At 43.1% G+C, this 56919-nt stretch overlaps 3 protein-coding genes across 11 annotated transcripts; 2 read left to right on the forward strand and 1 right to left on the reverse strand.

Annotated features, from left to right (window-relative positions):
* The first annotated feature begins 5288 nt into the window (after positions 1 to 5288).
* Positions 5289 to 19313, forward strand: LOC107308193 (phosphatidylinositol 3,4,5-trisphosphate 3-phosphatase TPTE2-like). Of its 6 annotated transcripts, none has more exons than XM_015851887.2 (19): positions 5289 to 5377; positions 6008 to 6076; positions 7849 to 7926; positions 9374 to 9421; positions 10106 to 10267; positions 10352 to 10471; positions 12188 to 12287; positions 13057 to 13120; positions 13581 to 13645; positions 14190 to 14250; positions 14471 to 14552; positions 14631 to 14719; positions 15700 to 15761; positions 16050 to 16130; positions 16775 to 16880; positions 17426 to 17523; positions 17820 to 17915; positions 18060 to 18130; positions 19043 to 19313. In XM_015851887.2, exons 2-19 carry the CDS (start codon positions 6027 to 6029, stop codon positions 19143 to 19145), a joined length of 1536 nt encoding a protein of 511 aa, XP_015707373.1. In that variant the 5' UTR covers positions 5289 to 5377; positions 6008 to 6026; the 3' UTR covers positions 19146 to 19313. The 6 variants fall into 6 exon arrangements, with proteins under 6 accessions (XP_015707373.1, XP_015707374.1, XP_015707375.1 ...); XM_015851888.2 differs by having other exon boundaries at positions 5305 to 5377; positions 6011 to 6076; XM_015851889.2 differs by lacking the exon at positions 5289 to 5377 and adding an exon at positions 5438 to 5512 and having other exon boundaries at positions 6011 to 6076.
* A 1336-nt stretch (positions 19314 to 20649) lies between these two features.
* On the reverse strand, positions 20650 to 34212 carry SLC25A15 (solute carrier family 25 member 15). 3 transcript variants are annotated; one of them, XM_032442115.1, is made up of 9 exons: positions 33735 to 33871; positions 33257 to 33364; positions 31673 to 31751; positions 31264 to 31393; positions 28359 to 28617; positions 24604 to 24741; positions 24113 to 24282; positions 22975 to 23133; positions 20650 to 22253 (listed from the first exon to the last, which is right to left on the reverse strand). In XM_032442115.1, exons 4-9 carry the CDS (start codon positions 31316 to 31318, stop codon positions 22129 to 22131), a joined length of 906 nt encoding a protein of 301 aa, XP_032298006.1. In that variant the 5' UTR covers positions 31319 to 31393; positions 31673 to 31751; positions 33257 to 33364; positions 33735 to 33871; the 3' UTR covers positions 20650 to 22128. The 3 variants fall into 3 exon arrangements, with proteins under 3 accessions (XP_032298006.1, XP_015707381.1, XP_015707380.1); XM_015851895.2 differs by lacking the exons at positions 31673 to 31751; positions 33735 to 33871 and adding an exon at positions 33887 to 34212; XM_015851894.2 differs by lacking the exon at positions 31673 to 31751.
* Positions 34213 to 37099: 2887 nt separating this feature from the next.
* Positions 37100 to 56467, forward strand: MRPS31 (mitochondrial ribosomal protein S31). 2 transcript variants are annotated; one of them, XM_015851896.2, is made up of 7 exons: positions 37100 to 37230; positions 39023 to 39295; positions 40289 to 40447; positions 45069 to 45215; positions 47769 to 47842; positions 51583 to 51726; positions 55986 to 56467. In XM_015851896.2, the coding sequence occupies exons 1-7, from the start codon at positions 37154 to 37156 to the stop codon at positions 56195 to 56197; spliced, it is 1086 nt and encodes a 361-aa protein (XP_015707382.1). In that variant the 5' UTR covers positions 37100 to 37153; the 3' UTR covers positions 56198 to 56467. The 2 variants fall into 2 exon arrangements, with proteins under 2 accessions (XP_015707382.1, XP_015707383.1); XM_015851897.2 differs by having other exon boundaries at positions 37104 to 37230; positions 39094 to 39295.
* The last annotated feature ends 452 nt before the right edge of the window (positions 56468 to 56919 follow it).

A 56919-nucleotide genomic window follows, 5' to 3' on the forward strand; every position in this document is an offset into this window, starting at 1 on the left:
TATATGTCAAAAGCACAGTGCAGCCGTAATGCTGAAAGAGCTGAAAATCTGAACCAAGAAATGAACGCAGGGGTGTTGAGCAAGACTTGATGTTCAGCTGAAATCTCAAAGGGTTTGCAGTTGTGTAACTCCTTGGAGCTGGATGATCGTATTTGCTATTTAACACAAACAAGGACATTTGTAGAAAAAAGCAAACAGATGAGTGCGTCCAGTTGTGTTACGGCCAAGGAATTACAGATTCTTTTAAATACAATAGCAGGAATGCTCCATTTTACAGGGCTGTGGTCTGAGGAAGGGCTGTGGGGCAAAAGACAAGGTATATAAGTAAACCCCTCGAAGACTTTTCTATTACCCTTTGCTGAAGCGGGACTTTACAGCTCTTCCAAAGTACAGCAGTGATGTTTATTTCTTAAAAACAGGAACTACAGACCCATCTCACCATGAAAGGATTATGTAAGCAGTGCTTTTCTCACCACTTATTCACTACCCCTGTTTTGAGGCAGGTTTTTGAAGCTGTTCTGGATGCCCCTGAGCAAGTGGGGTCTGTGTACTGTTCCCTGGGGCCGAGTCATTCAGCTCTTCTTGTGCTTTTATCCATGTTGTCTCTTTCTCAGCTTGAGTTAGACAGTGCTTGAGATGACACACACCAAATTATGCTCTTGCCTATCTGGCCAATGCACATGTCCTCTTGATCCATGGACATATCTTCATTATGGGGGAGAGGAGCAGGATGCAGCAGCATTAGAGCATCGTGGTCAGCCATGGGTGTTTGCAGGGTCCTATGGGGGTCATCAGGCCTCCTGCTGGTCCCTGGTAGGATGGGGCAATGGGGCTGCAGACCCCCTGGGGGTACAACTCCTCCATGTATCTTACGTGACTGTCACTTTGTAGGAGCAGAACTCAAAGTCCAACCCTCTTTCAGGGACTGCAAATGCCTCTCAGAGCCCAGAGGCCTGGAATACCCATGTTCTATTCAGGGCTTCAGTGGTGATAGCCTCGACAATGTCTGCATATGAAATTCCTGGTCAGCTGGAACATGTTCCTTGCATACCTGTTTCATGATGAATTTATTTGCCCAGGCTAAAAGAAGAGTCAGGAATACCTGAAGTACTGGAGAGAGGCTGCCACAAGGCTGAATTCCCATGAGGGAGCTCTAGCAGGGAGACATGTTCCTGCACCGCTTCACTGGCCCTGAGGTAAAACAACCAAGTCATTGTTAAGAATGCGGACAGTATGAGCAATAACGCATCCTCACAGATGTTGAAGTCTGTAGGCAATGGGGCTGTACGTGTCTTTTCTTCTTTTTTTTGTGTGTCTGGAATACACGTGCTTCACACACATACTGCAGTCCAAATTCCTGTTTAGTTACTTGGAAGGAGACCAAGTTCCCTCTTCATAAGACACTCAGTGATCTTGTCAGCAAATAATAACCATTTCATTAACTAAAAACTTCCCCACCCTGCTTTCTTCTTCCTTGCTTCCAGCAAAACTACGTAGGTGCTGAATAACAGTCATAAAAAACCCTACTACTCATACATTAAATGCACAGCCAGCACAGCAAGAATGTAAAGCAGTGGATAGAAGTGAGTGAACAGTGGGGCTGTGGGACAACTCTGGATATTCCTGTGGCTGTGGTGTGCTGTTCAACATGAAGACATGAAGATGACACCCAAAGGACATTCACCTCCCCCTAGGTTTTAATGGAACATCACTGCAGCTGGAAGACAAGGGTGGCATCTCCAAACTCTCAGGACAAGATTTTCTCCCAAACAAGTTCCCAGCTGTTTGTTTGTTCTTAAAGCAGTAAGGATTCAATGAACCAGCTGCTCCAAGGCTTCAAAGGAGTTACAGCCTTGAGGTTTTCACAGCAAGAATCTGGCTACCTACCTGCACCTGAGGAAAATACAGAGTAGTCCGGAGCCAGCTCCAAGCAAAACAGCTCATTTGCACTGAATCCAGGTGCTGAATCCATTTGCCGTTATTTCTGCACCTCTCCATCACTTTCCGCCTTCCATGAACATCTTGCTCACTGGAAGAGAGGACAGACCAGCTTTCTTTGTAGGCACGGCAGGTGTGGAGGCAGCAGCGGCCTGCAGGCGCTCCATGAGCCAGCTGCTATGCATCTCCTGCAGGAATGTGGGCTGCCAGGGATGGGTTTTTTTTGAGCAAAGCTAATTTATGAGGTCTGAAACAGTTGGTTTTTTCATCTAACAATAAAGGTCTTCAACAAAAGTATGATAAATTTAAGATATGGGGATGACGTCAGCCACTGTAGTTTCAATCTATGAAATAACCGAAACTGGGACGTACATATTAAAAGTTGGTGGTTTGTTAGCGAGGAATAACCACAGAAACCCATGCACAAAGGTGGCAGACCTTGAAACATGCCAGATCGGAATGTTTTGATAACGTTCAAAGAGCAAAGGTATAATTCAGTCTAAGAAGTCTACATGCAGCCTATGAGTATCTAATGGGTTGATACAACAAACATAATTAATTCCTAAGCTCCTGAGGGCAAGCGCAGGTCTGAGCCCATCTCATTTACATCAGGAATAGCTGTACAAAAGCGAATTAGTCACAAGGCCAGAGGGAGCGTGTGGATAATATGCGTGATCTTATACCTACCTCAGGTCAGAGAACTCCCCTGACCTACTTCGTTCCCATTTGAATGGGAGCATCTCTTTGAGAAATAGATATTTTGTTGTAAAATATTCAGTGTCAAGCAACAAACCACAGACCTTTCAGTGCTTAATTACTCCCATTGTTAATTTATTATTATTATTTGCCCTGAGTCAGAATCTGCCGCAGCCCATCCTCCAGCCTTTTATTCTCATGATGCTGTACTCTGTGAGCCCTCTTCTGCCAGATTTGTTTTTCTCTGCTTAAAGCCAAGTAACTATGAACTCTATGCCTGCCTCCAATTGGGATGAGGAAGAGCAAGTTCTGTTCCTGAGATGACTCCATTCAGAACTTCTTAATGCAGAACATGGACATAAAGTTGCAACGAGCTTTGGCTGGTGTTTGGTGGACTCAGGACTCTTTCATTTAAAAGCTATGGCTATCAGGACTAGAGAACTGAGAGAACGCAGAAGCCAAGTAGCTCCAGCAATGCCCTCAGCCTCACGTCGTTGCTGTTTGTGGATGTAAGAATCTTGCTATGCATTTTGCCACACAGACATATGGAAGGACCACCAGCAGCTGATCACTCCTTACTGCTTCTCCAGGTTTTCTCAGTTACTTGTTTTCACAACATGATCACTGGTGCTCTAAGTCTGATCTGCCTTGGTCTAAGTCACTGCAGTCAGGATTCAGTATTCTATCAACTGAAGCCTCTACTCTTCTTTTCTGGGAGCAAGGCCAAGCCCACCATCAGCTCATCCGATCTCTCTGCTTTGGATATTGGCACAGAATTGATCCCCTTTCCCCTCTCCTTATCTCCACATTTCCGTTAGCTCAAAACAGAATAAAAAGCTCATTATTTTTCTTGGCTCTCTCTCTTTTACAAGTATCAGATATGAATGATCTGTACCTACTTATCTTGACGTCTGTCAAGCTAAGAGATTCTGTTTATCATATCCCTCTCTGTTGTTTTTGGAATTTTAAGTATGTCATCACCTCTCTGAGATATACACACTTCATCCCGCTCTTGCCCAGCGTAACTGGATGATTTACTGAACATTTCCATCTCTTTTTGTTGTCAGTTCTGCTGTTCTACACCTATGATAATCATCCATGGATCAGAACTGGATTCTGAGGGGATTTTGAACGTCAGCATCATGAGTTAAAGGACAGAATATAATGAAACTGATTTACGAGACGTAAATTTAAAAACCAGAATACTTTAAATGCTTCTTTTTTCATTTCTGTTTCACAAACCTTGGGTCACAGAATCACAGAATGACCCGGGTTGGAAGGGACCTCAAGGATCATGTAGTTCCAACCCCCCTGCCTGGCAGGGCCACCAAACATACACCTTTACTAGATCAGGTTGCCCAGGGCCCCGTCCAACCTGGCCTTGAACACCTCCAAGGACGGGGCATCCACAACCTCCCTGGGCAGCCTGTTCCAGGGCTGAACCACTCTCCTAGTGAAGAACTTCCCCCTAACATCCATGTTTATACATCTTTCTCCACCAAAAACGAGAGCCAGAAAATCAGTTTTATTAACAGCTATATGTGGCATTTTTACTTTAGTCCTCTGACTTCAGAAGCTGTAGCTTGAAGAAAATAGATTGACTATCAGGAAACTCATGAAGATACATCAGAGCTGGCAAAACTGCTACAGCTATAGGATTAAATGCATTGAAAGCAACAGTTATGACTGCCAGCCTCCAGCCCCTTCTTGCACTGATCGTTGTAGGTTGTTAGTGTAAAATCTATTTGGTCAGAAAAGATCACCAAGATCATCCAGTCCAACCACCAACCCATCCCTCCGTGCCCATTCACCACGTCCCTCAGTGCCACATCTACATGGTTCTTGAACACCTCTGAGGATGGTGACTCCATCACCTCCCTGGGCAGCCTGTGCTGCTACCTCACTGCTCTTTGTGAGGAGATTTTTCTCTCTTAGGGTTACGTGAGAATAACACAATTCCCCACCAGCCTGACCAGCCCTGCAGCTGTGGGAGCTGCAGGCTTCCCCCAAGCGCTCTCCTGGAGCTCCCTCTGCTGCTGAGCGTGCTGCAGAACGCTGGTAAAGGACAGAGCTGGCCCCAGTGTTAGCGAGAAGCAGGTTTCTGCAGTAAGATGCTCATGTTAAGGGGCTGCTTGTTGATTACTTGACTGTTGGGGAGGGAGCAGCCACGCACCACATGCCTAGTCTCTATCACTTGACTCCCACCCATGAGTTATTTATAATCACTGATATGATCATAGAATCATAGGATGGCCTGGGTTGAAAAGGACCTTAATGATCGTTTAATTTCAAGCCCCTTTGCCACAGGCAGGGCTGCCAACCACTAAACCAGGCTGCCCAGAGCCACATCCAGCCTGGATAAGATCCTCCCTCAGCCTTCCCTTCTCCAGGCTGAACATCCCTAAGGCTCACAGCCTTTCTCACTCAGGAGGTGCTCTCTCTCTAGGAGACCCCTTTCTTCCTCGAACCGGGGAGCCCAGCACTGGACACAGTATTATCATGTTCCCACACCGGACCATGGCACAGAGGGCCGGTGTGGGCAACGCTCTTTGTGATACACCCCAGGATCCCACATCTGCCGGCTCACGGCCGACCTGCTGCCCACAGGACCCCCGGCTGAGGCGGAGCGAAGCCGTGTCCACGGCAGCGGGCGGGCCAGGCCCGGCCCAGGTGCGATACCGCGGCCCTTTTAAGCTCGTCCCGGCCGGGGGCTGTAGCGCTTTCTCTCTTCGTGGCTCTGCGGGTGAGCGGGGCTTCGGGCGGGAGGTGGGCAGGCTGTCCTCAGGAAGTTTAACGCAATTTTCCGCTGAGTCTGCGGGGCAAAGGGGGCGGGTGTCCGGGCTCGACTTTGAGCTGGGAGGCGGGTGGCCGTGCTGAGGTGAGGGCGCTCGGGGAAGCTCCCGGGCCGGAGCTGTGGCTGGTGCCGGACCGGGGTTCGGCCCGCACGGCCTCTGCTGGGCGGAGAGTGCCGAGGTGCTGCCCGGGGCCGGCCCGCAGCCAGCCTGGAGCCGCCTCTGTCCTTAGCTCTCCGGGTGGGGCTTCGCACTCCGAGGTCGGAAGAGCCAGGTACAGCAGCCGGGGGTGAGATGAGGGCATCCCTTCTGTACTGCTCCCCGGCTCTGCTTGCTGGAGCAGAGACCGGCTGGAAGCGGGGAAAGGTGCTGAGATAAAGCTGTCGTCTCTTGGGTGTGCTAGGTGTGCTTGGTTGTGCTGCTGAGTGATGGCTACTCTGTGCTTCCTCAGCTGTGAGGGAAGGTGTTTGAGGAGGGAGTGCAGGCCTGTCCTCTCATAATGTAAGAAACTACTGTAGATGAAGATATGAATACTCCTTGCTTCTTGTATTGCTAACTAGACATGCTTCTTTTAACACCAGCAGAGCAAGAAACGCCAAAATGACAACTGTGAGGTATGAACAGGGGTCAGAGCTCACTGAAGCCTCAAGGTGAGTGAAACAAACCGGTGCACGAGTTCAGACCTGAAGTGTGCTGCATGCAGCCTTCTGCCTAGCATTCCTTAGTGTGTTGGACATAACAAAGAGGAGATATGCTATGTAAACTTCAAGCACTTCATGCATGGACTCTATTTTTCTTGTTTCTTTTCCTTCCCTGAGAGCAGTGCTACTTGAGGAGTGATATCTCTGATAGGAATGTGCTTTTGTGATGGGCTTCTTGCAAGTGGTTGAGAACTGTAACAAGGCGGTACAGCTATCCTGTCCTGGTGTGCTGAGTTTGGGGCAGTAAGTTTTGCTTTCTTCTAGCTTCTGGGAGCCACTGTCAAGATGTACTGTAGTTAGCATATTGCTCTGCTCTCCTTATAAGCTTCCAAGTCCAATGCTCTCTCTAATTGTGAGCAGTTAGAGAAGCTTGTGTACTCTTTAGAGAGTCTGTGGGTAGACAGTAGGTTGTAGTATGCCTTCATTTTCTTCTCTTCTACCTTATGTTTGAAGATTAGACATAGGACCTTCTAGCAGAAAGCTTTTTCTAGTTTGGGCAACGGTTAGATGTAAAGTAAAACTACCTCTTAGGGAAGCATTGTTCAGGCCTGAATTACTGTGTGAGAACACAGTTTAGACAGTGTCCTTGGACTTGGCTTCTATTCTCTTCTAATCTTAACAGCTGGCTTCCCAACCCAAAATATACTGTAGCTCACTCTTATTTTTCCCAGAGTAGAAGATTAGAAGTCTGGCTTTCAGTTCCCTTCACTTGTATACAAATACAAGCAAGTGATCTGCAGTAGGAGTGCTACAGCAGCAGTAACACATCCTAATAAGTGAAGTGTTTCAGCCCACACTAAGCGGTTAACTCTGAAGTGAATGTCCTGTGAGAACATCTGGGAAGCTAAACTGAATGGCCTTAACATCTCCAGAGCCTTCCTTCAGTTTTAGGAACAGAGCAAGCTTGCTGGAGATACTGGAGATGGAAAATACTGTGCATACAGTTGCTTCTGTGTGAGTAGCAATGATACCAGAGACAGAGTCACAGCAAACACTGTTGCTGTGCTGTTATGCAATATACTATTTCTGTGCAGCAGGTTAAAAATGCAAATCACTGGATTTGACTGTTACGTTTGACTTTCTATGAAGTCATCTTGTGGCTTTCAAAGCATTTCAGGTGGTTAAACAAAATCCCATTTGAAAGAGACTCTTCTGAGGAAGTTATAGTGAGCAGCCACTGCAAAAAAGTGTTCAACTGCTGCTGCCCTGATCTTCCAGTTTCCGGTCTGGTATCCTGCTCAGCACAAAAACATTGCTGTGCTATGGCTTCTCCTAGCAAGTGCTCTATGAACAAGTACTTTACTGTAGTAGTGTTAATGTTTTGGGTTCTTTTCCACCTGAATTTTGCATATGTGTGTTTCCAGCACTTCCAGAGTCTGGGCTTGTCTGAAGTTCTTGACAGACTTTTGGATGCTTTACTTCAAAGTCCTTTATCTCATTACTTAATAAAATGTCTTCCCTTCCTCCCCCCAAAAGAGAACTTTAGTAGGAGGGTAGCAAGTGGAATTAGGTCAGTGCAAACCAAAGGCTTCTGTTGTGCCAACATATGGAAAGCTTTTCTTCTCCTGGTACTATTACTGTGCTTCAGCCTAGGCTGTTCCTTGCTGCTCAGCTGATAGTAATTAATATTACTTTATTGCTACCCTTTATTTCAGATATATAAAGTTGACATCTGTACTGGTATGTAATTTATATATTTATTTGTGCTGTTCCTTTGCCAGCTCTCCAACAGCAGATGAGCCCACAATAAAGATTGATGATGGTCGTGATGAGGATAATGAACCGGACAGCTGTTCCAAGTAAGCTAATGATAAACTAAGTGCCTTGTTTACCCCCCAAAAAAAAGTGAAAATGCCTGAGCCAAAATGAGAAGGCAGGTGGTTTGCTGAGAAGCCTTAATTGCTTTGATACCAGTGCTTTGATCTTGATACCTTGAAGCTGTGCATCACTTCATACCAAGACTTGCTCTAATGTATAACAGCGTGCAAGTCCAGGAAGCTTCTTCATACCTATGGAGATGAAAACCCAGTTCACCAGTTAGCAATAAATCTGTGACAGAGTGGAAAATAGGTAGTTCAAACTGCACTGCATATATATATATATATATATATTCACTCAAAAGAATTAGAAGAAATTGAAGAGATGCTGGTGAGAAAATCAGGTGAATCAGTATCTGGAGCAAATGGCAAGCATTATGCCCTCAATAAGAATGAACTGTCTGAACCTGCTCGTGATCAGTAAGAACAGTAGGATTAAGCCTGTTATCTCAGTTCCTCTCCTATTGTCCTGAATTGTATGAATTCAGGTTAAGGAGTGCATTTAATAAAGGCTTAAATATGCAAGCAATTGTTGTGCCTTTAACTGCCAAGATTTTGGCAAGACAGATTAGATTCCCTTTTTAGTGCATCCAATAAAGGTGCTTGTCCTTAGGCTGTGGAAGCTGAAGTCGTCCTGTACATACTATACCTATATCATAGGGTTAGCTGGGCGAAGACAGAGTCATAATGTAATTATTGCATTGTTTTTCTTGCGTCCTGGGTGTTCATAAGTGCAAAGAGAAACTTCCATATGCTGTGTTCCCTTGAAAATAAGGCTTATTGCTTCATTTACAGTACCCACTTTTCACATCCAAGTTAAGGATACAGCACCTTTCCTGCTTGAAGGTGTAGCTGTTTAGTTGTTTATATTTTGAACTTTAAGCTTAATAATGAGGAATATGGGCTAAATCAGTGAGCCTATCAAGATGCTTCCTCTTCATCTTAAACATACTCAGCCTTGTCTTAAGCTGGATAGTGGAGTTAAGGTCTTTGACCAAGTAAAACGTAATGCTCAAACTACCCTGAAGGAAACAAGTAGTTTATACTGCACATCAATAATCTCATATAAATTACTGAATTGATGAATACTTCCTGTAACAGTAGCATCTCCAATGGTGTGGGTGGAGATGGGGGAGCATGGTAACCACACACAACAGGAAAAATAGGACAAATATGTGAACAATACTGACAGGAAGTAGTACTATTTTAAGGTTGTAGCTGATAAAATACCTCTTGTTCAAGTGATGGAAGATTATTTTTTTTCCATACACCACCTTAATGTATTTTCTTCATGACTGCAGCTGAATACTCTCTTAAATCACTGATACAGAGTTCTGAAAATAAAAGAATGAACTTCAGTAGCAGTGCTACTTTGGTTTAATCAGTAGCAAATCGTCACTTGTCTTGATGCGATTCTCTTTTCTTGCAGTACCATTAGGAGAAAAATTTCCCCCTTTGTGATGTCATTTGGATTCAGGTAAGAGATTATGCTTGTAATGATATGGGAAAGGTAGAAGTAGTTCTTTTAGGTGTAAGAACTTGAGACTTCTTTGAGCTTCTAACTGGGAAGCACTAAATCTACCTCTTCCAGCAGAAGGGAGGTTTCTTTGGGAAAGATGTCTTAGATGTCTGCATTCTCCAAGGAGGATGGGAAACTGTAATTGGAAATGCTACTGTCATTTATTGACATAAGAGTTGTTAATGTTGTACTAAAGCCTGTGGCAGCTGGTTGGTCTGCTGTATGCAATCTAGGTGCTAAAAGAAGGTGAGCCATTAAATATGGTTATTTCTTGGGGCCGTTCTTCATCACGAGTGGGAGGGAAAGTGAGTAAGTTGGCAAGCAGCACTGATGCTGCTGTGCCTTAAAGCACTCAGATCTGCATCATGCACGGATAGATACGGGATTATTGGTTAATAACTACTATTGTGTCTAAAAATGCACAGTTCCATGTGGATGGTGTATTCTGTGCAGGTCACTTAAAAAAATGCAATTTGAATCTTTTAGCTGTTACACAAGCAGGCCTTAATCTATAAAAGAATCCATGCTTGCTGGACCAGCTTAAAATAAAAACCTAGAGTTGCTATCTCCAGTTTGTATATACAAGTCACTACTGGTATGTATGTATATACCAGTTGACTTGTGTTTTTTTCCCCCTCGCAGAGTCTTTGGGGTTGTGCTTATTATTGTGGACATCATAGTGGTGATTGTGGATCTGTCCATCAGTGAGAAGAAAAGAGGCATCAGAGAGATTCTCGAAGGCGTTTCCCTGGCTATAGCACTCTTCTTCCTTGTTGATGTTCTCATGAGAGTGTTTGTTGAAGGGTAAGACATGAGCAAAGGAATTCAGCGTGGCAAGACCATCTGTAGGTGCATCTATCTAAAACTCTTCATTTTTTGTTTTTCCAGCTTCAAGAACTATTTCCGATCCAAACTGAATACTTTAGATGCACTCATAGTAGTGGGCACTCTGCTCATTAACATGACCTACTCCTTCTCTGAGCTTGCTGCCACAGATCAGATTCCAAGGTGAGAATGGTCTGACAGCAGTTAAATGTGATCTTTCTGTGATGGGCCGCTAAGAATGTTCTTGGGCATATCTGGGCTAGGTGAGTGTATGCTACGTCACAAATAAAGCTGTGACGGTATTTCATAGTACAGAATTCAAAGCAAAGTCTTTCTGTTCTTTAGGCTTACAGTTCTGTTGTAGCTTGACTGCCTCTCAAAGGCAGATATGATCTAAACATCTCCTGGTGTAACTAAAAGTGAATGGTGGGGCAAGTACTCCAGAGGGCAAAGGGGTGTTCCTGTGTTGTTCTATGTTGTTGTGGGTTGGTGTGCAAGTCCCTTGTATTCTGACTTGATGGAGGTTTTAAGACAGGCTCAGTTTTTGCACTGCTTAGTGCAACACACACAAAAACAAGTCCAGCTGGGATACTCAGCTAGGACCTACCATCTCACCCACGCAACTATTGAGTCCCTCCATAAGGCTTCTGTTGTTAAAAGCTCTTCAATCCTGCTCGGATATATTGCTGCCTTGCTCTAGATGATCCCATAGATCTGGCCAAATCTCACGTTTAGAGACAATGGCCTTCCAACCTAATCCTCCAGTTGTGACCGCACAATCAAACTAATTCCCATTGTCTTGCTCTTGGTTGTTCCTTCTGGTATGAACAGCAGCCTTAAAGTCTGCTCAGACTGTTTGGAGATTTGTCGAGTGCTTTCTGTGGGTGACAACTTGTCATACAAGTCAGATTTCAGTGGCAACCCAGAGAGGCAATGTCACATCCCTCTATCCTTTCTAACTTAGTCTAGCAGTGTGGATTGGAGTGAGTGTCTGTTGACCAATAGAAGGATGTCTGCAAACTAATGTTTAACTAGTTGCCTTTGCAAGGGGCAGAAGGCAAACTCTTCTTGTAAGGTATGGTTCAAGCTGAGGAGAGGGGCTCTAGTGTCTTCAATCCACTGTTAGTTCACGTCCTTGTCTGGCTTCTAGTTCAAGGGAATTCCCCAAACCAATAGAGGTACTATCTTGGACTAGAAGGAAGCTGGGGAGAAACTGAAATTTACCAGGCTTCTAGGACAACTGTGTATTATTGACTTCCACAAGCTCTACACTGGTGGAGAACTGTGGGTATTTACTGAGGTTCTTACCTAGGTGTAACAGGACCTGAAACATGTATGTGCTTCTTAAAAATGTATGCTCATATACCTCCTTAAGAAATTAATGTTAGTTTGTCCTTGTCCCTAAGGGTATGCTGAAGCAACTGCCCCTGTTTCTATAGAGCCACTCACATAAGCATCTTGCCTGATCCAAAGTTCAACAGGAGTTCAAAGTTTCTCAACTAAATTTGTCAAATTGTTGACTGATTAAAGAAAATGTTTCTTATTCGAGCATGTCCAGCTTATTTACCTTCTCTTTTCAGCTTGTCTATGAGGTGGCTGGTTCCACTTCAAGTGTTCACTTAAGTATCAAGGGATAACTGACAGTGTTAAGGGAATTTGTTGCTTGCTGGCTGGAGATAGCTGAGGAAGTTCCTAGAATAGACTATGGAATCTTCCAGCTCTGTTACTGCTGCAGAATGTGCATCCCCAGTGCCATCAACAATAAAACTGTGGTACTCCAGATCTTGTTTTTTTTGCATGAAACAAAGTGTTTTTTAATATTCTCTGAAACAGCTTTTAAATAATTTCACGCTTTATGCTTAAGCTCAATGCTTTTTACTACAAATCTCTTTTGTGTAGAATGGTTACTCTCCTTCGAGTTCTGAGAATCGTCATCTTAATAAGAATATTTCGCCTGGCATCACAGAAGAAACAGCTTGAAGTGGTAACTAGAAGAATGGTAAGCTGGCCAAGTAGTATGTCTAGGCAGATGTTACTATTCCTTTGTCCAGGAAGCTGTCAAAATATAGCAAGCAGTAAATCTGTCTACAGCATATTGATCTGAAACTGATAATGCAGCAGAAGCAACATGCTTGCTCTATGCCCTTGGTGGGCTATTGCAGTTCTGCTTCTGACTGCAGAAGAGCTGGCAGTTCTTGCCTCTGGTTGAGCAAGAAGCTGCTTGACCTACAAAGTCGGCATAGCAGTGATTGCCACACTGTGGTGTGTCTTGATAATTGCTGGTTTGTGTGGTGCATGGACTGGTTCTTCTTTGGCTGAGGAGAGGTTGGTGGAAAACAAAACAGCTCATCTGTTACATGCATTAAAGCCCTATCCACTTTAAATGCCTCTTACATTCATCAGGGTACTAAAGTAAGATCTGCAGCTTTGAGTTCAACCCCTTACACAGGAGCAAATACTTGAATATTTTGCTCTAATCATTCTCTTCCTTTTACTCATCCCACGAAGACATTCATGCATAGTTTATAGAGAATCTGCAGTGTTGTTCACTGGAGTAAGCTTTTATACTTCAAGGCAAAATTACTTTAGGTAATAGGAGATTATTCAAATAACACAGTCACAGCATTATCTGAGAGCAAATAACTCTGCAAAAGTAAAATGAGGTTCTGGAATGTGACTTAGTGACAAAGTCATTTTTTTCCTAATAATAGACAACACTTGTTGATCTGTGTCATGCTCTTGAGAGATTGTCTGCTTCATTTCCACAGGTCTCTGAAAACAAAAGGCGTTACATGAAAGATGGTTTTGATCTGGATCTCACTTATGTTACCGGTTGGTAGAAATCCTATAACAACAGATGAAACTTCACAGTGTGAAAACACCCTACTAACACTAACCACTGCTTTCAAGGTTTAGCCTTCAGGGTGAGAGGTTGTAGTGCTATATCTACATATAGTGATACATAGTGATAGCAGTTCCGGGCCTATGGAAACTAAGGAACTATTGATTAACTTACTGGAGGGCTTTTGTCTCCAGTTCCATGGAGTCTGGCACTTAAGATAACTAATCCTTTAGGAAGGTCTATTAAGCTTGCTCTAGCTGTGCTGATTATGGGGATGGGGGGAAGAGCTCCTGGAAATGGTTAGATGCTTTTCCTAAGCAGTGTGCTCATAGATTAGGAATCAATTAATCCATATAATGTTCTCTGTCATATAGTTCTTGGGTGGGTGGGTGAGGGGGGGTGAGAAGTCTGCCTCCATGTTGTTACTTCTGGTTGCTGTTTTCTCCACAGATCGTGTTATTGCAATGTCTTTTCCATCTTCTGGGAAGCAGTCTTTCTATAGGAATCCCATAGAGGTAAGAACCTCTCATTACCAGGTTTAGTATTTCTAAATGCTGTATCACTTCTAGGTGAACTAGAATTTGCAGGTAAACTAACTTGTATGTAGGTTACACTATCAAATCCTAGTCCTGGCTTGGCTGGTCAGAATGATTTAATAGTGATCTCCCCTGTGCTGCATTGCTGTGTTGTAGTCTCAGACTAAGATGCGTCTTGCAGTGTGGACAGACTGTTCTGATATCTCTTCTCTTGGAGAATCTTTTAGTGAACCAAATAAATTCTCACACAGGTTAGTGATATTGTCATGATTAGTTATTAATCACACTGTTTAAATGCTTGTAGTTGTAGCCCATTTAGAACTGTGCTGTCTGACTCCTACAGAAATATATGGAGTAAGGAATTGAATCACAGTCATGCTTTCTTAGAATTGAGATGGGAATTTGAACTATTGGGTTGATGAAGAGGCTTCTTGTTTAAGGACTGTTCATGAATGCACTTGTTCAGCTTGTGGTGATGGAAATAAAGAGCAGAGCACTAATTACTTTGAACTTGTTTCTTCAGGAAGTTGCGAGGTTTTTGGACACCAAGCATGCAGGTCACTATAAAGTCTACAATCTCTGCAGTAAGTATGTTTAGCTGCTGACTATTGAAAGGAGGCTAAAAAGAAAGGTATCACTTCAAGGTGTGGTATTGATACATCAGGTCTTCGGGAACTTAAAATCTATCAAAAGGACTTAAACACTATTTTATGCTCAGACCATCAGTCTTGTATCATAAGCTACTTTCTTTGTTTTAAGCTTTCGTTGCTCTTCCTGGTGTAACACCAGCTCTTACTTTTGTAGGTGAGAAAGGCTATGACCCCAAGTACTTCCACTACAGGGTAGAAAGGATCTTTATTGATGACCACAATGTCCCAGCATTACAGTGAGTCTTGTTAATAAATATTTGCAGCATAACTTCTCATGCTTTTGCTTTGGCTGTGCTAATTTTCTTCTTATTTAGGGACATGCTGAAATTCACTACCAGTGTCCGTGAGTGGATGAATCAAGATGAGAAGAATATCATAGCAATTCACTGTAAAGGAGGCAAGGGTAAGGCTTCTTGTGTACAACCTGTGTATGCTGCAAGTTACACACTCCTTGTCAAACTACTTTGACTTAAGTATGGTTCAGTGCTTTGAATGCATCTATGCTATGAGTTAACTTCACAGATTCTATAGGTGTTGTGACTAGCAAATTGGCAGTGCAGTATACTTTGAGCTGCTGAATTTCTGGGGGGGTGTAGTGGGAAGTTATCCAAAGTACTGCTGGATCCTTAAGGCACATAAGGCATTGGGAAAGAGTACATGGTAGCTTTGTAGGGACAGGCTTTGTGTGAGCTCCTGTATAAGATGACCTGCGGGTGCTATGTGTACTCTGTAGTAGTGCAGGAGTTGTTGAAGTACATTAGTAGCTGTGTGAACAAGCCCTGAAAACGTGTCACATCTTTACGCATAAACATCTTTAGACAAAACATCAGGTGGCTACAGATTCTGGTTCACTTGAATCAGATGTCTACAAAAGCTTTTTCTCTACAGCTGGGAACTGAGCTTAGAAGGCTTAATGAAACTGAATGCTGAACCTACCTGACGAGGGTAGAGAAGGGTGATGTGGCTTCAGGCTTGAATTCAAGACCAAGGTAGTGTTGGAGACCTGTGTGCTAGTAGTCCTGGTGCTGCCCTAATAGGGCTGAGGAGGAAAAGGTGGAGTGGAGAAGTAATTTGTGAGACTCCAGCTGACACTGGCTGATGCTATAGTGTTATTTGGTAAGGTATGCTTGACTCTCTCCACTGCTAAATAGAGGATGCAGTTACTTTAGTGACTAATTAGATATTTCAAGTAATACCTTTAAGAGCTGCAGGGGCTGCTTTCAACAAACAAGGTAACAAAGTGCAATGTTTTTTTCTTCCCAGAAATACAGGTACTTGTGTGCTACTTATCTCCCGTTACCTCTGTTTCAAGTTATGAATTCATTTCCACAAAACCCATTCTCAAACCTTTGAGCTTATGTAACTCCTTCTCTTGTAATACAGGTAGAACTGGAACAATGGTCTGTACCTGGCTTATACACAGTGACCAGTTTGAGAGTGCAAAGGTAAGAACTAGGTTTTATTTCTGCTTCTTTCAGTAGTCAAAATACCCTCATTAGAATCTGCTTACTTGGCGAAATGCACTGATATTATTAATTGTATTGTGGAACTCTGTATTGAAAAAAATAAATACCTTGCAGCATGTGAACTTTCTGTTCCTGACTATTCCTGATCAGGGAACGTGGCCTTTGAAGTGTTTCTTTAGAACCTAGAGTTTCTCTGCTGTGTGCTGCCCTCAGGAAGGGGAATGGTGGTGAGGTATTTTTCACTCTTGAAACAATCTCCCTATATAGGAAAGTCTGGATTACTTTGGGGAGAGAAGGACTGACAGAACTACAAGTACCAAATTTCAAGGAGTTGAAACTCCATCCCAGGTAAGTTTGAGCACGTTTTGTAATGAGCCAAACTAACCCTAACCTTGTGAGTACTTAAACAAGGTGGCAGAGATGGAGCAGCTTCAGAGAGGTTCCTACTACTTAATTCCTGTACTCTTTGCTTTAGGGGTTGGGCTATCAATCAGTAGGGTTGCATTGTATCTTTCTTATATGCCCTTGTTACAGCACATTTCTTATGCTGCTTCTGAGTGCAGTATTTAATGTGATTATGGTATCTGGGCTTCCAGCCTTCTGAGACTAGGAGAGCATCTAGTCCAGCCCTACTGTTTAAGGTGAGCAGAGCAGGCTGCCCAGAACCATTCCTGTTTAGTTTTAGAACATCTCCACAGACAAGGACCCAGTTTTCTGAGCAGTCTGTTCCAGTGTTGAAGGCATAACTCTTTAAAATTTCTTCTTAAAACACCAAGTGTAAATGCTGTTTAGAGACAGGTGTAGGGCTTGTGTGGAACTTTAACAACCAGATGCTTGAACTGCGGAAGGAAAAAGCAAATGGCTTGATTTCTTCTAAGCCTTGGACTTGAGAGAAGAACTCAGTGCAGATCAACTCAATCCTTCTTCTACCTGGAACTGGTCTGTGTGGGATACAGAAACTGCATAATGTGTCTGGGTTTTTTGCATTACAGAGTAGGTATGTTGGGTATTATGAGATCCTGAAAAACAAGTATAACTTCCAACTCCCACCAGAGAGACAACTCAAAATAAAAAACCTCAAAATCCACTCTATACATGGTAAGAACTTTTGAATTTGGGCCTTTCTCTATCTGGTGGTGGCTTCTTAGCATGGGCAGCTCATCTTTGTACTGTCTCTTCTTAAGCCTGAGGTAGGAATGTAGACTTGCTGTGATTTGAAAAGGAAATCTGAAGTGCAGTTGCTTTGTTTTGTCACTTCTTGGGTGCTGTTTTGGAAGAGGAATCAGTTATCAAGTAGATTAGTGGATCCAATGCAACATCTGGAGCTGCAGTTTCTCAGCTTGATATACATAAGTTTTTGTTTGTATGAACTGATCACTAGTACTATAAGTTCAGTGGGGTTTTTTTTAGGGGGCCTGAACTGCTATTTTTGTTCAGTCTGTTCCTGCTCCATGAGTGGGATTCACTGTTAATTCAAAATCAAGCCCTCAGACACTGGAGCTCAAGCTGCCTTCAGGGTTTGAGTTCTCTGAAGTCTGTATCAAGGCAGTTTTAAATAAGATTGATGTACTTGGTTTTGATTTCTACTTAGTTTTCAGCAGATTTGTGTGTGCTCCAGTGTAACGTGACTTCTTTCTTCTCAGGAGTTGGGAAAGGCAACGGAACTGATATGAAGGTGCAGATAATAATGAAAAAGCAGGTTGTGTTGGAATGTGTGTGTGCCACACAAGGAAACTGCAAGGTGAGAGTATGAAACTGTGTCAGCTGAGTCACAGAAGCTGAATATTGGACATGAAACTATCTAAATAGGCAATATGAATCTTAAAAAGATGCAGCTTTGCTAAGCCTTAAGAGAAATAGTGTAAGGTAGTAAAGAGCTTTCTTAGAAGTCACTTAAATGTACTTAATGGTTCATTCTGACCAGGGAAGCTTAAATTGTTGTCTAGTATTCTAGCATTGTTACTGTATTTATACATGATGAATTAGTAGCTTATGTTGTCATCAGCTGACCATGAAATATATTTCTCTGTTACCCAGCTCTTCTTTGATTCTGAAAGTGACTCTGTAGTCATTGGCTTGGAAGACAGCCCTGTTATAAGCGGTGATGTGAAAGTCAGATTTGAATCCAATTCTGTAAGTACAACAGCATGAAGATCCCCACTTTGCTCTGAGGAGGGGCAGCAGTACAAATGCCAGCTGGGTCTTAGCTGGCTTAGCTCTGTGGGGGCAAAGTCTGCTTTTATTTGTGTTTTTTTTAAATGAAGAATTTCCTTTCAGGATCTTCCCAAAGGCTATGACGACTGCCCATTCTTCTTCTGGTTCAACACTTCCTTTATTGAAAATAACAGGTAAGTGGTCACAGTGGCTGCCTTCAGAACCTGACTTTTGGCGTCTGAACAGAGCTGGCAGTTACTGAACATGGTGCTGAGAGTGTGCTAACCAAACCAGCCTTAGCTTCTGTATGGCTTTCTGACATTCAGTTCTAACCTGTGATCAGGCAGTTGGCACACTCTTGTGCTGTGCATAGTGGTTTAAACATAGAATCATAGTATGGCTTGGGTTGGAGGGGATTTGGGTTGCCACCCAGCAGCTCAGGCTGCCCGGGACCCCATCAAACTCAGTCTTGAGCACATCCAGGGATGGTGCACCCACAGCTTCTCTGGGCAGCCTCTGTTAGTGCTTTACCACCCTCTGAGTAAAGAATTTCCTTTCAATATCTAATCTAAATCTCCCCTCTCCTTAGTTTAAAACCATTCCCCTTGTCCTGTCAATTACCTTAATCCATTGCTTTGTTTCCCAGCACTCTATTGTTAATAATACCTTTTTGTTCAAGGTAATTAACCATTCAGATGTCAACAGCACAACTGACTGAGGCTGGAGCTTAACATTAGCCTTGCTCAGCTGCTAAATTCAGAAGCTAAATATCAGTGTTTTAGATCCCAGAGAGAGGCTCCTGACCTACTGGTTCTCATGCTGTTATTAAAGGTTAAAAACTCTTGTGGGCTTGTTCTTGTTGAGACCAGAGTTTCTAGGGGAGATCCTGCCAGCAAAATGCACATGGCACCTGAACTGAGGTAGTCAGGCAAAGCCAGTAGCAGGAGAAATATGTGCCTGTGGTCATGTAGCTCTGCAACTGTATTATATCAGAAGGTGATGTGTGGGTGCTGTCAGGTGAGTGCTAGAAATGAAGTCTTCTCCACAGTCTGAATGGAAAAACATTCCCCAGGCCCTAAGAAACACGACTTGATTTTATCTTTCAGACTGTACCTTCCCAGGAACGAGCTGGATAACCCTCACAAGTCGAAAACATGGAAAGTCTACAGTGAGACGTTTGCTGTAGAGATGAACTTCACTGAGCTATAAGGGGAAGGTGGAAGAGAAGGAAAACACTTTAAACTCACTCATCTCCTGTCCTGATGGTGCCTTGCTGCTTCAGTATAGTGAAGCGGTCTCACTTTGTACTTAATGTATTTCTATGTAGATACGGTATCTCAAATAAACCAACCTGAAGTTCTGTTGTGCAGAGCAACACATCTCTGAAGTTATTTAATGTCATGTAACTGTGATGCTATGTTAATGTGCTGATGGATCTGCTGGTGCCTAGATGTGTTTATATGCAGGTAAACCCTACTGTAGGCTGTGAGTGCTGTCTGTCTCTAAACAACAGCAGCCTGCAGGTACTGTTGGAATAGACTGAAATCCTTCCTCCAGCATCAGGTCACCAGAACTAAGGTAATGTGGAGGGGGACCTTCCGGATGCTCAGCTGAGGGTTGTGGCGTGCTCTGAGGTATGGAGGCAGGCTGAAGTTTGGCTGTTGCTGAATGATTGCCGGGTATTTAGTAAGTGGGGTGTTGAAGCTCCCACCTAGTTGGAAGCAGCTTCTCTGAGCACTGTGCTTCAAGTACAGAGGTCTGGAACTTACTTTGCAGGTACACTCTACAGGCACTTAGCACTTCCATAAGCAGGATGCTGTGGGCCTGGGTCACTTACATGGAAGTGTGTAGTAAGATATTATTGGAGCCGCTTCTGAAAGCGAAGTGATGCTGGTGAGGTTAATGCTCTGCTACTGGCCTGAAGGCAAAGGAATTTCACCCTTATAAAGAGGTGAGAAGACCGAAGTTCCTTCGCTAGAGGGCGACTGAGTAAGGCAGCAGGCCAACGCAGACGGGACATACTAGGAGCTGGAATCCAACACTGTTTTATTGCAGCTGGAAGTGTCTGATGACAGAGTTCCTTTTAGCTCAGCTTTGGCGGTGAGACAGCGTTCACCTTAGCTGCCCTTTCTAATCAGCTGTAGGGCACATAAGGTTTTCCGTCCTGCCTGCGAAGGCTCTAACAGCAAGTCAGGGCTTCTTGTCCCTAAAGCAGGCATTTCAATATTACAGGCAGGAACAAGTAACAAAATAACTACAGGAGCTGCACTGCATCTCATTTTGAAGATCCAAAAGCTGCCAGCTGTAGTTCCTGAACTTCCTATAGCAGTAACCTCTGGCTTCAGCATAGTGGAAACTCACCCTTTGCTTCTGGGAGCCTTGTGTGACCCAAGTTTCCCTATATTGGACTACAGGCAGGAAAACCACTTGTAACGTGTCTCATGTTAATTGGGAACTTGATGTGATCCTTAATCCTAGATGTGACTTTGGTACTGACAGCAGGCTGAGGGTTAAGCTGTGGTTATTTCACACAGTGGTTTATGTAGAATATACAACTGTTTTCCCAGCACCTTCTCTTTGCTCACACTCAAATCTGAGGGCTTTATAAACTTGGTTGTGGATTCTGAAATACTTTTTCTTTAATTCTAGAAGGGTGATGACACTAAATTGAGCCTCTGTTTGACAAGCTGGGTGTTACTGAAGGACAACAGCCTGCCAGGCAGTTAATCAAACTTTATTGCCATGAATTCCTGTAACAACGTTATGAAGTTCTCAGCTGAACAACCAACTCCATGTGTGCAGCTTAAGTGCAGCTGTAGAAGTTACCGCTTGGTTCAGGTAAGCTCTCAATGCACATCTGTTCCTGCCACCAGCTTCCTGCTGTCAGTGGTTCTAAACTCCTGCTTCTCTTGGAAGCCTCTATATATATAGTAATTAAACATTGCAACTCAGCTTTATAAAATGAAAGCAAAGACAAATCTAAGAATTAGATTTCAGTATTCCCCTGCTATGGATTCTGTTATCTTTGTATGCGCTTGTAATAATCAAGAAAGTTGATATTATTTCTCTTGGATAAACAACTTTAAAAAGGAGGAAGCTTAGGACTCTTGAAATCCTACCCCTTGTACCTGAATTATTCAAGCCTTTGCCATAAGCTCCTTTTTAAGAGGTGACTCTGTGTGGTGTTACTCCCACATGTACAGGTGAGTTGAGGAGAAAAGGAGGGGAGCAACTAGAAAAATAGATGCTACGATCTCATTTTGGGTAACACTAACTGGCCTGAAGTTGCATATTTAAGCAAATACTGGGGAAGGCAGACATGCCATCCAGGCCTAAGGGTGATGTCAATGGCCCAAGGCTGTGTTTCCACCCAGCTGAAGAGCTGCAGCAAGTGGCACATGTGACAGGGCTCCAATTGGAATAAATTGAAGCCCGTGATGTCAGCTGTCTTCAAGAACTTGGCTCTGGCCTTCTGTTCATCTTCCTGCCTTCAAGCACGCAAACTCATCCCTATCAAGGTGACCTGTGAGCTTGCACGTTACAACCATGCTTCGAACAAGCATTTGTTTCCAGCAGCCCTCCTGTGTTATAAATATCACTGAATTAAACTAACACTTCAGCACTGCCTGCAGCAAATAACTGTTACGAATTCTGCCTTGACTCTTTACACCCAGTAATCTTAAATGCAACCCTATCTTGGCTATAGGTCATAGAATAGTGGAAGTAGAGGGTGAACACTTCTATAAGGCCAGGCAATGATCCTGGAGAGTCATAGGGTGGGAGGGAGCAAGGAAAAGGCAGGTGCACTCAGTAAGATTAGACAAGACTGGAATTACTTGGAATCAGATACTGCCAGCAAGAAACGGGAAATGCAGCAGCCACAGCACAGGCTTTAAAGCAGTGCTTTGCCTTAAACAAATCACAGCCTGTTCTGTCTGTAACGTTAAAAACCAGTGTGTCTTCTTAGCACCATTACAGGCAGGAAAAGACATCTACAAGATGGAGCCAGTCCTGCCAGTCCAATTCAAGAAGCATCTCCGTAAAAATCACTTTGAATTTAAAAGATAGCAAATCCTAAACTGGAACTGAGCTCCTAAAATCAAGTCAGTGATCTGGTACTGCCCTCGGATTGTTATGAGTCCTATAGGCTTTGATCATTTATTGAAAAGGTTTCTCTGTTTGCTAGAAGGTATCAGTAAGAATCTATCTGTTTCATCATAAGTTTTCGGCTGTTCTCATAGGCAAGAAACAGTGCCCCATTGGCCAGGAATGCACGGATCATAGTTGGCTTTAGTCCAGAATACAAGGCAAGTACACCTGGAAATGAAATTAGAGCTGGTTAGAAATTCATTATAGTGCCTTTTAACATCAACTCTTATGCTTTCAGCTTTCAATGGCACTAAAGTTAGGGTTCTGCACTTCACATACCCTCACACAGCTCAAGTCTTTGCTCCTTTCCAGAGAGGATGTGCTTAGGTAGAAGCTCCAAGCTGCCAGTCTAGATCAGAGTGGTTTATCAAGCAGCCCTCAGTCAGCCATAAATCAGCTTCTAGAGGTAATTTCAGCACACTACTTCTTTAACTGATTCCTTCAGTTTTTATACTTAACAGTTTACTTACTTGTCTGCTTTTAATGCTTAACAAGCTTTTGTTACTGAACAGGTAGAGGAGAATGAAGCACATCTCAGCTTCTAGAATCCAAGATCCCCAAACTAGGAGAAGCAACAATGGTTCTGCTAGAAACTGTTACTAGAAGCCTCTAACACATTGTCAACAGACAAAATTTATTAAGCAGCTTCTGGTGCTGAAGAGAACAGGTTTGAATCAGGTTGTTCAACAGGTTGTTGAAGCCCTGTCCTTGGAGGTGTTCAAGACCAGGTTGGACGGGGCCCTGGGCAACCTGATCTAGTAAATGCGTATGTTTGGTGGCCCTGCCAGGCAGGGGGGTTGGAACTACGTGATCCTTGAGGTCCCTTCCAACCCGGGTCATTCTGTGAATCTGTAGCCCTACAGCATCCCTTGCTCTCGTGTACACTCACCTTCAGTTCTCACAAGGGTTACAAACGTTCCCATGAAGCCTGTCTGCTTTCCAGCCATTGAAAGAACCTGAATTCTAGATTTGACACAGTCTATAGGATACACAGCAATCCACAGACAGCTGCCTCCAAAGCCTCCGCTGAGCAGCAAAGGGACGGGACCTAGGGTTAAGAAATGAGCTTTTATGCATACCACAAAACATTTACAATGTCCACATCACAGTATTTCAACTACAGCCGTCAAAAAAGAACACAGAGGGTCTCACTCATAAAAGAAGAGCAGTTTCTGCTCCCTCAGAAAGCTCTAAGTTAATCTTAAGCCACCGCTGTGCTGCAGGTTTAGCCAGAAGCTCAAAGGTTACAAAGAAATGTCCTTTAGTTTATTGGCCATATTAAGAAAGCACAGCTCCGAGCTCTGTTCTGACTGTCCACTAAATTAACTCCACTCCTTTCACACCTTTAATCACTTTCCAGTGTAAATTATGAAGCAGTTAAGAGAAATGCCACACAGGGACACTGATCACCTATTCCTTGGCATGGTGAAGCTATTATGTGATCAGTCATTTTTTATGATGCTCTTACTTTGTGATTCAGATCACGTTTTAATGAATATTTTGCAACAACAGAGTTCAGAATATGCACAGCTGAAGTTCAACCTCCCAGCAAGACAAAGTATTATTGTTCAGCCTTTGAGAAGGAGACAAACAATCTCTATTCTCTGTTGGCATCTCCTCATTTCTTGTCTGATCTTAATATGTTCCCTTACTGTCACTGTAATGACATCTAAAGGTCAGCATACATTTATTTGTACAATGCGATGCACCAGAAGACTTCAAATCTCATTCCAAACAGCCTCTGAGATGAAGCAGCTCAGAGGTGTTATATGGTGATGTTAAAGTTCTGGAATATTACTGTTACCTTACAGCATTTGTTTTCCATTTACAGTGCATCCTGCTCCATCCAAAGTGGATGACTTCAGTAATTGATTACTGTATATGCACAAAGTGTAGATCTCTCTCTAGTCAGTATATCCAGTTCCCTTTGTTTTATATATGCTGTGCATCAACCCTTGCAGATACACCCCCTTCCTTACGAGCACCATGACACCGTGCTGGAATCCAGCTGGAAAAGGCCACCGTACCCAATTCATCTTTCGATCTCCCAGAGGCAAAGAACGTCCGGCTCAGTTCGTACCCTCCAAAGAAGAAGAAATAGCCTGGGACTTCCCGCAGCAAAGTGCTCGACAGGCCCCGGTAAAAGCCCAGGGGTCCCTCCTTTTGGATAACGCTCTTCACTACTGACCAAACTGTGCTGAGGGAGAGATTGATCCAGTTAGCGATGCTTAATGACTCAATAACAAGATTAAGGAAAAGAAACGATTAAGAGTTAGATCAGTGTACAGAACAGGACCCACATAAAATTCAGAACTAGGTCCTGCCTAGAGTCTGTCCGTGGCACCATCTTTAGCCGTGCTTGTGGGGTCTCCAGGTGTGGACCATAACCCTCCCATCACAGCTCTATTCTGGCTAACAGCACGTTACCAACGTGGCACTACTGAGATGACAGAATTAAAACCAACAAACACACGTACATACAAAAGATTCAGAAGCTTTGAACGTGACCGATACTTACTTTTGTCCCTGCATTATCTTTCCTGACAACTGCATTTCGTGCATGGCCTGCAGCCGGCACTTCACCAGCTCCGTGGGGCACAGAACAAGCGCGGCAAAGGCAGAGGAAAAGGAGCCCGCGGCAGCGTTCTGTAGGTCACTGCAAAAGAGGAAAGCACAAAGCTCTGAGTGCCACCTTCAATGCAGCGCAGCTGGGTTTGACACCCCGTGTCAATGCAGAACAGCCCTGGGGAGGGCGCCCTCAATGGAGAACGATAGCGTGAAGCATGGAGACAGCTAACAAAACTCATCCCTTTTTCATATCCACCTCAAATATATCCTTTTGACGCCTGGAAAGATGCTACAAGTCTGAAATGAAGGCAGAGTGGATCACAACGGATGTGCTGCCACAAACGCAACCACATGAACTGGAGACAGTGAGACAAACATAAACCATGCTACTGAATAAGACAGCACTGCAAGCTGTGAACTCACAGCATTACGCGTTAGGGACTCGGTGGTGATCTTAAACACATTGCAAAGAATGCACTGGTGAGCTGCCAGGAATCAGAGGCTGACACTCCAGGATTGCACTGCTTGCTTTACAATACATATGAACAGGCTCCTGAAGAAGTTATTTTGGATAGAATCATAGAATCCTTAGAGTTAAAAGGGACCTTTAGAGGTCATCTAGTCCAACTCCCCTGCAGTGAACAGGGACACCACAGCTACATCAGGTTGTCCAGGGCCTGATCCAGCCTAGACTTGAAAGTCTCCAGGGATGGGGCACCTACCACATCTCTGGGCAACCTGTTCCAGTGCCTCACTGCCCTTACTGTAAAAGACTTTTTCCTTATATCTAACCTATATCTACCCTCTTTGAGCTTGAAGCTATTTCCCCTTGTTCTATCACCACAGACCCTGCTAAAGACTGTCCCCTTCTTGCCTGTAGCCCCCCTTTAGAGACCAAAAGGCCACTCTCAGGTCTCCCCAGAGCCTTCTCTTCTCCATGCTGAACAGCCCCAGCTCCCTCAGCCTGTCCTCATAGGAGAGATGTTCCATCCCTTGGATCATTTTTGTGGCCCTCCTCTGGACACACTCCAGGAGGTCCATATCTCTGTTGCACTGAAGACTCCACATCTGCACACAGTGCTCCAGGTGAGGCTGCACAGTGCAGAGGGGTAGGATCGCTCCCTCACCCTGCTGGCCACACTGCTTTGGATGCAGCCCAGGATACAGTTGGCTTTCTGGGCTGTGAGGGCACACTGCTGGCTCATGTCCAGCTTTCTCATCTACCAGTACCCACGGGTCATTTTCAGCAGGGCTGTGCTCAATCCTCTTACACCCAACCTTGTACTGTTAATGGATGTAGCCTTGACCCAGATGCAAGATCCTACACTTGAATTCATTGAACCTCGTGAGGTCTGTCTAGGCTGTGGTCTTCAATATAGAGGGCCTCAAGGCAAAAGCCACAAGACTTGAATCCTGTTCAAGTTCCCTCTCAATTCAAAATGAATAATTCAGTATTTTTTCTGGAAAGTTTTGACTACGTAGCACAGGAATGAGAACCGTCCGCTCTTTAACACCATTGATTCTTCTACCAATGGCCTTGTTTTGCAAAGTAAGTAATCTACTTAAGATGACTCGTCACGTACTGAGAAAGCCAAACTGAGGTAAACAAGGATAATAGTTGCCTTGGTTTAGACTTTAGCATGGGACAAGACCAGTTTGGTTGGACTTAATGGATACTAGAAGCAAACTGGAATTCAACATTTATTTTCTTTTTGACTTGCGCATCAGTGGCGTCTATTTCTTCAACTGGAGAAAGTGTCATTTTGCAGCTGTCCTTGCATGTGTTTTGACCTGGGTATCCACAAACACAGGGAAGAAAGCTGACTTCCAAGCCATTTGGACATGCTACCAAAAAGCTAAACAAAGCCAAAACCAAACTAAGGCAGCAACTGCTTTGCTAAATATAAGGTCAGGTTCACCTCAGTTTGTGCTTTTGAAAGTTTTCTATTTCAGGGCAAGATAGCACAACAGTTCTTAAACTACGAAGGCAGTGGAGAGAGCTGTAGTTGTTTATTTGTCGCATCTGGAAGACATCCACCTCAGTTTCTACACCCCTGCCCCATTCCCACCTCAATGATATACTACAAATGCTTCTTAGCTCTTCCAAAGTGAGAACTGGTGAAGATATGTTTCAGCTTATCTTATTTTCTCCTATCAGGCAGTAGTATTAAGATATAGCACAACTTAACATGGGGCAGCAGAGAACACCAAATTAACACCACTTTTAGACAGCTTCATTCAGGCAGTTATCCATGTCACGTCAGAGATCTAAAACCAAGTCATGGACTCCCCCAGCTACTTCTGGAAATGACAAGTGACAGGAGGCAGAACAAAGCTATTTATAAAAAGCTGAATGAGGCTCAGCCTCGCATCTTGGAATAAACTGTGTGCCCAGGGAGGTGGCAGAGTCGCCATCACTGGCAGTGTTCAAGAAGCGTCTGGATAGGGAGCTAGGAGATATGGGTTAGGGGTTTACTGTAGGTATGGTAAAGGGAGGATGGTTGGACTAGATGATCTTATAGGTCCTTTCCAACCTTGTGATTCTATGAAATGAAGCTAGGACAGGTATGAGAAGTCTTCTATACACAGTGTGGCAGCACAAGGATGAAGAAGGTTCACTTATTCTCACTATTGAACCCAAGATGTAGTTTGAGGGATGCTTAAGAGTAAGGCACACAGACTGTTGGAATTGAGACACCTGGAGAAAAGCCATCCTAGCTAGAAGGAGATTATCATTATGCCAGTGCATAAATCTACGGCTTGTTCACACCAGGAATTTTCTGCACCGCTCTGTTCCCCTGTAAGAGGAACCATTAACTCCCCTGTACGATCAGAGCAGCTTGGGAATTGTAAGTTGCAATGCTCAGTTCTTTGGTAAAATGTTCCAGGTCTTGAACATTTCAGCTGAGTTGTGAACATCTAAACCAGTCAGCTTCAGCGATGAGATGGCTCTGTCATAGTAAGACACCACATAGAATCATAGAATTACCCAGGTTGGAAAAGACCTTGAAGATCATCAAGTCCAACCGCAGCCTAACCAGAACCCTAATTCTAAAAACCCTACACTAAATCATATCCCTGAGCACCACATCCAAACGGCTCTTAAACACANAACACATCCAGGGATGGCGATTCAACCACCTCCCTGGGGAGCCTATTCCAGTACCTAACTACCCTTTCTGTAAAGAAGTTCTTCCTAATATCCAACCTAAACTTGCCCTGGCGCAACTTGAGGCCATTTCCCCTCGTCCTGTCACCTGTCACTAGTGAGAGGAGACCAGCCCCACTCTCACTGTAAGAACCTTTCAGGTACTGGAAGAGAGCAATAAGGTCTCCCCTCAGCCTCCTTTTGCCCAGACTAAACAGCCCCAGCTCCCTCAGCCTCTCCTCATAGGGCTGATTCTCCAAGCCCTTCACGAGCCTCGTTGCCCTTCTCTGGACCTGCTCCAGTACCTCCATGTCTTTCCTGTGCTGAAGTGCCCAAAACTGAACACAGTACTCGAGGTGAGGCCTCACCAATGCCGAGTACAGGAGCACACATCCTAGCATGGACATCTACACTTCAAAACACACTACACTGCATATTGGCAGAAAGATACCTGGGATACCAGCTGCACCTAGAAAATGTTTGCAAGTAGCAGTTTTGTAATTGTATTTAAAACAAACTGGGAAAAAAAAAAAAACCAACAGATTGATGGTACCAACCTGAGCTTTGTTTTCCTGTCAACTCCAACAATTCTTCTCACAATCTGTTGGCAAAACCCATAGCACATGAAAAGAACAGAGTTCTCCGCAATGCTGGCTACCAGAGCAGGTGTGGTCCCCTTGTAGAAGCCTCCAAATCCCACTTGTTTGTAGGTTTTCATAAAACAGTCAACAACTCCTTTGTACATGTCAGGGAAGGTCTGCATCTTCACCTTTGCTGTGTCGAAGGGTTGGCCAGTCAACACGCAGGCTGTCCCACCTAAGCAAGCAGTGGAAGTTAAGAGGGTGACTGAAGGTTATCGCAGCTGAAAGGTCTGCACACAAACACTGCTAGCAAAGTCATGCAGAAAGCAAAGATGAATCAGTTCTCTGCAGGAAAAGACAATTGCACTAAATTCAGCACAATAGCATCTATTGTCAGAGGTGGACTCAGTCACCTGAGGAAAAAAAAACACCAATACATAAAGAGCGTAATAGCTTCATTCTCAGTATGCGCATCTCTACTGTAATAAAAGCAATCATCTAAATCCATCTTCTATCTTCTATAAAGGAGGAGTGAATTAGAGCTATTCTTTGGCAATCAAGGCATTTGTGATGAGCAATGTTTTCACTTCTTAATGCAGTGGATCAGACACTATCTGATTCTGTGTTCCAGCAATAACAGAACTGAATGATTTGTCATCAGGTGAGACAGACTCCAGGACAAGAGAAGTACTGCTGAGAGAGCTAAAAACACATTATAAATTGAGAACCAAAGACGCAAATCCTTCCCTTCCAAACTTCAGATGGAATTTCTTTACCTGTATTCCTATATATTGGAACACTGTGCTCAGGAGAAGTTAAAAAGGGCAAGAGGGCAAAGTTCCCTAAGCTGTTATCTTTTCCAAACTGAATTGCAAGGTCAATACCCTGCAAACTTGTGAGATACGTCCATCAGTGTTGTCAATAACCACTTTGCACTCACTATAGCGTTCTTCTGTGAAATCCGACTCAATTCAATAGTCTACTATAGAAGTTACACAGAATCTGTTTCAATAAGAATTACAGGAGTACATTGGTAGCAACCTGCTGGGAGCTGACACCTAATAGGAAGCATATAATAGGTGTCTGTTTTAGGGCTTTGCTTTTAAAATGAAAGAAAGGACCATCCTACAACAAGAACTGACCTTTCAATATGGTACCACTGCCATGAATGTGCCCTAAAGAGGGCAGATGGACAAGATGGTGTTTTTTTCTTTATTATTGAACTGAAATACTTACCTGTAAATCCAGCTAAATGCACTGAAGTAAAAACAAATGTGTGTATGTAAGCAGTTATTTTTCTTCTAAAAAGAGAGACAAAGAGTAAGCAAATGCTTGTTTATTGGTGTTTGCTTGTTTATGGTGATGAATAGTGATACTTCGTGGTTATGGAGTTTGATTCCTCAAGTCAGTGATTCTCAACCCATTTTCCTCTTTGCAAATACACTTTATTGCTGCTCCTCTGCAAAAAGGCACTTTGGGCCTCTAAGAATTCAGGAACCCAGCTCTCATAAAACTGGATTCTCAAACCACATGGATCACTGCAAGTTTCAGAGTAAGTCATACAGGGAAGCATGAAGAGCTGCTTGCTCTGGGAGGGATAACCAAGGAGAAGCAGTAACAGCCATGTAAGCCTCAGATGATAAGCAGAACAGAACTCTAGAAAGGGTCAGCAAATGCCACTTCCAGCAAAGCCAAGAAAGGGCAAGTGTCAGGTTCCTGTGTAAGGATAGACCTAAAACATACGAGTCATAAAATAATGGCTGTTGAAAGTAATCCAAGACCATCAGTGATGGCTTTGAGAATCCAAAGCTGGAAAAATGGGAGTTGACTGAATGGATGTTCTAAAAAGAGAAAGTGTTCTTCTTACAGCATCTTTGGAGAAGGCATGAGAAGCCCAATGAAGTACAGCAATGAACTTTGTAAGCCTCAAGACAAGAAGCCCTGGTTAATATCTCAAATATTAAGGGAAACAAAAATAAGATGTTCTTCCAGTCAGCAGCAGAACATCTGTAAAAACAAACAAGCAAAAACCCTGCTTGAAAGCTTAGGCAACTGTGGTCCTAAGAGTAACAGCAGCATGGTGAGAAGGGTCCAGCTTTAAGAAGTGATTAGAGGTTGCTCAGATCCCAGCCAAAGGACTATGACCCACAGGCACATGAATGACTGATTTATTACTGCTCACAATTTACTTACCCCAGAACAGCACAACTTATCAGCTAGCTGAGACTATTTGTAGAGGAAGGTAAAATCAGGCTACGCATTTGTTCAGGAACAAGCTGTTTGCCTTGTTAAATACACTTCCTAAAGGGTGCAAAGATGCATGTAACAGTAACAGGCACAGCCAGTCAACCTAGGCAATACTGAGCAAGTATGCTGCCTTGCCTTAGCATTGTGCAAAGACTAACACAGCAAGCACTACTGACCAGACAACATGTGTTGGAAGACCAAATGCTTTATGAGGGTGGTACACTGGACTCTTATTGTTACTTTTGCCTTCGCAAAACCAAAAGCTTTACTACATGGCTCTTTCTATGTCACCCAGAGATGAAGCTTAGAATCTCAAAGACTGCTTTCCCTGGTGAGTTAAAAAACGTTCATCCCTCAGCCATGGATGTAGCTGTGGATGTCACTGTTCACTAACAGGGAGTTGGATTAGATGACCTTTAGAGACCCCTTCCACCACAGATGTGTCCATGGACATTACCCATCACCAGCACAGTAATATCAGAGAGACAATGCAACTACTTCTGCCAGCCAAGGTCAGCTGTTTTACTTCCATATCCTTAAAATACAGATGGTGAGTGTTCCCCCCTCCCACCAAGCAGAGGGAAATTGCTCTTAAACACTTATCAAAGCTATTAAAACCATCCCTCAGCACTACCTGCAGCTCCTGCTGTGAGGTCAATAGCAGCCTGAAGAGCAGAGTTGATCCTCATGCTTCACACTTGTTTATTGATTATTGCAGAGTGAAAAGCCTCCAGCTTCCTGGATGGTGTCAAGATATTTTCCTCCTGAGGGAAAAGTGAAATGAATCACATGCAATTCATAACAATAATTGACAGGCAAGAGTGTCACTTGAATGGTTTTCATTCAGTTTGTTTCAAGGTAGTTGTGAAGATGCTCATCCCCAGAGCTAAACCGAAATGTAGTGAACCTGTATTTTGATTACTTCTGCCACATTAGGCAAACCCTCTGGAGTATCACCACTTGCTACAGCTCACTTCTGCTTTCCAGTTACTAGTACCCTTAGATCTCTCACATAAACAGTAGGGAACACTGTTGACTACTACCTTTCTACTGATTACAGAAGCAGCGTCTCCATCAGGTGTCCAAGGCCAACCAGCAGGAATAATTCCTTGTCTTGGCTCTCTGGATGTAGAGCAAAATAGAATTGTTCTACTTACAGTGAACAGCAGCTCAAAAACTACATGCGTGATCACACAGATAGAGGCACGCCAGGTATTTCTATGTGGCTCTCAGAAGATACAAGTGGAAAACAATGAATATGAATATCTAGAATCGCGTCCAGCTGTCATGTTCCCAGTGCAAGTCCTTACACAACGATATATTATAAAGTAAAATAAGAACTACAGCTCATCTCTCAGGAAGGCAGCAGGAGAGCAGGAATGCAAAGACAATAGTTTCAAAGAAAACATCCAAAAGAATTCAGTTTTCAAACTGGCAGCAAGGTAATTTCACTGGGTGAGCTGTTAAGACAAGCCTGCTCATTTAGAGTAATTTGGAGTCAGAACAGCGAGCCAAAGAGATCCCACTGTTTCAGAATCATGTTGCTGAGCGAGGCACTTGGCTGCTGCTGCTGTCAAAGCAGCTACATGGGTCTTCAAAAAGCACTAGTACACACGTGAATTGGTGCCTTGTCTTCACACAGAATAAACAGTATTTTCTATCCTTCTACCCACTGTAGTGCTTCTTTTGAAGCCTGTTGTGTCCTGAACAGTGTTCCTGAGTAACATTAAATAGACATATAACTTTATGTAGGTCATGTTGGAACAGTTAAAGCTTTGTTACAAGCATGGGCATTCATGTACAAACAAGGTTTAAGAAAACCTGTCTCTGAACATGTTTGTTATTCGCGGAGCTTAAGAAAGCAATAGGCCAAATGCTGTCACTTGGTGAGTTCATATATTACATTGGTTTAGAGGCACTGTGTGAATCAACAACAACAAAAAGGGTTAAAAAACCAAAACAACAAAACCAAACCCTAATTTTGTTATAAATGACACCAATACTTAATATTTCTGCGGTTACAGGTTAGTGCTGGCACAGGCTGACCAGAGAGGTTGTGGATGCCCCGTCCCTGGAGGTGCTCAAGACTAGTTTAGATGCGGCTCTGGGCAGCCTGATCTAGTATTAAATGTGGAGGTTGGCAGCCCTGCATGCAGCAGTTGGAGCTTCATGATCCCTGAGGTCCCTTCCAACCTGGGCCATTCTGTGATTCTGAACTGTTTCACTGCTAATCACACGGTGAGCTTGATGTTCATTACAAAGCAGAGGCTCTAGGACCAAGCTGCGCTCATTATCCCGCACACCTCATTAGTGTTCACACAGCACTCCGCAGCTTTGCTTCTCATTTAGAGAAAGAGCAGAAAGGCAGAGCAGCGAGGCAGCCTCTGAATGAAGGGGATTACCAGAGAGCAACCATCACCTGCCTGGCAGAAGGCATCACGCTGAGTGCTATCAGCTTGTGCCAGTCCCCAGAGCAGCACATGCCACCGAATGCTTAGCAGCAAAAAGAAAAGCAAAGGAGTAAGTGAGAGGATGAAAGTTTTGAAAGCCCATCGTTACTAAGAGCACGCTGCCACTTGGACAAAGCTAAGACTAGTCAAAGCTGCAGATATTGCACGTGTACATACCTACTCCTGTGTCTTCTTTGTGATTACACGGTTCTATTACAAACTACCGGTGGACATGCCGAGTTAACGACTGCTCTGCCACTTCTACAGCAAACCCAGAGCTCGGACCTGCGAACACAGAATCATCAGCGAGCTCAACAGGTCCCCAGGGCCTTCACCCCCACCCCAGACACGTCGCCTCCCCACACCCGGCCACGAGGAGCCCCGAGGGCTGGAGGTGACATCGGGACTCCGCTGCCAAGGTCAGAGCGGTCCCGAGTGCAGCGGGACACCCCGGGCTCAGCCTCGGCAGGCAGCTCATCGCCAGCCAACCGGCACAGAAGGGTACACGTGAACGGGGCCACCTCCCGGCTGGGAAGGCAGCAACCACCCCGCTGTCTGCCGATATCAACCCGCGTGGAGCAGCAGAGCTCCGGCACGCTGGGACGAGGGGAGGAACAGAAAGAGGAACGGAAGGAGGAACGGAAGAAGCCCGCACCCGCCGCTCTTAGCCGAGCCCCAGGTCCGCCCGGCGCTGCAGGCCGCGGGGAACCAGCGCCCAGGGCCCGCTCCGCGCCTCCACCCGCTGCCCGCCGGCCAAAGCTCTGGGAAGCGGACAAGGCCGGCCCGCCCCCGGCCGCCGCCACTCACCGCAGCGCCCAACCGCCCCGCCGCCGCCGCCGCCCCTATATAGGCGGCCGGGGAAGGCGGCGCGGCCCCCCGCGGCCCCGGGCAGCCGGTGGGCGGGACGTGGTGCCCCCGGCGGCCTTCCCAGCGCCCTTCTCACGCCTCTCCTCGTGATGTGGCGGCAGTTTTCGCTCTCGGCTCTGCCTCACACACCGGTGGGGCCTGGGGACGCTGCCTCAGGATCCCTGCGGGAAGCACGCACGGGGTGCCCGGCGGGGAACGACGCCTCCCACAGGGGAGGTTGCGGGGCCTGGAGCATCATCTCGTGCCGTCCCCTGCGGTGGGGTTCCAGGAGCTGTGGGACAGCAGCATCCTGCTGTTTGGGTCACACAGACTGTCATCCTCCAGTCAGCATTTGGTAACCATGAGGAGGGTTCTAACATCACTTCCCTCCACTGAAACCCTACAGAGCTCCTTGTCCCCATTTCACACAGAATCACACAGAATGACCCGGGTTGGAAGGGACCTCAAGGATCATGTAGTTCCAACCCCCCTGCCTGGCAGGGCCACCAAACATACACATTTACTAGATCAGGTTGCCCAGGGCCCCGTCCAACCTGGCCTTGAACACCTCCAAGGACGGGGCATCCACAACCTCCCTGGGCAGCCTGTTCCAGGGCCTAACCACTCTCCTAGTGAAGAACGTCCCCCTAACATCCAACCTAAATCTTCCCTCTTTTAACTTAAAACTATTTCCCTGTGTCCTGCTATTGTCAGCCCTTTCGAAGAGTTTACTCCCCTCCTGGGTGCAGGTTCCCTTCAGGTACTGAAAGGCTGCAATGAGGTCACCCCACAACCTTCTCTTCTCCAGGCTGAACAAACCCAAATCCCTCAGCCTGTCCTCATAGGGGAGGTGCTCCAGCCCCCAATTTCAGCTGGGAATGAATTGAAATGCCTGCAGTCAGGCTGTTGTGAAGCAGTGCTCAGCTGAAAACAATCAGGCACTGTGCAGCCCACCCATATTTCCATGCCTCAAGGCACACAGACCTATGTGCTCCAGCTTAGATCCACAGTGTTTTCTCCTCGATAAAACTGCTCCTGTTTTCAGAGCCCAAAGCAAAGACAATAATTTGGGGCTAATCTTCAAAATATGGCAATTATTAAGGAATCATAGAATCATCCAGGTTGGAAAAGACCTTGAAGATCATCAAGTCCAACTGCAGCCTAATGAGTACATTAACTCTAAAAACCCTACACTAAATAATATTCCTCAGTACCACATCCAAACGGCTCTTAAACACATCCAGGGATGGCGATTCAACCACCTCCCTGGGGAGAAGGAAGAGCAGACTTAGCAAATTGTGAATTTTTTACCTAAGAGTAGAAATTATAGCTGAGGCTTTGGTAACCATTTAAGTGGCAGCAGGTTAATTGCGCATCCCAAATGATCTGCAGCAGATTACTGTTTAATTGCAAGGAATTTTCAGCTGCGTTGACTTTTTAAAGTTGAACTGAAATGCTGTTGGGGAATCCAATTGGTGAAGTCCTTGTGGGATGTATTTGGGACATGGGGGTTGGCCTCTTCTCTCGTGTAATCAGTGATAGAACTAGAGGGAATGGTTTTAAGCTGTGCCAGGGGAGATTCAGGCTGGACATTAGGAAGTATTACTTCTCGGAAAGGGTAGTCAGGCATTGGAATGCACTGCCCAGGGAGGTGGTGGAGTCACCGACCATGGGAGTGTTCAAGAAACGTTTGGATGTTGTGTTGAGGAATATGATTTAGCTGGGAAGTATTAGTGATGGTTAGAATAGATGATCTTCTAGGTCTTTTCCAACCTTGATAATTCTGTGATTCTGTGAATGATGCAAAGTACTGGAGATGTTGCTTGGCTAAGTTTAAGAGCTGTGAAATGCAGCGCTGCAAGGAGCACATTGCCACCATGTGGTTCTCTGTGTTACTTGCACTCCTTTTTATAAACTCCAATGGTAAACTTCTACGAGGGTTTCCTTACAAAATACATTCATTTCCATTCCACAGGACCCCAGCGTCCTGGCTCCTGGGCCCACTATCTTCAGTCAATCACATCAGAAACCAGTTTGCCTTTCCTTAATTCATCCAGGATGATGAACATCAGCTTTTCTAGAGTGTCCTCCTGGAATAGCAGTGGAAGCTGCATAAATGAGACCGCCAAAACTTACCCAGCTATATGTAGAGGTGAAACAAGCCATACAGTGCCACTTGGGGGTTGCACAAGGAGCAAAAGCAAGATTGTTTCTGCATTTCAGGCCTTAAACAGGTGATGGCAATCTGAGTACTGAAGGAATGCTGCAAGTAAAAGGACAGAATAGGCCTTTCCAGTGTGATCCAGTGCAATCGATGAAGTAAAGGTCTGGGAACAACTTTGTACCATGTATTTAGGAGGGATGTTTGGTCCACTGGACTAGACTGAACCTAAAGCAAAATAGACTCCCTGGCACATAGGTGAGGATCCCTGGCATTAGGCATTTCAATCTGAGAGTCCATTTCTGCTTAGTTATTAGTGTAGGCACTAATAGGTGACTCCACTACCCCCCTGGACTGCCTGTTCCAATAGTAACATGCAGGTAGGTCTTCAGAGGAACATTTCTTTGCAGATACTATTTCTTTCCTGATTCCATTTCCTATACTTTGACCACACAGTAAATCAGGTTTAGAATGGCTTAGGTTAGAAGGACCTTAAAGATCACTGAGCTCCAACCCCCTGCCATGGGCAGTGCCACATGGCAGCTCAGGCTGTCCAAGGCCCCATCCAAGCTGGCCTTGAGCACCTCCAGGGATGGGGCACCCACAACTTTCTTTTTGGAACCTAAATCAGCTGCTGGCAAAATAATAATAATAATAAAGAAATATACTCTTAATACTCAGGTAAGCAGCAGTGGTGGGCCACCTTCCTCTTGTGGCACGGCTGGTGGACCCAGAGCCAATGTAATGACTATCCAGGGATGGAAATAATGCAGCTATCTGATTAGAGACACAAACTTGACGTACAGGAGCCTCTTTGTCTCCACAGAACCCATTAGAGATAGGCGCTGTGAGAGCAGGCAGGCTCATCCCTAGGTAAATCCTAAGCTTTATGTGCCTGCAGCCCACCAGGAGTCCAACCCTGCGGTGAAAACTGCGTAATGTGGAGGTTTACACCATTCAAAGCACTACTGGTGCCCCAAGACCCACAACCGCCGCGGCTCGGAACGCTCGGCGCAGTTCTCGTTCCCGGCCGGCGGCGCTGAGGTGACGCCGGGGCTGTGAGCGCCATGTGGGGCGGCTACAGACGCTATGGCCGCATCCTCCTCCTTGCCGGGGCGGCTCGGCACTGCGGGCGGCCTCACAGGTACCGGGGAGCGGGTCCAGCTCAGCGGTACCGCGGGCAGCCCCGCGCTTCGGCCTTGAGCTGAGCCTTGCGGTGAATGGAGCGGCTTGCGGCCTTGGGCCTGAGCCCGGCTGCATGCTCCTACCCGGGCAGGAGGGAGGGAGGGAGGGAGGGAGGGAGGCGGAGTGCGACCGTCTGTAGGCTGCAGCGTGCCGCTGGATACGTGTATTGGTTTATTGTGGGTTATTTATGTAGTGCAGAGTGACTGAGGTAGTAATAGAGACCTCAGTACGGGAGGGATGTGGACCTGTTGGAGTGTGTCTAGAGGAGGGCCACCAAAAGGATCCAAGGGATGGAACAGCTGTTCTATGAGGACAGGCTGAGAGCTGGGGCTGTTCAGCATGGAGAAGAGAAGGCTTTGTGAGGTGACCTGAGAACATACTTTCAGTATCTAAAGGGGGCTTTAAGAAGGAAGGGGACAGACTTTAGCAGGGTCTGCTGTAACAGGATAAGGGGGAATGGTTTCAAACTAGAAGAGGAGAGATTTAGACTGGATACAAGGAAGAGGTTTTTTACAGTAACATTAGTGAGGCAGTGGCACAGGCTGCACAGAGAGGTGATGGATGCCCCATCCCTGGAGACACCCAAGGTCAGACTGGACGGGGCTCTGAGCAGCTGATGGAGCTGTAGGTGTCCCTGTGCATTGCAGGGCAGTTGGACCAAATGGCCTTTAAATGTCCATTCCAACTCAAATGATTCTGTGATGCGTTTCCTAATACAGCTGCATAAATGCTTGGTATGAATCGCTTTTGTAGTTGTTATGCTTTTTTTGCTTGTTTTGTTCTGGCTTTTTTAAAAAGTCCTGTGATTTTCTGATCATTATTTTAATCTATGCTTACAAAACTGCAAGTGACTCATTCAGGTTCACATTTATTAGGTCATAATCTGTAGCACAGAATAAAACCAACACCAGCAGTAAAAGGTAGAAGCTTTAAACTCTGTCTGCGGCCTAATGTAGAGATACTCAACATTTTGTTACCTTCAGAGATTAAGCACAGTTTACTCATGAAGGGAATAAAATCATTTACATGCTTTTTGTGCTGAAGGAACCGTACATTACCAAGAATTGAAAATAGCGCCTTGGTCCTTCTCAAAGAACAAAACAATATGTTTCACATGTACTTAACATAGACAGTTTGCACATGATTAGGCCTAGACACTTGTAAGCAATTTTGTAAGTAGGTTTACAAAATTCAGCCTTGGAGTCTATTAATAAAATTATTAATTAAACCCAGTTCTGGGCTCCCCAGTACAAAAAGGACAGGGGTCTCTTGGAAAGAGTCCAGCGGAGGGCCACAAAGATGGTGAAGGGCCTGGAGCATCTCCCCTATGAGGAGAGACTTAGGGAACTGGGTCTGTTTAGCCTTGAGAAAAGAAGGCTGAGAGGGGATTTGATCCAGGTTTATAAATACCTGAGGTGTGGGAGCCGTAGTGGTGAGGCTGGTCTCTTTTCAGTAGTGCGTGGGGACAGGACTAGGGGTAATGGGATGAAAGTACAGCATAGGAAGTTCTGCACGAATGTGCAGAAGAACTTCTTTACAGTGAAGGTGATGGAGCACTGGAACAGGCTGCCCAGGGAGGTGGTGGAGTCTCCTTCTCTGGAGATATTCAAGACCCAACTGGATGCCTACCTGTGTGACATGGTCTAGGGAGCCTGCTTTGGCAGGGGGGTTGGACTCGATGATCTCTAGAGGTCCCTTCCAACCCCTACAATTCTGTGATTCTGTGTAATTAATTTTTCTGTATCATTTAGCAAAACGCAGGGACTCTTCAGCACTAGCAGTGTGCTCTCTACTACTAAAGATGAATCTACCGCTTCTACAGACAGCGCCACCAAAGCGACATCGAAGGAGGGTGCGGAAGAAACACCAAAACAGAAATTGCTAAAAATTATCGGTAATATGAAAGTAGAACTGACCACTAAGAGGAAATTTCAACAATTAAAAGAGCAGGAGATCAAAAAGCAAGCTGCTAACAAGCAGGAAGGCCCGGACAGTGAAAGTAGCACAGAAGACAACGTTCAGCGGTAACGTATAACATGTGCACTTGAACAGGTTTTTTCCCCCCACCGTTTTTCTTTTTTTATCATTATTTGGGACAAAATGAAGGGTCAAATGCAGTTAGCAAGTATGGAATAGAATCTTTTAAGAGAATGTAGTGTACAACTTGGGTTTCAGTAGATTACATGGGAGAATCTGGCCAAATGATGTGTACTTCTTATGATATACTGCCTTATTCTGCACTGAGACTCTTGAAAGCACTGGAATTTGTGGAAAGTTTCTTTAGCGGGAGGAAGAAAATACAATATATGTTATGTATATATATTTTTGTAAGGTGGAATGATACAAAGATGGTAACAGATATTCAAAAGGCTATTTATGAGGAAAAACTCACTGATATGAATGCCTTTGTTGGGAAATGCTAAGGCAGTATCCACCAGGGAGCAATCTCCAAGAGACTCTACTGCCTTAGTGGAGGTTTAGAGGAGGTGGAGTCAAGCTCCACCCCTTCCGGGAGCACAGCTGAATTACTCTCACCTGTGCTGACCTGATACTTGCCTCAGCTGATTAATCAGGTTCAGGCTGTGATTACCAATTTCCCATACAATTTTATAATATATATAAAAAATAGATAAAACGTGATGAGGAAAAAGGGAAAAATAAAATGAGGGCATCACAATGGAACCCCTCCACAATGTGTTATGTCCCATGTAGAGCAGTGCAGGTCGGTCAGTGCTGCTTGTGGTCATCAGCGTTTCACTTTTGACAGGCTGTGCAGTTGGTAAAGCTGCTGTTTCCCCAGATTCGAGAAGTGCAGCCTGTCAGTCTCATTTGGCAATTGGTTAGTGAAATATAAGACGAATCTGACCTTCCCTCTGTTTACCTACAGCCCCTTTGGGATTATTTGCAGTTGTGATCGCTGAGATGGAAAGATACAAAATGACTGTACAGAAATGACAGTTTTAATATATTATGGCTTTTTTCAATCTATGTTTCCCTATTTGTCGTATCTCTTACAGAAGCAGGCCTTTAAATCCAGAACTGGTGCAGGCTGCATCTGCTGTTGCAGCTTCCTTCCCACACAGCAAGGAACAGGCAGAATCAGAGTTACTTGCACAACTTAGAAGGCATGAAGAAACCACAGATAAACAGAGAAGGGGAGGAACTATTAACATACGGTCTGTATACTGAATGTTATTTTCAATAATGCTTGAAATTCTAATTTTGCAGTGTCATCCTGAAGGTGACTGGACTCTCTGTTGGAGAGGTGGCCCTAGAAGATAAATTTGGACCAGTTATCCATGGAATTAATGAGTAATGGAGATATCATTGGTCTGGTTATACCAAACCTCTTAAATTTTGGCACCTTCATTCTAAAATGTTTTTGCAGAAATGGAATTGTTTTCCTGCCCAGGGTCATTATTTTTTTGGATAGGGTTAGCAAAGTAAGTTTGTTTTTTTTTCAGCTTCCGATATTTTCACACAATGGAGGGACTTGTGGATGTTTCAGACATTCTGTCTGGACCAGTGAATTTTCATGACAGGTTTGAAGAACTGGACTGAACTAATGCAGCTCTATTTATAGCCCCACCCTTCCTTTCCAAACTTTCCAGTCAACCCAAGAAACTCATCACTTGGCTCTGGTCCGTTTCCAGTCCAGCTTTCAAACAGATGAGAAACATTTGTTTGGAAACTTGAACGGTTGTTGCGTATTGCTCTTCTTTGGGATGACAGCTAAATACAGGCTTTTTGTTGTCTTTTTTATTTGTTCGGCTTATATTCGTAGAACTTCTCAGAAAATAAGGCATTAAATACGGGTGAAATGTTGAACTAAACAGGATCATGAGCAGAAGAGGCATATGAAATCTTTCTGGCTTTTTGCAGGGTGGACTTCAAGCTGATTGTCTTAGTTTTAATTTATTCTTGGGAAATGAATTTGTCCCAAACCAAGATTCAAGCTTGGCCCACGTACTATTATTTGTAGGTTGCTATAGGGATCTGTAAAAGATTTGTTTGTGTGTTTCACACAGAGCTGCAAACAGAGCACCCAAGAACCTCATAACGTTTGCCACAGATTTCTGCCTTTTTAGTGAGGGAGAACTAAGGGAGAATGTGACGCTGCAGATAGATTGTGTATTTGGAAAGCACAGTGCTCAGTGAACAATGGTAAACAAAATGCATATTCTAGAGGCTATGGAAGGAAAGGGGAGAAGCTACGCAAGATTTCCTCTTAGCCTGAATTCAGGATTTCTACCTAGATTTCTAGTGGATGTTGTACAGAACAGAATGGAATTCTCTTCATGTGTTTGAAGTCCATTCTATAAGTGGAGGTATGGCTTCAGGTAATGTACACAAACATCTCCCGAAGTTATGTATATGGTGTTTTCATGACCTCTCCTCAGGCTGAGTGTAAGCAATCATGAGAACCTGATTGAAGTTATCTCTCCACAGGCTTTTGGAGCCAAAATGAATTGCTCTAGAAATCAGAAATCTGAGTGTTTTAAGTAAAATCAGTGTATTTCAGCTCTTTTTTTAGTTTGTTTTCTGGGCAGCGTTACCAGAAACCTGAGATGCTTCCTAATCACAAAGAATAAATGAGGAATGTTTTAAGAATGTATTTGTTAAACTGTCAATAACCAGTGAGGTCATTCCATTTCTATTGCAAGGGATTTTAAATGAGCAGAATAGGCAAATGTCTTAATAGTGCTTTAGGCTGTGAGTTATAGATTTAAATGTAATTAGAATATTAATTTCTGATAAGATATTGGAGGGTCACGCTATTACTGACCAAGCTATTAAATGCCGTGGTTAACCTCAAGTGCACCTGCACCTATTTATTGAGGCATGAGCTCTAAATTTGGTTGTTTTGCCTACTGGCAACAAGGGCTGTCTGTCCTCACCACTCACTGCACTTGTCCTGAAGCACATACCAGCTGTGACTGCTGTGGAAAAAAGGTGTCTAAGGAAGCTGTAGTGTAAGCAGAGAGGCTTTTCTTTTTTTTTTTTTCCCTGTTGAAATTCAAGAGAGTTTAAATTCTACCAACATTTAAAAGCCAAAGTTCCTGCATTGTGTGGATATGTTGAGATCTGACTGCTCATTTATCCTTTTTAGTTGGTTAGGAAAGTAACGTGCTGATCACCATGACTGAAAATGGGCTAATAGTAACCTTTTGTAGTTAGAATCTGAGATTCATTTGTTACTTTTAGCTATCTGGTCAGTTTTAATAACGTTGATTTGGAAGGTCCAGTTGATTTCATTCATGCCATTTGGGCAAGAGGTCATTCTCCAGAAGTGCTTCAATCTACATACAGTACTGGAATCCTTTTAATATATCAGAAGGTGTTAGTTTTTTCGCAAATAAAAATCAACACAATCTAAAGAAAATGTGGGCTGTTGAACTTTTTTATTTTTAAAGTATAAGGTTTTGCTCTCAGTATACCGATAAATTAAAAAAAAATAATAGATTCCTCTTCAATTTAAAACAATTTTTAAGATGAGGCATCTTCACAAGTGTTAGCCTAGAATCATAGAGTCATTGAATGGCTTGGGTTGGAAGGGATCATCAAGTTCCAATCCCCCTGCCACATGCAGGGCCACTAGCTTGCACATTTAATAGTAGACCAGGCTACCCAAGGGTCCATCCAACCTGGCCTTGAACACCTCCAGGGATGGGGCATCCACAGCCTGTCTGGTCAGTCTGTTCCAACACCTCACCACTCATAGTAAAGAACTTCCCCTTGACATCCAACCTAAATCTTCCCTCCCTCAACTTAAAACCTTTTCCCTTGTCCTGCTATTATCTACCCTGTAAGGAATTGACTCCCCTCCTGTTTGTAGGATCACTTTAGGTACTGGAAGGAACCACATAATGCCCAGCTGTGGAAAATTGAGATTTTTGAGGGTATGAAATGTATATTTTCTCGATCATTTGATTTGTGCTGTTTTGTTGTTATTTTTTCCTGTTCTTTGTTCTGACCTCCAGAGGTCAGTGTTGTACAGCTGTCTCATTGCCTTGTTTTGTAAACGTGTGAGGACAGCGTGTTCACAAGGAGGGGAAAATATTAATGATACAGGAATTTATTTTTCTTGGTGTGGAATGAAGTTTCACTCAATGGAAATTACAACAGCGCTGCACCAAAATAAAACCAGTGGCAATACAACTTGAAATTTCAGCTCCCGTTCTGTGTAAAGAAAATAAGTAATTGGAACTTAAGACTAAAATAGATGTTAAGCTTCCTGGGTCTTTGTTTTTGGTGTTATAATTAATGGTAGCCAGGAAAGAGGGAGGGTCTGTGTTGATTATAAAAGCTCAATTTCTTCTCATATCTGGAAGGCAGAGGTATCTAGAAATTTAAATTCTTAACCTCATGCTGGGATGTGAGGTTTTATCATGTAATATCTAACCACTGTACACGCTCAAATTGGAGTATGAATTTGTTATCTGATGTTTTTCATTGTAGACAGTGATAGAAACATCACTGTAGTTTTATTTTTAGGGAATAAAGGGGCACTATTAATTATGGAGTGATGAACATTGCAGCCAGTAACGTTCACATACAAGCAACAGGGTGACATTAGGACTTTCTGATCAGAAACACGAGATCGTTGACTGCATGTGCTAAATAGTTTGGTGGCATAATCTGTCCAGAAGGAAGTATGACCCACCGTGCAAAAATGCTACTAAATCAACCCCTGTCACGAGGAGAGTTTCTTGGAGGATGCCTCATCCCCCTGTAGTATGGGGAATAGCACAGCCAAATTGCGCAGTTGGCCTGGACTGCGTGTGACTTTAGAACGATGTTTGCTTGACCCTCACAAGTATGTTGGGTCTCTAGCCCACTAATACCATGAGGCACTTCATAGAACAATTTGTAGTGTGAGATCTACGGGTAACCTTAGTTCACTTTACCCTTAAAGAAAAAGATTACAACCTTTTATTTATAATTTTTTTTTTTTTTTTTTCAGAAGCCTTCATTTTATAGTAGGTACTTGAAGAGCTATGCTACTCTCGTTCTAATAGGGATAGCTGTGAGGAATAATTGCCTCGGTCTTTCCCAATCAACATCTATAGCAGCTAAGGGACTTAGTTGGCAGGGGCAGGTATGTGATATGATTTAGCCTTTATGTTCAGTATAAACTGCAAACTGCACTGGCAAAGATAAGTGTGTTCTTCGTATACGATTTTGGCTGCAGAATTACAAAGGAAGATGAGGTTTGTAAGTGCTGTAACACGATTATGCAATGCAGCAGATTGCAGTGGATCAGGAAAGGTGACCTACTTATTAGGGTGGCATGATTGACCCATGTCAGCTGATGTGTGAAAGCAAGCTTCCTTTCAGTGCGTAACAGCACAGCTCTGTCCCTGGGCAGAGTTGATTCCTCTCCAGCTTTTTTTTTTTTTTTTTAAATGCCTCCCTGCTTCAGCAGATTCCTTGTATCTTGAGAACATTCTCATGTACCTGAGCAAGATGTACCTAGTACATTCTGTGAATATGGAGATGCAGATTATGAAATGATAGTTTTCTTGTAATTGGAAATGAGATAATTTCAAAGAAAGTATTAATTGTAGGCTAAAATACAGCTTCCAGTTGTTACATTCTGTAATGTGGATGGTTTAAAAAGTAACACTTGGGTATTGGGATGACTTAAAAATAGATGCATTTTGTGGGGAATGTATTAATTCTGTCTTAAAGAGGCTTTTAAACCAGTGGAGAGTGGACTTTCTGCTTAATAAATGTGATAAACTTCTTTTCCCTATCAGTTTGTTGAGGTTTTTATGTTTATATTTTTACTTTCAGCAATGTTATTTCGGAAATGGCAGTTAAGAGAGAGTCCCCAGCTCAGAGAGGCGCGAGTATATCCAGACGCATCTCCTTGGAGGTGGATGAGGATGGTCAAAGAATCAAGCCTGGAAGACCCTCATCTCGCTCTCTTGACTCCACAAGGTACTTCCCATCTCTCAGAGGAGGAACATATGAAAAATTACTGATGGGTAACCAACTTTTTACTCAGGTAGACAGTGATAGGACCAGGGAGAGTGGTTTTAAGCTCAAGTAGAGAAGCTTCAGATTGGATATCGGGGGAAGTTCTTCACAGGGAGAGTGGTGAGGTGCTGCTGGAACAGGCTACCTGGAAGTTGTGGATTCCCCATCCCTATTATTAAATGGGGAGGTTGGTGGCCCTGCCTGTGTCAGGGGGGTTGGAACTTCATGATCCTTGAGGTCCCATCCAACCTGGGCCATTCTACGATTCTATGATATTCAATTCAGTCGTATATATTCATAATACCATGATGCTTCAAGGTTAAAAGGAAGAAATTTAAGTATTTTTCAAGTGATGTTAACGTTGAAACATAACATCTGTGAGCTTTTTACATGATGATTTCAGGTTACTCAGTAAACTCTTGCTGCTCTTTTACCTGGCCGCTCTATTTCTGAGTTAGTCCCTGCATTCTTTTTACTTTCCCATGACACCTCATGATTGCATTTCTTCTCAATGTATTATTTCTCTTGCGGTTCTGTTTTTATTAAGATCAACTTCTTTAATTATAACGACCTTTAAGATTAACCCCGCTTTCTTGAAGGTCTGGAATTTGAAGGATTCGTTTGTGTTTAGGGCGGATAATGCTGAAGAAAAAATGTGGAGAACTGAGGATAACATGAGCATTGTTATAGATGAGTTATATATAGAGAGTAGGTGTACAGTGTTCTGCCCTCTTTGGCTGAGACATCTATTTGACTATTTTGTAAACAGAGTTGTGACTTCCCACAGGGATCAAAGTGGAACGTACACACCGAGCCATGTAGATAATGCAAAAACATCAGAGGAGATTCTATAGCCAGTTGTTAGAATAACTTGGCCTGCTTGTTGAAATGTTCCTATGTGACTTCTTCTTTTCGTGAGGTGCCAAGTCATTATGGTTAGGGAATTATCTCTTGGGACTTGCTGATATTTTAATACAAGCAAGAAGTGTTTGCCTTTACTGATAAAAAACATGTAGAAGGTGCAGGAGGTGCTTCTTGTATTGAAAGCTTAAGAGAAGAATTGGAACAAGGTTCTAGACCAAGACGTTCACAACTCTGCTATTTCTCTTTTGGGATTTTCATTCAGCTATGAGCTGTTAGCCTACAGAGTAGGGGAACAGCCTTTGTTAGGCTTAGGCAAGGCAAATTTGAAGAATGTTTGCTAAATTTCTGGTATCACAGAATCACACAGAATGGCTGAGATTGGAAAGGATCATCCAATCCCCCTGCCACAGGCAGGGCCACCAACCTCCCCATTTAATACTAGACCAGGCTGCCCAGGGCCCCATCCAACCTGGCCTTGAACACCTCCAGGGACGGGGCATCCGCAGCCTCTCTGGGTAGCCTGTTTTAGCACCTCTCCACTCATAGTAAAGAACTTCCCCCTGACATCCAACAAATGTTCTTCCAAGTCATTCTTCTATCTTCAGCCAATGTTTTGGGGAGTTAACACACAGATAGGAAAATATAATCCTAAATCAACATTCTTTTAAGGCTGTGTAATTAGATTGCTCTGTGCTGAAGTGGATCCAGGGTGGTTACATCAGTAAAATGTAATATGACAAGAGCAGGTTTGCAGAAGTAGTTGTTGCCATCAGAAATCTTCAGTAAAACCAGAGGTGAAATTCTAAGGTCAAGAAAGGCAGATGTTGCCAGGGCAGCTGTGAGTATGTATTAACGTTATGTGAGAGCTATTAGAATTTCAGTGGGAACCTACAAAACCAAGGACGACTGTGTGATTAGAAGAATCATTTATCCTAAGGTTGTGTGTTCTGCAGTAAAGGCATTGGTTTTCCTTAGTTTCTGTTTATATGAAAATGTATTTTGATTAGTTGTTGAACTCTTGGAATTGATATTTAGTGTAGGCTCTTGCCTGTTTAAAAATAGATAGAGTAAAATATTTTCATACTCAAAAGGGAGAGCACTGGGGTGACGCTGTGTAAAATATATCGTGCAAATATGCTTTATGTGTTTGCCATATGGCACAGGAGGGGGCTGTGTAATCTTCCAAAAAGGCTATTTATGTCCAAAAGCAGGAATTGTTTGATTAAACTGTTGCCTTTTGTCTTCCCGAATTGTGTAATAATATTTACATTAAAAAAAAAACAATCACCGAATTCTCTCTTCAGTTACAACTTTGTGAAGTCACTTAGTACTGTACTTTGATACTGTTGAACTGCGTTCCGAATCCTAAATATTTCAGTAAAAAAATGATTGCAAATATAATATTTGACTTAGGCTCATTCTTTCACGCAGGACTGTTTTGGGAAGCTCTGTAACAGAGTAATAATTCAGTCATAAACACTCAGTTAAAAGCCTGAGGATTTTGTGAGAGTCACTATCTTGTTTTTTTTCCCTCCAGAGATCTGTTAGTTCACGAGCATATTTTGTGCTTTTAAATGTCTTTTTGTCTGGCAATATTGTGAAGTGTTGTGAAATACTAAATATCATTTTTCTTTTTTTTTTTGTTTATAGAAGTCTTAAAGCAGGAAAAAGACTTAATATATTCACTAAGGCTTCTCCAGAAATGGAAAACGCACTGAAAACAGGTTAGTGGAAACTCAGTGATGAAAAACGCAGTGGAGCCAAGTTGTGAGCTTTTAGGATATGAAGGGATTCACTGTTGTGAAGGAGACTCGTGACATGTTCGCTTCTTGCTTTCAGATCTGTAAAAAAAAAAAAAGTAATAATTTTAATATTACTCTACTTTTTAGCATACAAAAGTTCCATGCTGTATCATGGGTTAATATTTTCTGTACTCATTGGAAAGTTCTCTTATTGACCTTGGGCAACCAGGTTTAGTACCAGATCTGGAGGTTGGTGCCTTGCCTGTGGTAGGGAGGTTGGAACGTGATGATCCTCGAGGTCCCTTCCAACCCAAGCCATTCTATGGTAAAACTGACATTCTGTAGGGTAAAACTGACTTTTTGTCATTAGATTGGGCTTGTTTTGACAATATGAAACCACTTTGGAGAATGGGTTTGTGGGCTCTGTTGGTGAATTTGTTCATTTCAAAAGCTTCTTGCTTTCATTTAATGGCACAACAACTCAAAGCTGTAATCTCAGAGCAAAAAGTTTGCTCTACACAGAATCACAGAAGGACCCGGGTTGGAAGGGACCTCAAGGATCATGTAGTTCCAACCCCCCTGCCTGGCAGGGCCACCAAACATACACCTTTACTAGATCAGGTTGCCCAGGGCCGCCGTCCAAAACCTGGTCTTGAACCACCCCAAGGACGGTGCTCCACCAACCTCCCTGGCCATCTCCCTGTTTCCAGGGCCTAACCACTCTCCACTACAAATAGCTAGGCCAGAACAGAGTGGAAACAAACTATAGACTGAATGTTTGGTTCCTTTGGGACTCTTTCACCTGCTGCTAGTGTTGAAAGATCTTGTAGTACCTGACAGATGCCTTGCTTTACCTGTTGCAGATCATTCTTCATATGCACACATAAAATATACACCAAGTTAAACTCAAAGGTGGGAGAAATGGAAATGATCCACCTTTCTATTCACTGAATGGCACAGGTCTGCAGGGAGAGCCTCAGTCACTGTGTAGGCAGGATGAATTTCACACAAGAAGACTAGTGCTGAGTTATGACTTATTCACACACCCTCAGTCTGCAGTATGGGCAAGTCATTTAAAGTAGTATCTCGCTTGCTTTTGCTTTCTGAGCAGTGAAACTCCATTACCAGCTCTAATCCCTAGTGTATTGATTTCACTAAACTCTCCCGAGGTGCTTTGGAAAAATGGATTATTGCAGTGTAATGACTTAAAACTGTATATAAAGATAGCACCCTTAGAAGAAAAATCATTCCTCTCTGGTGTCTTAGAAAATGGTGCTCATTTCTTCCATGACTCTGGATGAGTAGTTTTCTACTTTTTTATTTTTTAACACTTGAAACTCCAGGGATAAAATAATGAATTTATGTAGTTTCTCCAGTAAAGCTTCAGACGTCACTATTTGTGTGTTTTCAAGCAACTGTGAGCTTTCTGAATGCAGCTATTTCTGTGTTGGACTATGAAAGTTTCTCCCCTCAGCCTCCTTTTGCCCAGACTAAACAGCCAGCAGTCCCTCAGCCTCTCCTCATAGGGCTGATTCTCCAAGCCCTTCACAAGCCTTGTGCCCTTCTCTGGGCCTACTCCAGTACCTCCATGTCTTTCCTGTGCAGAGGTGCCCAAAACTGAAACACAGTACTCTTGACCAAAGGGAAGTTCAAATAATGTTTGAGTTGAAACATTTACTTCAGGTGAAATGATCAGATTTTAGTTAAGTATTTCTTGGATGGCACAGCATAGATGCGGTGGCAGGTGGTAGTCACACCAAATATGAACTTAAGATACTTAAGTTTTGCTGTAAGTGATGTAAGACAGCAAGTGGATGTTACCACGTTTATATCAGATATAAAGAAATAAGGTTCTTTCAGCTTAGATGGCATTTTCTTCTGATTCCAGGTTGCCTTGAGAAAATTATAGTGCCTTCTAAGAGAGAAGGCTTGTTAAATGGTTTATTGACGAAGCTCAAAGACAAGATCATAAATCAAAAATTAAAATTAATCTCAGGAAATACCAAGCTGCTACTTGATACCTTGTTCCATTGGCTTCCATTTTCGCTTTCTTGGCTCACGCTGGTGGAGATCATGAGTTAAGACATTATTTATAGATGACAGAGAAGCAAGTTCTGTGTTAAGTATTGAGTATTTATGTTGAAATACAACCATTAACTTTAAAGCAAATTTGGGGGAAAAAAAACAAAAACAGAACATAGAATACCAATATTACTTTCAGTTGCACAGAGGTGAAAATACATCATCTTTACTGTAGGCTTGAAAATAAGTCCCCAGGGAGGTGGTTGAATATCGACCATTTCCCTGGATGGTTGGTTTTAAGAGCCATTTGGATGTGGTGCTCAGGGATGTGATTTAGTTTAGGGTTTGTTAGAGTTAGGGCACTATGGTTAGGCTGCAGTTGGACTTGATGATCTTCAAGGTCTTTTCCAACCTGGGTAATTCTATGATTCTACGATATGACTTCTATTCTTCTATTCTATTCTATTTGAAGATGTGTTAGCACATTATTAGAAGGTATTCTTTAAGATGGGGATGATAATTATGGCATTGTTTTCTCGTGTTATCTTTTACCTGTTCTTTACTACCTCTAGCCTTCAAATCAAAGCAGGCAGCTTGGGGCGTATAGTTCTTAGCAGGGAAATTTGCAGATGCAATTTGAAAAAGTATCTTCTGATTTAACACAAAAATGAAAACACTTCAGCATGTGAAGCCCAGGATAAAATACTGTTTGTGCTTCTATTTCCTAAAAAGGAGAGGGAGACTCTTTTTTAATTCAAGTTGTAATTCATTGAGGCAAAGATTAAATTGTATCTTAGTTTCAATTATGAGTAGTAATATAGTAGCTGGGTGACTGTCATCCACTTCAAGTGTAACATTTGAATTCACACCAAAATTTCTGTCCCAGGAAGTTCAGGGTGAATTGATACCCACAGGGGGACAGAGGGTAACAGGACAGGGATAGGTTCATGAAGATTAATAGCTTGCTCCCTTCATGTTCCCTTCACTTTAGTGATGCAATTCAGTCTGGGCTCATGACCAGTACTCCTGGGGTAGAGGGGAAGGAACTCTGTGTGAGTAGCTCCTGCTGTATGAGTACACTTGGATTTAAAACAGAAATCCAAATTCATAGACATCAGGAGAGATGCGTCCCTTAAGGAACTGCTGGACTTTGGGAGAAGCGTAGAGGATCAGGATTTCTCAAGCCCAAGAGACTAAAAATTAGGTCTCTTAAGAGGATCAAAAGAGGGGTTGCTATAGTTTTTAAAGAAGAGTTGCCCCTTGAAAAAGAGTGTAGTTGTGAAGTGCATGACAACTCCTTTAGTAAGCAAGATTGCTTTAGTATAGTGTACCAGCCAAGTTCAGAGTTTGTCATGTATTTAATTTATGAAAGACAAAAAGGGGGAAAAAGAAACTGTGAAAAAAATCATGCTCTGAGTGACAGACTTAAAAATAAACTGAGCTCTGGCAGATCAGATTTGTTTTCAGTGGTCATTTGATCATAGAGTGAATTTTCATTTCAAAAGAGAATTCTCACTGAAGAAAGATGATGCTGGCATCTAAGATGGAAAAGCTTGCACAGCTGAAAGTACTAGTCTCTGTGAAGGTCAATATTAGGATACAGATATGTATATATAGGGTACATATATGTAGATATAGTTTTAGCCAAGGAGAAATCTTTGGCATACTGATAGATCTTATTAAAAAAAATTCTTATTTAGTATCTTCGCCAACAATTTGGGATCTGGAATTTGCCAAGGAGATTGCAGCAGTAACTGAGCAGCCTCCCCGGAATGGTTTTGAGGAGATGATCCAGTGGACCAAAGAAGGAATACTGTGGGAGTTTCCAATTGACAATGAAGCAGGTATGTGCACTGTTAACTTTGATTTTTTTTGCATGTATTTATTGTTGTTGAGAATTGTAGCGTGCTGTAACACTTGGGCTGTTTTAAAACGTAGCGTTTCAGATTATGATAGTAAACAAATGTAGCTTTCCAACCGTATCAAATGATCAAAAAGAATCTCATCAAATGAGAGATTCTTCAGATTAACTCATTCTGGCACTCTCCTGGTGAAGTCCTGCAGGTGGTTTGGCTGATCTGATCTGATCTGGCAGTTGGCTGCTACCAGGAAGGGCTGCGCTCCCTCCCTGCCTTCCAGTCCTGATGCTTTCAACACCACAAAGCTGTTCAAGTCTTATTACATAATACCTTTTACTAGGAAATGCCTTTTAAGTAAAGCTTCTAGCAGAAGAAAGAGACTTTTAGAACTGCTGAGTGTTTTATAATGGCTAAACCGTTCTTTGGTGTGGTTCATAGACACAGTTGCTAACTGTTTACCAGTTCCATGTCTGCAGTGGCTGGGTGTTGAACAGTCATTTGCTCCTTTTTCTCTATCAGTTTCCTAACAAAAATAGTCACATTATTCACTCATTCTGGATATCTATCCTGACATCTTTGTGCTTTTATTTGCTCTTATTTCCATTTATTAAAACAACAACAGCAAACAACAAAACTCTGTGTGAAGGTAAACCAACAGGGAGAGAATGCTAAGGGAAGAAGAAATACAGAAAGCAAGCGTACACTTTAGGAATAGAGACTTCATAACTTCAGGGAGAGCTTAAATGCGGATTTTTTACTTGAAGACATCAAACATAGTTACTTTAAAATCATTCTGAAAGCAAAACAGCTTAGTATCTGAAGCTGGGAGTCTTTGAAAAGCTATCCTTCACAGAACTGCAAATTGCATGATATGGTTTATTGTTTCTTGATATTTATTCTCAGCCTATTTTGGCAGCTTCTTCACAGAATTTAATCCCTGGTCCCAGAATTTGTCTGTTCCATCAGATAGAAATCCAAGTGTCCTCTGCTCGTGTTTTTTCAAACTTAAAACCTCACCACGGCCAATGGTTTTTCTGTGGTTGTAATGTGGCTGGAACCCCGCTGTCTAGGGCTGTAAGTGGACCAGGCGTCTTTGGCAGCCAATGGTTTTTCTGTTGTAGCAGCGTGGCTGGAACCCTACTGTCTGGGATGCAATATTGGATGGACAAAGAGTCTTTACATACAGTCAAACAAGAATCTTTATTGATTTGTCCACAACGACTGGTCATGTGGAAAATTCCAGTGGAGCGTTCCAAAATCTATCACCTCTCAGGTTGAAATATCAAGTCAGGAAATTCAGTCCTCTCGAACTGCCAGCACTATCACAAGCTGTTAATCAGACCAGGTGTGTCAAAGTACTGTTAAAAACTTCAGAACCTCGCTCCAATTATTTCAACATAATCCAATTTCAAAAGAAAGTTGCCCATTCCCACTGTTAATTTTGCAGTTTGGTAACGGTCATCCTTCATCTTGTTTTTGGTATCAAGAAATGAGTGATCTTTTATGTGCAAGCACATGGTTTTAAAAACATCTATGTAATTAAATTTTCTACAGAGGAAGCATATGTGCTCAACTTCTAGCATTATGGGAGCCTTTAAAGTAAAATATGAAGAATAAAGAAGACAGTTTGTCACTGTTTGTCTTGGCTTCAGAGCATCTCCAGAGTTCTTTTTTGAGTGCTTTGCTGAGGCACTGTGCTTGCTTTGAGGCATTGAGGCAGGACATGATTTGTAAAATTTGTCTGGCCCTAATGGGAACATCTGAAGATGTGGCCAGACTTAATGGCTTGCTGCAATGGCCGGTAGCAGTCTTCCCCTTTTTCCTGTTGTTGGTTCCTGCATGCATGTTCTTGATGTTCTTTCCCTTCTCTGATGCAGCTGAAGTCACTGCTAGGCAGAAAAGAAAACCTTCTTTTTCCTTCTCTCCTGCCTCTGATTAGGTTTTACTAGATCAGCAAGCCGTTGGTATAGCTCGGGTAACATGATTCTCACTCTTCCATCTGGTTGTCTCTTCTACTTCTTGTGGTGGTACTTCCCCTTCATGATTTACCATGGCAAAAAGTTTAGGAGGGTGTCCATTGCTGACCTTCTAAAATGAGTTCTGTGCATTTGTACCTTGATGACTCAGATCAGCTTAAAAAGACACTGCGTGGTACTTTGCTTTAGCTGCTCCTTCAGAGGGGCAAATGCTTCAAGTATATCAGAGATTGTTACAACATAATCAATGGGCTTAGTGGAAGTCTTAGTAAATTAAGGCCTCAATTGCTTCCAAAGGCTTCTGTAGGCAGAACACAAAGTCCTGTTCTGATTGTTCTGCTGCAGTGCTGTTCCCCAGCATTGGGTAAGTTAACCAGGAGAGATGATGGATGTTATGCAGCCATTTTAAGGGAGGGATTTTGTTAATTTTTGGTCTTTTCTAGGGACCTACTGTAAAGGCTCAATTTCTCCCTTTCAAAACAAATTTGGTCTTTTTTATTTACTATGAGCTTGTCACCGGGACACCCCATAAGGGTAGACATTTATGTTTGAGATGCTGTCTTTAAGGGTAGGTTGGTCATCTCTTAATAAGAGTTAGAGTGTTAGCTAGAGAAATTCTTCCAGACTTTTGTAGTACATAGCAGAGATAGCAGATATAATAGGATATTGAGAGTAGATGACTTTTTGCTTCGAGGCTGATAAAGAAAATCCTCTGCTTTAGGCTCCTGCTGTGCATGTTCTTTCAAAAGGGGTTTTTGAGGGCAGTTAAAGAGAGAGTGAGGGACAGGCTTGTTCTTTCCCTGCAGCAGAAGGTATGACTTGCTGGCAGGGGGAGAATCATGCAAACGTATCTAATCAGTTTCTGCCAGAAGTCACAGCCTCTGATGCTTTGGTCTCTTTTTGTGATGCACGCTTTACTTTTTTGAGGACTGAAAGATGTGATCTAACTGAAATATTTGGACTTAGCTCTTCATCCTCAAACCATTCATCCTTTCTTTGGCAAATGGGAGATCAAAACAGATGACTTAATCGTTCCTCCTGGCCTGAATTTTTGTGTGAGGCTATAAATGATTTGATTTCTTATAGGATGGAAATGAAAATTGGAGAAATTATTAATTAGACATACTCTCTTCCTCTACCCTTTATCACCAAAAGAGGAGCATCAAAAAGACAGGGCTTACTGGCAGCTCTATCCAGATTCTATCAGTACTGGGTCATTGCTTTATTTCTCTTGGATTTTTGTGACCAACAGAAGTAGGAAATCTGGAAATGATGTTAACTTCCGAAGTCAACTGTCAGCACAGTGAGGTACAGTGAGATTCCACCTGCTCACGGTGGGGAGAAAGTCAGTGGATGGCTTGGTAAAATACCAGCTCTGTGCTTCTCTAAGTGGATATTGTTTTTCAAGCATTCTCATCCAAAAGTGATCGAAGTCATTTTTTTTTTTTTCCTTCCTTTTTTTCATTTATCAGAAAAGGAGAGCTTATGGAAGAAGGAAATAGGCTTTCTGTTTCAGAGCAAAGACTACTGCAGGACCTGAGCTGTATTTGATTAGAGATCTAAACAATCCCTTATGCCATTTTCCTGTGCAACTAAATGCTTTTGAAGGCAATATCTTTTGCATTGGTCTGTACTTACAGGTAGCAGCTGTTGTGACAGACAACATTTATATATCAGAATGCATTCACAGATTTGAAAAACGTTTGAAAAGCAATTTCCTATGCCCATTTGATAGCAGAAGGGTACTAAAACTATGACTTGTGATGAACATGCAAGTATTTCTTAACTGTTCTGTATTAGATGCCTCAAGATCCTGCATCCTTTATTCAAGACTAACTTGTGTTCCTTCCTCCTCTGTAGAATTAAGCAGTCAGTGTTTTCCTCAGGTGTTAAAAATGTTGAGAATCTAAAATGTAATGCACATGGTCAATAAAGGTTTCGTGTACTGGGCATTTTTTTTGGAAGAGATGAGCCTTCAGCAGGTTTACTATCAGATAGCCTTATAACTAAGGGTATAAAATGAAGGTGACGTGGCGGATGGGTAGGGGTTTATGCTGACATTTTCTGTATGGAGGGAGAAATTAATATCTTTGAGTTCTGAGGTTTCTTCCGCTTCTTTGTTGTTTGTTTGTGGGCCTTTGAATTCTTTCGGAATAACAGTTAATTTTTCTGATTAAAGGTCTGTTTACGAGCTGTATCCTTTTTTATGTAATTAAATTCTCTGTTACGTGATGGTAATGACCTGTCATTTTGTGTCCCTTCTGGTAGGGATGGAAGATGATGCTGAATTTCATGAACATATCTTTCTGGAGAAACACCTCCAAGATTTTCCCAAGCAAGGACCCATTCGCCACTTCATGGAACTGGTCATCTGTGGGCTTTCAAAAAACCCATACCTCAGTGTTAAGCAGAAGATTGAACATATTGATTGGTTTCGGAATTATTTTGAGGAAAAGAAGGAGTATCTTCAAGAGGTTTGAGACTTGGGAAAGTGGAGTGAAGAAAATGTGCAGTAGTCACATGATCTGAAAGTTGCATTTTAAATAATAAAGGCCATATTTCTGTGTGCACTTGTCCACGTATGTGTAGATCTCTCTTAGCAACAAAAGAAGGAGCTGAACAGTCTAGATTTTGTACAACGTGCATTTAATATTAAATTGATCAAATTGATCAAATCATTGTCTTTTAAACATGAAACTAATCTTTTGACCATAGAAAATATTAAATCTGATTCCGGTTCTTACTGCCTTCACGTTTGGTGTGTATCTGGACAGGTTTGTTCATCTTTCCCATTCTTGAAAACTTGCAGTGCTTTCACTTTTAAAAATTCCTAATGCAGCCTTATTTATTGAAACCTGCTACTGAGACAGTAACAAGCTCTTCATTTAGCTGGTTCACTAAATGCACGGGTATTGGGATGATGTTTGGAATGCCATCATATTTCATTATATCATCTCTCTTGGTTCATTTTAAAATGTAGGTAGTGACTAGGTCAAATGAGAGGAATCCTGAATTCATCTTCTCAGTGAAATGCTGTTGTATTCTTGAGATATATGCACAGCATAATAGTGGTGAGTTACATAAAGTAACACAAGAAGTCTCTTCTACCATTCGTTCAGCAATTCTGAAGCCTTTGACCAACTTCTGATCAGTAGCTGCTGCTTAAGAATAGCCTGGTTGTTGAGTAGCCCACAAAATTGTA

The sequence above is a fragment of the Coturnix japonica genome, chromosome 1 (assembly GCF_001577835.2).
Source record: "Coturnix japonica isolate 7356 chromosome 1, Coturnix japonica 2.1, whole genome shotgun sequence".
Taxonomy (NCBI): Eukaryota; Metazoa; Chordata; class Aves; order Galliformes; family Phasianidae; genus Coturnix; species Coturnix japonica.

What these genes read in the sequence shown, in the direction of transcription:
- LOC107308193 (XM_015851887.2), top strand. Translation starts at nt 6,027, where the DNA reads ATGACAACTGTGAGGTATGAACAGGGGTCAGAGCTCACTGAAGCCTCA. An exon ending in TAAAGTCTACAATCTCTGCA is followed by an intron (nt 14,251 to 14,470) that starts GTAAGTATGTTT and finishes TTACTTTTGTAG; the next exon opens with GTGAGAAAGGCTATGACCCC. An exon ending in CACAATGTCCCAGCATTACA is followed by an intron (nt 14,553 to 14,630) that starts GTGAGTCTTGTT and finishes CTTCTTATTTAG; the next exon opens with GGACATGCTGAAATTCACTA.
- SLC25A15 (XM_015851895.2), bottom strand. Translation starts at nt 31,318, where the DNA reads ATGAGGATCAACTCTGCTCTTCAGGCTGCTATTGACCTCACAGCAGGA. An exon ending in GACAGGAAAACAAAGCTCAG is followed by an intron (nt 24,742 to 28,358) that starts GTTGGTACCATC and finishes CCTCTTTTGCAG; the next exon opens with TGACCTACAGAACGCTGCCG. An exon ending in AAGATAATGCAGGGACAAAA is followed by an intron (nt 24,283 to 24,603) that starts GTAAGTATCGGT and finishes TCTCTCCCTCAG; the next exon opens with CACAGTTTGGTCAGTAGTGA.
- MRPS31 (XM_015851896.2), top strand. Translation starts at nt 37,154, where the DNA reads ATGTGGGGCGGCTACAGACGCTATGGCCGCATCCTCCTCCTTGCCGGG. An exon ending in CACTGCGGGCGGCCTCACAG is followed by an intron (nt 37,231 to 39,022) that starts GTACCGGGGAGC and finishes TGTATCATTTAG; the next exon opens with CAAAACGCAGGGACTCTTCA. An exon ending in TCCAATTGACAATGAAGCAG is followed by an intron (nt 51,727 to 55,985) that starts GTATGTGCACTG and finishes CCCTTCTGGTAG; the next exon opens with GGATGGAAGATGATGCTGAA.